At 41.9% G+C, this 72,089-nt stretch overlaps 1 protein-coding gene across 1 annotated transcript in view; it reads right to left on the minus strand.

Moving 5' to 3' along the window:
- Positions 1–71,924: 71,924 nt before the first annotated feature.
- The window catches only part of LOC141126556 (deleted in azoospermia-like-B), an 849-nt gene continuing 684 nt past the window's right edge, over positions 71,925–72,089 (minus strand). The window contains exon 1 of the mRNA XM_073612485.1: positions 71,925–72,089. This exon is cut by the window's right edge and continues 684 nt beyond it. Within this exon, the coding sequence (XP_073468586.1) occupies positions 71,925–72,089 (165 nt within the window).

Consider the following 72,089-nt stretch of genomic DNA (forward strand, 5'->3'; position numbering starts at 1 on the left):
TTGGAGGCATTGGGTTTGGGTGAATCAAAAATTTTCTTCTCACTCGTTTCGCATCGGGGCGGCTACGGAGGCGGTTAGATGGGGTTGGATGAAGCCGCGGTAAAACGAATTGGGAATCGCAGAGGTTCAAATGGTATGTTCGCCCCCACTTGTTACCTGTTTAAACAGGGTAGGTGGGATGTGTGGTGCATGGATATATCATGTTTTAGGGAATATTTACGGTTATGGGGGTGTTTTCTTTCTTCTCTTTCAGGAAGGACCCAGGGCCTAGTCTGGATAGTAGGCCATTCATATGTTTGTTGGGGGGACAAGGAGAGGAGATGTACAGCACGATGGGAGACAATTGGGAATTTCCAGACAGGAAGCCTGTATTAGGTGGTTGGGGTTGCCTGGGATGTTTTGGGGTAGGACAGTTCCAGAAGTGCACAGATTTGTGCGTTTGGATAGGGCGCCTGATGTTTTAGTGTTGCACGTGGGCGGTAATGACTTGGGGATCAGGTCAATGTTAGACTTGGTGCATGATATCAAGTTCGACTTCTGCCAGCTCCGCATGGCCTTTCCGAAAATGCTGATAGTGTGGTTTGACATTGTAGAGCGGACCACTTGGCAGTTGGCTAGGTAATTGGCAATTGGCACCTGGAGCTGGAAGTGGATACCTGGCGGTATCTGCAAAGGGACGGAGTACACCTTTATGATGTAGGGATCGACCTGTGGGCTTTGGGTTTACAGGTTGGGATCCAGAGAGCATTGAGGGTGTGGCAGGGCACACAAGGGTAAGGTTTTCCCCCCGGGGTGTGCTGTGGCGGGGTGTTGGTCTTTGCGGGTGAAGGAAGAAACCCCAGATATGGAAGAGTTGGGGACCCATTGGTGGTATTCCAGCTAACGGTGGTTTAGCTGGAATTTGGTTAATGGGGGCACTGCAGTAAGTGGTTTTTTGTCTCTGAGCTAGCATGTCAGCTGGAGGCCTAGTTCAGTTTATGGTACCGCAGTGCCAAAATGGAGAGTGACAAGATTGGGGTTTTTTCCCTGCAAAGAGCAACATGAGTATTTAACTGATGGGGGTGGTTCTAACAGATGTTTATACAGTTAATGTTAATTTTATTTGAGTGTTAATAAAATGGCTGCTACGGCCGATAATTACTCCACCTTGGTGTGGTCTCAGTTATTGGGTAAATAGGTATGTGTACTTAGAGGCTGGAGGGGTTGGGCTGGCAGCAGGGTACATCTTTTATACAATAGTCATGGTAAAAAACCTTCAGGCTTCTGCTAGAGAGTTGATTATGAAAAGGAACTTCATCTTTCAGCATGACAACAACCCAAAGCATTCATCCAAATCAACAAAGGAACGGCTTCACCAGAAGATTAAAATTTTTGGAATGGCCCATCCAGAGCCCAGACCTGAATCCCATTGAAAATCTGTGGGTGGGGCTGTGCACAGGAGATGTCCTCGCAATCTGACAGATTTGGAGTGTCTTTGCAAAGAAGAGCGGGCAAATATTGCCAAGTCAGGATGTGCCATGCTGATAGACTCAATACAAGTGTCTGATTGGCTGATTCTGAAGCCACCAACTTCCTTTGTTATTCATGTTTACAGTATAAAGCAGTAGATCATTCTATTGCAGGATTTTGCTAAGCTCAACGTGATACCAGCATCTGTGTTACGTGGAGATATACAAATGCGCTTTTCCCGGCATTATAGAAGAGCTGTATTTGTGCTTTTAAGCGCAAAGAAATTATTTGCTTATAGGAGAAGCTTAAAATTTCCAGGACAGATCCGGTTCTCATATCCAACATTACCAGTTACAGGAAACGGCTGTGTTAACACTGCGATTACCTGGATTATCCAGATTATGACCTTGGATCTGCACAAGAACCATTGTGGTGAAAACTTCAATAGATGACAGAAGGTCACTGATTATCCCAATTGTACAGAGGAGGTGACAACAATAGAACCTTCTGGATCAGGAATATCACCGGGTCCATGGCCCAGGACTGACAGCTGATTCATCGGAGTGCCAGAAATGTACACAAATATTATTGTGTACAGAATATTTATATTGCTTTAGGTGTCTCCCATGTCCTCCTTATGTGAGGATACAGGGAGTCAATGTACATTTTAAACATGTGTAATAGATAAAAGTTATTACAGCACACGAAAAGGGAGAATTTTTATTTTTTTTTTTAATAACGTGCACCAAAGACACCTCACACTATCACTAACATCCCCAAAGTAATCAATACAGGTTAGGCAAAGACCTGGGAATTCATCCCCATAGTTAACAGGGCGGTCTTAATGCATGAGCATTACCCAGGGACCTCAGGTGCATGGGGACCCCATAATAATCTTGCATTAGGTATGAATTCAAAATGTGTGTCGTTAAGAGACTTCCTGAGCTACTTTATGGCATTAATGTGACTTGAGAAATGTCCTCAAGGCAGCACACAGTATATATTCCTTTCTTGATTAAGCTTACCCATTCAAAAAGGTTTTTCTCATCATTAAATACTTCTCAGGGGATGAGGAAGTGATTAATCTTTAAAGGTCAATGGCACTGAACGGACAACACGTCGCCCCGGGAGATTGCGTCTGTCCCCTTCCTTCAGTGTCTTCTTTAAATCCCATATTTGTTCCCTCCAATTAACTTTTCTAGCAATTAACAATTGTGATCATGGATTGTTGGTTTCCGGAAGTGACTAGTGGAGTAGATGGCTTCTTTATAGGTCTGGCCATTTTACATTACCTCGTCTAGGGTGGAGCTATCTCAACGTGCTGCAAATTCTTTCAAAGGCAGTCCCCTAACTCCTTAGAAGTTTCCCAAAAATATTGGAAATATACTCCCTCCTTCCCTTTGTATGATGTGCCTCTATCAGTTTTACTGTCTGTTGAGGTTTTTCTACACTCACAGGCCAGTACCTTCTCTTATTTTTCATTGTTTTAATATTAGGGTATCATATTTGTGTTACAATACAAGACCAGTAATATGGAAATGCATATGAAAAAAAAAAAAAAAAACAAGAGAAAGTGCCTCCTATAGTGCAGTATCCGAGGGATTAAATGATAAAGCCTCTCCACCCCAGCTAGCAATAAACTCACATTTATTAAAAAGCACAAGGGAATACAAATATGAACAGTCTCACTCAGAGTCGATCACCGCCAGGCTCTACTAGGTTTTGTCACCTCCCACGTGGCATCATCTGGAGGAGAAACAAGCGTTTTGGTTTTTTTGCAGCTTAAAAACATGTTTTTAAGCTGCAAAAAAATAAATAAAAAACTAGGGTGTTTTAAAGACCAGCGTTACAACTGTAAAAACGCCAAACGCAGCTTAATGCTGTAAATATGTGATTGATCACTGTAATGTGAGGAAAACCAGGAAATTCCTGTTTGTACATTTACCCAAAAGTCCTTTGCTTAGCCGTGTGGTTGTGTGAGGACAGGGAAGGACAGGGAAGGACAGGGAAGATGGTTGATCACAAGTAGAGCTCATTGCTGCAGTGGAGGCCCATTCAGAGCTATGGGATTTGTTGCATCTCTTCCACAGCAACCGGCTAAGGAAGGACAAAAACATGGATGGACATTAGTTCTGCACCATCATCGGGCTGGGACTGTGTGAGCAATGGAGCAAAAAAAAAAAAAAAAAGAGAGAGAAGTATATTTTTATTGAATGCGTGATATGTTTGCTGTGTAATGTTAATAAAGAATGCACCTCTCTCACACACCTTGTGTCTGTTATTGGATTTCGGTTTTCCCTGTCGTGTCAATAGAAATAGAGCCCAAACAATTTGCCAATTGGTATTCTACCAACACCTCATCCCCCCTTGCACATCAAACAGTGTGGAACTGTGTGTGTGCTTGACTCCCTGGTGGGTCCAATCTACCACAGATCCTGGTATGGACGCTATAAGCAGCCTCCAGGTTGGGGTCCTCGGCTCCGTTCTTATATGCACCTGCCCCTGAGGAAGTAGGGGTCCTCGCAGGTTCTAGGCTCCCTTCTTATATGCACCTGCCCCCCTGAGGAAGTGGTTGCTAGCCACAAAATATGTTGGGCATATCTGGTTGCATCTTGTGTCTTACATAGACGGTCTATTTGTATTTAGCTCAGCTGGATTTATTATTTTACCACTCTGTTCGAAATTCACATAAAGATATTTTATGCCGCAGTGTACTTTTATGCTATGATCTATTTCTAGGACAAATTAAAAAATATTTCTTTAATATACATATTTTTTGTATGTTTATCAATTGTATTCAATATGAGGCTGTTTTTTACCGTCCAGATAATAAATACATATACATTTTTATTATTGACCTATTTTCTGATCACATTGAACATGTTTCATTTAAAGTCCCAACCAGTTGCATATTTACATTATAGAATTATAGTTTTCTCTCATGTGTTTAACCACTTGACTACCAGGCACTTACATCACCCTCCTGCCCAGGCCATTTGTCAGCTTTCAGCGCTGTCACACTTTGAATAACAATTTTGCGGTTATGCTACACTGTACTGAAACAAAAAATTTTTTATCATTTTCTTCACACAAATAGAGCTTTCTTTTGGTGGTATTTAATCACTGCTGGGTTTTTTTTTTTTTTTTACAAAAAAAAAAAAAAGACTAAAATTTAATTCTTTACTGTCAGTAAATTTTGTAACTAAGTCATTTTTCTCCTTCGCTGATGTGTGCTGATGAGGCAGCACTGATAGGCTGAACTGGTGGGTATTATGGGCACTAATTAGGTTGCACTGATGAGCATGGATAGGCGGTACTGATGGGCATTGATAAGTGGCACTGATGGGAAACATTAATGGGCATTGATGGACAGCAGTGATGGGCAGCACTGACTGGCATCATTAATGGGCACTAATTGGTGGTACTTGTGGGCAATGGTGGGCACTGATTGCTGGCAATGTTGGCGCTATATTGTAATCATGGCACTGATGATCAGTGCCCTAATTACGTGTTGATGTTCCCCTGCGAGAAGATGCCGCTGATCAGCTCTCCTCGCCACACACTCTGTCATTGTGAGGCAAGGAGCGCCGATAACCGACATCTCTGTGTTTACATGTGACCGGCTGTGATTGGACACAGCCAATCACATGGTTAAAGAGTCGCGGACAAGGCTCGTTACAAAGATCAGGGTCGCGCCACATCCTAGCAACACGGCGCGGCCGACGCGCTGCGTGCCTCCATTGGCATGCGAGAGCGGCCGTTATATGCCGTCATATGACATCATATGCCGGCATAAGACGGCCTCCCAAAACAAGAGCCGCACTGCCCCATCATCTGACGGTGGGTGGGCGGCAACTGGTTAATGCTGTTTATTAATTTTTAGTGTCAAATGAAACAAATTTGTATTTTCTGATGTTGTGATTCCAGAATGGCTTCTAGCATTCAGGAGGTGACCAAGAACACTGCAAAGAACCCATCTTAAGTTCATCTCCAAAACCTCTGAAAACCTGAGGACGACGGAGGAGACTGACCACTTTGACCCCATTAAAGAGCTTGGGACAGAATTGTATTGGAAAGATTATCCTGACTGAACTTTGGGGATCAGGTAAATTTTGCAGCTTAATTCATGTAAAGGAATTATTTTACAGAATGTGTTGTGTTTCTAAATTAGTGGAGCAAATCTAAATAAACAATAAGTAGCAGGTTAAGTTTCTGTGGTGACTGTGCAACAAGGGGGGGGGGGGGGTGACATAGATCTAACTATAAATAGCCAGTTTACTACAATGTCAGGCATATTTAAAGTTTATATTCAATGCTCCTGGGACCCTCTGCAGATTTAGTTCTAATTAGAGTTAGAGTTAAACATCAAGAAAGTGAGAGCATATGACTAAAGGATCTCTACTTCTAAACTGAGATAAGAGCGTGACAGTCAAGATCTAAGAATCAACACAATCACTTAGCTGCAGAAAATTTCCAAAATATTGATTAACATTCTTTGAAGTTCTCCAAGCACTCATCACTTCCAGTTTTTAAATGATGATTATGGATCTAAAAAAAAACTCAGTGCTTTAGATTTACACACGCTTGTAACTAATGTGAGTAGGTTTTTAGCATGCTTCATCATTGTTGGGTTTATGATACTCGTTATCTTTTTTCCCCCTTTTTTCAAACATATGATTTGGTGGCCCTGAAACTGATGAAGACAACTCCAAAGGACGACTTCCTAATTGAATATGGAATGTCTCTCAGTCTCAGCAGCCATCCAAACATCATTGCAACCCATGAGATTGCTTTCCATACCAGCAGCGACTATGTATTTGTCCAGGAGGTGGCACCAGCTGGATATCTTCTGTCAATAGTAAAGCCAATTTAAGTTTGTATCAAAAATGGAATAGAATGATCTATAAAAAGTTGATTTTCATTTTTAGTTACTTTAAAGCATTTCTGAGGTTTAAGGAATCCTCTCTCAGTGCAGTGAGTTGGTGGGACATATAATGAACATAAGCTTGTTATTTTAGGTATGTGACTCGCTCATTTGTGAAGCAAAAGTTAAGATGAAATAAAAGGTGGGTTAAGATGGATCTTGCACCATTAATAGAAGCATCCATTTTGCACGCAGGTTTCATTTAAGTATACTCCTTGCGTATTCAGATAATGTATCTCATGTTTCCCTGTACAAGAGATATGAGTTTCATATGTTGGGTAATATTTTGCCATATTTGTGTCTAGTGACAAATGTTGTCTTTTTTCTTCCTACAGAGTGCTTTAAATGAAGATATAGTGAAGCGTTGTGTGCCACAGATAGCTAGTGCTTTGGACTTTATGCACAGCAGAGGAATGGTCCATCGGGACATCAATATGGACATTGAACGTAATAAAGTGAAAGTGGCAATTGTGGACTGGCGTTGCTCCGGAGAACTCAAGCACCCTTTATGTCCTGGTTTATATTGTTACCACCTCCGGAACTCTGCAGCCTACAACAAGGGGAACAGTTGCTGCTGCAACCGAGCATTGACGTCTGAGCCTTTGGTGTCATGGTACTCACAGCTATGACCAGGTCCTTCCCCTGGAAAGAAGCAGAGGGTCATGACCACATGTATCTGGATTTTTCTTGGTAGCAAATGAATTAGGCTGACTTTAGCACCAGAAAAGTGGTGACAATTCTCCATTGAAACCAGGCAGATTATCTGTCACATGTTGGCCCTCAATCCCTGAGAGGTGTTCTGCTTTGGACATTTTAATATATGTCCACCTATCATAAAAAGCAGAAATGCCTCAAGAGAATCTTTCCAGGAATATGATAATACATGTGATATAACCGAGTTCATGGTGTCCATTCTGGAGCCTCACAAGTGCTGTCTTATGTCTTCCAGATCAGTGGTTCTCAACCTTGGTCCTCACGTACCCCCAATGGTCCATGTTTTGGGAACTTCCTTAATAGATAAAATAGCTCTTATCAATACTGCGTCTGTGTCTTTGGTGTCATGGTACTCACAGCTATGACTGGGTCCTTCCCCTGGAAAGAAGCAGGGGGCCATGACCACATGCATCAGGATTTTTTATTCCCAGTTGGATCTGGTTCTATATTGCTGGCGTTGATTCACTGTGATACTTCCAGAGATGTTTCCATGTGTTTGAAGCTCTCTAAACTGCTGTAATGGCAGCCAATAAGTGTGGTGAGTGTGCAATTTTACTGTTGGTGATGGCCCATCTGTCTGGACACAATTGTTTTACATCTTGATCACTGGGATGGTGGCCTCCACTACAGATTGTTTTTTGATCTGCTGAATACAACATCCTCTATGGACTCTTATCAAAAACAATATTTATACTATGACTGTTATGCATCTGTATTTTTCCTTGTCAAAAGAAGTTTATTGAGTATACAATGTTATAAAGATACATAAAGTAAGTTTACAAGGATCTATAAAGTAAGCTCATTGTTTTACAGTAGGGTTTATATAGGTAAATATCATGAAATTTCAAATATTAAACATTGGGTTCACGTAAACCTAAATTAAAGATATATATCATTTCCTTAGTTACTTTTGTAGGTATTTAAATGATTTATACCTACTATACATATTGTTTACAAGTAGAGTGTATATAGGTCAAATAAATTCTGATAATGAGCTTTAATCGTAAGGTGGAGAAAAGGAAAGAGAAAGAAGAAAAAGGGTTGAAAGGTAGAGGTATGGTCCACAAGGTTGTCCCGCTCAGGTTGTCAGTTTATTATTCTTTTTAGTTCTCTTTGAAGCCTTAGAATGGGTGTCTCTGTAAGTCATTTAATCTGTTACCATGGCAACAGGACAGAGTCATTGAAATTTGACAGGAACTGTTGTTTTATCCAAGGGTGCCAAAGTTTTTCAAATTTTGGAATTTGATTTTGATCGATGGCTACCATCTTAGCATGGGACATTGTATTATTCATTCTGTGAATTGTTTCTGCTAGTACCAATGTAGGAGATTTCCATGCCTTGGCCACTGTTTGTTTTGCAGCCGTTATTAGTTGGATCATAAGTTTGAATTGAGAGAGTGTTAACCATTCCGGTTTTAGATTAAGTAAAGTTATATATGGATCTGGTTGTATTATCTTTTTAAATATTTTAGATGCAATCACGAAAACTTCCTTCCAGAAGGTTTGGATTACTGGGCACGTCCACCATATGTGTAAATATGTGCCTATTTCTGGGCATCCTCGAAAACAAAGAGCTGAGGTATTAGGTGAATATTTTGCCACTCTAGCGGGTACAAGGTACCAGCGAGTTAGGACTTTATAATTTGTCTCCAGTGCTAAGATGTTGGGTGAAGATGACTTAGATGTGAGCCATATGTTAGACCAGTCCGTGTCTTCTAAAGTTCGTCCCAGGTCCTCCTCCCACCTCTGAACGTAAGAGGGTCTATTAAGATTTGCTACGCCATATAATTGATTATAAAGTGATGAAATTGTACCTTTAGCAAATGGATCTTTTGTACAGATTGATTCAAAAATGGATAATTGGGATAATGGTGTATCCCCCTTTAGGAATGGTGTATAGAAATTTTTGATTTGGAGATATCTAAATATCTCAGAGTTTGGTAGATCATATTTTTCTCTAAGCGATGGGAATGAAAGGAATGATTTAGATGCTATGAAGTCATTTAGTGTCTGAATGCCTGATGTTGTCCAAGCTTTAAAAGAATTTGGGTAGATCCATGCCGGATAAAAGGCCGGATTTCTGATAAAAGAAAGGAGAGGATTGTGTGGAGATTGTAACTGATATTTGGTTTTTAGTTTATCCCAGAGAGATAAGAAGTGTTTAGTTATGGGATTATGAATTTTAAAGCGGTCTTTAGGATCAAGCCATAATAAATTTGATATTAATAGAGGGTCATTTTCTGAAGCCTCTATAAATACCCATAATGGGATTTCCTGTTTTGCATGGTATTTGGACAGACTGGCCAAATGTGCTGCTCTGTAGTAGTTAGTAAAATTAGGGTATCCCAGGCCTCCTTTATTTTTGGGAAGATGTAGTGTGTGTATAGGTATACGTGGTTTAGAAGAGCCCCATATAAACGAAGTTGCTCTTTTTTGTACTATTCTCAAAAAATAGGAAGGAATTGGAATAGGGAGGACTCTGAATAGATAAAGCAATTTGGGTAGAATAGTCATTTTGATTGCATTAATTTTCCCTATCCAGGATAAAGGAAGTTGCGACCATTGTTTTATTAGATTTGTGATCTGTCTTAATACAGGAGGATAATTGGTTGAGAATAAGTCAGAATGAGATGCTGTTAAATGAATTCCAAGATATGGGATTGATTTTTCTGCCCATGTGAATGGGAGTGCAGCCCTAGCCGGGATCAATTCCATGTTTGTGAGTGAAATATTAAGCACTAGGCATTTCTTAGGATTAATCATAAGGCCGGATAGGGCTGCAAATCCATCAAGAGCTGGTATTAAGTTAGGACCAGAGACCTGTGGTGATGATAGAAAAAGTAATATATCGTCTGCAAATATACATAATTTGTGTGTAATACCTCCTACTTCAATGCCAGTTATAGTTTGGTTTGTTCTGATGTATTGGGCCATGGGTTCGAGTATAAGGGCAAATAATAAGGGAGATAATGGGCAACCCTGTCGGGTACCTCTTTCGATATTAAAGACTTCAGATTTGTATCCAGCATATTTTATATAGGCTTTGGGTTTATTATATAATGCTTTGATCCATGTTAAAAAGTGGGGTCCAAAACCCCATTTTTGTAATGAATATTGCATATATTGCCAGGATACTGTGTCAAATGCCCTCTTAATATCGAGAGATAGAAAACATAAAGGGATTTTCCGTTTTTTAGCAATATGTGCCAATAACACTGCCCTGCGTATATTATCGCCTGCCTGTCTATTTGGCATGAAGCCTACTTGATCTCTATGTATTAATTTTCCTATAATGCTATTGAGGCGTTTTGCTATTATTTTTGCTAATATTTTAATATCGAGGTTTAACAGAGAGATAGGCCGATAATTCACACAGGAAGTATCATCAGAAAGGGGTTTTGGGATCATACAAACAATTGCCATTAGTGTTTCTTGACGAAAAGAATGTCCATCTAGAAGTTTGTTAAAAGTTTCAGTGAGAATGGGAGAGAGTATTTCTGAGAATGTTTTATAGTATAAAGCCGAGTAGCCGTCTGGGCCTGGTCTTTTGTTAAGTTTTAGGTCTTTTATGGCGTTAGCAACTTCATCTATAGTTATAGGCTCATCCAAACTGCTTTTTTGATTCTGAGATAACTCAGGTAAGTTTATTTTTGAGAAGAAGGATTCAGCTTCTGTAGGATTAAATTCATTGTTTGTCTTGTATAAAGTTGCGAGATGTGAGTGAAATTTATGGACTATTTTAACTGGATTACAAGTGTAAACATGTTTTGATAATTTCAAACGTATTGGTTTGAAAGATTTGTTAGTTGAATTTAATGCCCGAGCCAAATATGTACCTGGTTTGTTTGTATTCATGTAGAAATTGTGTTTGGAGCGTTTGAGGGATTTATCAACTGACTCAGTGAGAAATAGATCGTATTCCAATCTAGATTTTTCCAGATGAGATTTTGTACTCTGAGATGGATTATCTTGAAATGATATGTAGGCTGCATTAAAATTGAGTTCTAGTTTTTTTGCTAGATTTTTGCGTTCCCGTTTAAATAGTGCCATTTGTCTTTGTATTGTACCACGCAAGACAGGCTTATGAGCTTCCCACAGTGTTATTGGGGAGATGTCTGTTGTATTATTAATTGATATGTATTCCTTTAAAGCTTGTTCAATGGCCATCTGATGTAGTGGGTGTTTGAGCATTATGTCCGGGAAGTACCACGTTGGGTCATGCGCTTTTGGTATGGCTGAGGCTATAGTAGTGTATACTGCATTATGGTCAGACCACGGAATCGGAATTATATCTGATGCAATAATTTCTGGTATCATTCCTATTGTTAGAAAAATATGATCTATTCTGGTGAAGGTTTGATGAGGGTGCGAGAAATAAGTGAATTTCTTTTTCATTGGGTTACTTTCTCTCCATGAATCTACCAGATTGTATTTGGAAAGAAGTTGAGAAAAAGGTAATCTAGAGGTTATTTTGGATGGTGTAAAAGGTGATTTATCTAGAAATGGGAGGAGGACCTGGTTCGAATCCCCACACATTATCACTGTTCCTATTTTGTGTGTATTAATCACTTGTAATATATGTGAGAGGAATGGTGTAGGTTGTTTGTTAGGAGCGTAGTAGGAAATCACAGTGATTGCTGTATCCATTATATAACCCATGAGTATCAGGTATCTACCTTCTGGGTCTTTAATTTCTGATGATAAGGTGAATGGTGTGGATCGGTGAAATGCAATTAGAGTTCCCCTTTGCTTGGTACAGGCAGAAGCCGTGTAAATTTGTTGATAAAAAGGAGAAATATATTTTGGAGTAGAATCTTTGGTGAAGTGTGTTTCTTGGAGGCATACTATGTGAGCCTTCTTGTTATGGAAAGTACGGAAGGCTTTGGTCCTTTTTTGAGGGACATTTATTCCCTGAACATTCAGGGAAAGTATATTCAGTGGTGCCATGGCAATAGATCAAATAGTTTTGACTTACTTTTTGTTATGCAGAGCTGACTGCGCAGATCAACCTGTGTGGACTGAAGAGATGAATAGATAGAAAAGAAACCAGTGAATTCTGGAGTAAAGAGTAAACAAAAAACATATGAGATTAAATGATACATTGTATAAATTATTTTTTGCAAGTAATCACAATTTACCCGTGAAAGAGAATAAATATCTCTCTCAGGGGAATAAGTGCCTTCGTCACACTCCCACATAATATGATTGGGAGAATGAGGAGGGCTAATGGGGGTACACGGATCTTCCGCTTACAGGAGAGAAGTGCTATGTCAAAAGGCATCAAAATGATGTTTCATTAATTGGAGTGCAGAATATAGTTTTTGTTGAAATTATTTATTCCAGGGTGGTTGTATATGGTTAGTCTTGCCCTAGGCTAAATAATTCAGTTAGAAAGGTACTGTTAATAACTTTGGTATTGATGAAGATAGTTTGAATTATTTTGGGATTTTAACCCTTTTAGAGTAAACAATTACATATTTTATTCATATGCAACTGTTTAGATATGTTAACCCATAAAATTGAGGTTGTATTGCTTCAGATTAGAATAAACAAAAACATAATTCTAGGAACTAGTTAGATAATAATATATTTGTTTTAAGAAAAGAAAGAAAAAGCTTCCATTATTTCTGGATTATTGAACATATTTGTCCTAAAAAGTAATAAATCTATTGTTATTACCTGATAATATATAACTGAACAAGAATTTCCTTATTTCACTTATATATTCTAAGGCTATATGAATCAGAAGTAATAAGAAATATAACTGGAATGTAACATGATCCCACACAGTGTGTGACTATCAGAATGCAGTTACATTCAGTTATAAATATAGGTTTTTTTAAAGAGAACCATCTCTTAGTATAATAAATGAAGAGATATCAGGAATTAGGATGTCAGTCCATTGAATCTTCTTGGTCCATGGATGATGTGGCATAACGGCCTCTTTTGTGAGAATGATGATTCCCATTTTGTTCTGAAATTTTCTGGGTGCTGCCTGAAGGTGAAGATGATGCCATTCTTCTGCGTGTGGGAGAGTTGCTGCTTGTGGGTTCTGTCAGATTTAATTTTAAAAGGGTTTGTTGTAGTTCATCTGCTGATCTGCTTCTGTAAATTGTACCTTGGTAGTTAAATCTGACTGAAAAGGGGAAGCCCCATTGATACATAATGTTGTGGCGTTGCAGTTCCATTAGTTGGGGTTTCATGGATCGTCTTTTAGTAATAGTAAGTTGGGATAGGTCAGCAAAAATTTGATAATTGTGTCCTTGAAAATTAAGTTCCTTTTTTTCTCTTGCAGCAATTAGTATTTGTTCTTTCGTTCTGTAATAATGAAATTTTGTGATTATATCACGTGGGGGTCCATCTTTCTTTTTGGCTGTGAGGGCTCTGTGTACTCTGTCCAGTTCTAAACGTTCAATAGGGATATCTGGCTTTAGTTCTTGTAATAGAGCAGTAATAGTAGATTGCAGGTCTGTCACAGTTTCAGGTATTCCCCTTATGCGCAAGTTTGAACGTCTGGCTCTATTTTCATAATCTTCGAGCTTAGTTTGAAGTATTAAATTCTCTTCTTTTAATTGTTCCAATTCTGTTATATTTTCTTGGGTTGTAATTTCAATTTCTTCCATTTTTATTTCTAAGGCTGCGGTGCGGTTTCCCAGCTCTCTTATTTCTTTGGTTAGGCTTTTTGTTATTTGGTCTGAGGTTTGTTTTAAAGCCTTATGAAGCATCTTTTCAAATTGTAATAATATTACTGGGGATACTGAGGAGGCTTGTGGAGAAGTTTGTGAGAGGATTTGTTCTGTATCTGACTCAAATGGAGAGTCTTGCTGTGACATTTTCTGTCTGTGAGAGCGCCCTGATGCTGTATATTGTGAGGTGACTGGAGCTGCTTCAGCTGCAGTGAGTGCCTGTGAGCTCTTTGTGAGGTGATTTTTATTTCTGCCACGGTTTCCTCCCAGTACCATATTTCCTGCCCAAACTTTCACAGTTTGTTCCCTGGGGCAAAAAGGTTCAAATTGATACCTTTTGAGCCTGCAGGTTCCGCTTTGTCTTTCTCTTCTCTCCTCAGCGGTGTGGAGCTCTAACAATGCATGTCTGCTCTGCTAGGCTCCGCCTCCTGCCCCCTGCATCTGTATTTTTAACACTATAACATTTTATCTCTGAGCGCTACACTTTTTCCATGATCTGTGTTATAAGTTGGCTATACTACTTATGTGTCAGCTGCCGGGATTATTTTTTCTTTGCATTATTGTTGACACAGTGCAGAAATTCTTACTTTTTATCTATCGCACGCTTTATGTCCTGCTTTATACCGTATACAGCTCCGGAACTGTGCAGCCTACAACAAAGAGAACAATTGCTGCTGCACCCGAGCATTGACGTCTGGGCTGTTGGTGTCATGGTATACACAGCTATGACCGGATCCTTCCCCTGGAAAGAAGCAGGGGGTCATGACCACATGTCTCGGGAATTTGCCTGGTGGCAAATGAATTAGGATCTGACCTTGGCACTTGGAAAGTGGTGACAATTCTCCATTGAAGCCAGAGATGCATCGAGGGCCGACATGTCCCAGAAGGTGTTCTGCTTTGGACATTTTAAAATATGTCCACCTACCATGGAAAGCAGAAATGCCTCCAGAGAATATTTCCGGTAATACATGTGGCATAACTGAGTACATGGTGTCCATTCTAGAGCCTCATCAAGTGCTGATTTATGTCTTCAAGATCAAAAGATAATCTCCCTCAATATTGGAGGAGGGAGGTGGAAATCATTAAACACCCTTTTGGTCACCTGATGAGTATTAGAGGGATGAGTTGGATGTACTCGGGGATTTGTACAAGCTTTATGTCCTACGTGAAGGTAATACATTTTAGAAGACTGCTAAACTTTCTGTACCCCATATATATCTACACACACTTTGTCGTGTAACTATCACATTCAATACTGATAATGATATCTCAAAGAAAATAACATAAAATGTTACAATCCTATGTGATTTTATACATATATTGCAATCCTATGCGATTATAAATTGTAACCCTATGTGATAATTCTAGTGACAAACTTGAATAACCAATGCACACATTGGTTATCCACATGTACATGTGGATAACCAATAATAATGCTAAATATTATACAAGTATCTCGTGCATTTAAGTGCTCTTGTGCAAAAATATTCATTCATTCATTACTGTGCCTTTAATGGAACGCAACATAAACCTGGGGTTATGAGGCTCACACCAGCCGGTGTGATCATGATCTGTTTATTGTGTCGCTATATAGCCTGTTTATATGGGAAGGAAGGGGATAGTTAAGATATGGCTCATAGGGGGTGTTAAACTATGGTGGTAGGCCCCAAGTAAATTTTTTGAGGTTGTCGTATGGAGATAATAGTGGGTGGATAGCTATTCTGGTAGTCCAATTGTATTCTTTTGTGGTTGTCATATTGGGGCCATTGACAGTATAGAACATACTTTGTATGATGTTAATATAGTTTTTAAATCTATGATCAGAAAGGGAATTTTTAGTAGTTCCCAATGAGCAGGGATCACAGATGTCTCTCTCACTGAGAGGGTGGTTTGCCTTGTTTACATAGGCAGTTCGTCTTTCTCTTTCTCCACTGAGCGATCGCCGGTAGCCGACAGCCATCGCGATTGCCTGAACCGCTGGATTGTCTCCCACTGTATCCAATCACAGCGGGAGCACGCCCCAGAGGATCATGTACAGCTACGTGATTAAGGGTCACCCTGCCGTAGTATATGTACATGGGACGGTCCTTAGGTGGTTAAGGAGATTGAGCCTGTAGATGTGTGAATGACACTAAATGTCTGCTATGTACTTTTTTTTTTCCTACTTCTAGCCTGATATATTACTCCACTTAGGCCTGGTTCACACCTATGCATTTTTTTTAGTGCATTTTCAGTTTTGCAGAAACACACTACAGTCCATTTAACATAGTTTTGTATGGATGTAGTTCACATCTGTGCATTTTATGGGCTAGGAACCCATTTTTTCTGGTTTTTGGTTCCATAGACTTCAATGGATCAAAAAATGTGTATTGAAAAACACAAAATGCACCCGGAATATGCAACCTGCGTAGGTGTGAACCAGGCCTTATAGAGCTATGGGCTGCAATATGCATGTACACACCCGTGCCGTGGCCGTACTTACTGCACATGTTCACTTACTATCTGAACTTCATGAAAACATGTGAGTTTAAGTGGTGCAGCATAATGATGTTGTTGAGGCTCGGAATCCTCGGATTTATAAGGACGTCATGGTGCAAGGGGTATCCATAGTAGCAGGAGCCTTTGCAGAGGAAGAAGAGGCAGAAGCCCATGCTGCTGTGGCCTTCACATCTCGTGCCCATTTGAAAAACATGCGGGACTCTGATATCCATTCTAGATTCTGCTTGAAGAGATGAGCAATGATGTACCTTTATGGGCTCATAGAGAAGAAATGTGCACCATCTACAGCCTGAGGCCATGCAGTACCAGAGATGGTGAATGAAGGGTGAGAAAGAGTTAACATCCTTATTTTAGGGTCTTGTTTGTCGCAATGGTCACAGGTTAAGTCGATTTTGGTAAGAACTGGTTTTGAAATTGTTTTCAGACAAAATCAATCATCAGCATTACTAGTTTAAATTATGTTTGAGATGTTATGTCTCATGTGATGAACTTTGTCCTTCCTCCCTCCTCTAAGTTGAGCAAAATTCTTTGTCCTTATCTTGTATAAAAACTCAGCTCACGCTGCCATTAAAGCAAACATTCTTTGACACGACACTTTTTTGTGCATCGAGTGCTTTCGGAGCTCCAACAGTTTCCCACTGATTGTCCAGGAACTGAGCAGAATTAACCCTAAACGGTGAGGTTGCTGACTACCCTTAACATCTTGGGGTTTGGAAGCTGCCACAGCCCCACTGACATACTTGGGATCAGCAAACTATGTTCAGGGTGTGTATGCAGGTCATTGATGCCATTCTTGCCCTTGTGCCACAGTTTATCCACTTTGCACAAACTGAAGATGACTGGAATGATGTGAAGGTGGCTTTCTACCAGCCTGCTTTATGTCCTCTGATCCTGGGGGCCATTGATTGTACCCATGCTACAATCGGGGCCCCCAGGCAAAAAGATGACTTTCCGAACAGCAAGCAGTACCACTCCCTCAATGTACACGTGATGTGTGACACCAGGCAGTGTCTGTATGATCAGACAGGGATCTGTGTTGTGTGGACAGTGAGAGAAGTAATAATGTAAGCATTCTATCTCACAGAATAGTTTGATGCACTCTAAGGGCTGTGGGAGCAGCCAAGTAAATCCCACACACTTCTAAGATTCCTCAGATTGTACGCAAGATTTATATCTGCCTGTGGGTCCAGCCAGATCGATTCAGGTGAGGGCCTCTATCTGTGGCCAGTGGTATTGCAGGCTGTGATAGCTGGCAGCTGGTTTTATATTCCCTACAATAAGCTTTCCACCAATCAAGGCTCTTGCTCCAGTAAGTACGTTACAATGGGTGTGCATCCTTGACATCTGGTGGGAGATGAGAATGTACATGTTTTATGGTTGTTACCTGGGTCTGTATTGGAAAATTTGAGGCTCCTTTGATAATCTGCCAGAATGCTGGTTGATTTCCAAAGACACACAATGGAAAGAGATACATTGCATATATTCAACATCTGCGATGGGGACCTTTATTGGTTCCTATCAAGCCTGTATTGAATAACACAGAAGTGTCCTGTATGTCCTAGGTATATTTATACCCCCTGGGCTGTACAATTGTATTCATGGAAAAAAAAAAAATCAGAATGGTGAATATAATGCTGCATTCCTTACCATTTACTTTCCAATATCAGTTTTAGTGACTGGAGGAATATTGTCCTAGGTAAGGACTCCTTCACATGAGCGGGGCAAACTACTCCTCTATTTAGATGAAGATATTTGGGTGTGTGTAGTATGATGAAGGTCCATAATAGTTATAATAAAATCCTCTGTACCTTTAATATATCAGAACCTGGACATGTGCCCCGAGGTGTGGAGTGTCTGATGGTACAAAGTATTAAACATGAATATATTATTGGCTGGGGCCATGAAATATGGCAGCGAAACATCCTGAGTGAGACAAAGACCTTCCAGTATCAGTAGGTCATTTCACTCCATTGGTGATCAGTGATGGAGGAATTCCTGACACCAACACTGAGGATTTCTCTCATTTTCTATCCCATACAATTAAGTATAAATAAAAAAATTTCTGTTACCAAAGGGGTGGAGGTCACCAAGTGTATTCCACAATATTGGAGCTGCTGGACACAATATAATGAGATGATGGTGAGAAATAGAGGGGAGCAATTAGGAATACACAGGGGGCCTAATGAGCCCATCCCCCCAGCTGAAGACTAAACCCATCACTATAGGGGAAGAGTCTACAGTGTTTATGGGGAGGGGTGTGATGAGGACAATGCTTTGTCTTTACTGCTTGAAAAAGGCTGATGAGACCAGAAATTGCTTAATTTATTTTTGATATCCAGTTTTAAGAATCACTCCGATTGACCCAAATGTAAAGGAAATTTTATACCAAAGGCATTGCTGCACTTTTATTCCAAAATACAAGAGGGAACAGAGAAAAGTCTTCTACACATCAATACCCAACCTCATACAAGGTGGAATGCTATTTGAGGCTTAACCCTCAACCAATTAAAATTTGCACGGCCCATAGAGTGCCATACACCCCCCCACACCACCGCATGACCCATAGAGTTCTATACACACACAGGGTAGATGTTCCATGCACAAATCGCAGAATGTGCCCTTCAGGATCTCTGTCCAGATATTACAACTTTGGTATCAGCAGCTCACCTACACAGAACACTGGACTTTCTCTTATTTATAGAAGCTCAGAAAAGACAACCAAGTCCTATTTATGAATGATTTCCCTGGACTGAGCTCTGTCTATAAAAATCTCCCTATACTGAGATAAAAGTCATCTCTGTCCCTCTCTGTGCCGATATATCAAGATTTTTCCTACAAGCAGCTTCAATGTCATTATATTTTGGTAAAATCCCCCCACACAGCACACCTCTCTCTTCCAACACACAAATGGCTGACTGGTTCTCCTCCCCACCCAAATATAGTCAGCACCGACCCCGCCCACTCATCACATGATCAACACCAACCAACGATTGTGCCCCAAGCTCCAGCCCTTCCCACTCACCAATCACATGACCTCTCTCATTAGATATTCATACAGATCTATAGCTCCTCTCTTTCCCAGATTAACCTTTTTATGTCATTCTCACTCGGATGATTTAATAAGCCTTGATCTAAGATAACCGACCCCCCATATACACGCCCTAGTCAGTCAGAGTTCTGTGAATAGACTACAAGTATGAAAAGCCTTTTCTGATGACGGCTTGTAGTCCACAATGAAATATGAGGGGGGCGCTGGTGAGCATCCTTGTAGATCATTGATTCTTCGGGACATTTAGTAACTGCCTGTATTGGAGGTACGGGGGAGACATCTACACTGAGTCTGCAGGAGCCTGACATTGTACCAGAGATCTGCTGATCACAAGTGCAATGCTGTACAGGCTGCTAAATAAAAAAAAAAAAAAAATGTAAAAATACACATTTTTTTTTTACCTGCAAAAAATGTGCACTGATTTTTTTTTTCTTAATGGTGAACTTCTCCTTTAATAATTATGTGGATTCCTCTGCAGGTATCTTAGAAGGCTTTTTCTGTTATTAAATTACTTCTGTGCAAAACTTTGTGTGTGCCAATTCAGAAATCAAATTAATGTTATTCTGGGGAGCAAAACTTCCCGCTGATGTCTTATTTTCAGCCAATTCATGAGACTCATGGACAACTTTCCACCATCCACAAGAAACATGCGGCTTCCCACCATTACTTCCAGTATGATCGGGGTCATGGGTTGTAGATCAGGACAAATACATGAAGACGGCAAATCTATATGTTTAGAGTAAATTGGCTGGTTGGACTCCTGGATTATCCTCGGTGTTCTATTCTGTGATCCTGTGTGGGGGAAGGGTCTTATGTCACACCTGGTACGGGTGGGGTGATCCACATTCATTAAGCAGACAGACCTTCCTCTTTGGTGACATCCTCTACATCTCACAAATAAAACGTGGAAAGAATATTGCAGCAATTTAGTGAAAGGGACAGAAGTGTTTTCAGAATGAAAGCAAAGGGGAAGAGGTTTCTAGGATCCCCACTTTCCTCATGGGATTACGGCAGGAGGTAGTTTCGAGGCACACAGGGAGCCTTGTTTAGGTTTAGTGGCCTGAGGTGAGGTCACATGGCCTATAGGTGTTGGGCCTTGTGAGTTTTGCCGCTGTTTATTCAGGCAAGCAGAGAGCCTGGTTAGGATTGGTTGAATTGAGGGGAGGCCACATGGCATACTAGGGTTAGGCCATGTGAATCTTGCCTCAGAATTTTCCAGAACCTCCTGAGCCTGCCTATATAAAGGGGGTTCCGTGACTGGGAGCTCATTCGCCTCAGCCATGATGCTCCCCACCCTGCCACTCATATCCCGCGGCTGATATTGTGTGGTGGTGTCACCTTGAAGTGTTATACAAAGCTGACCTGAGTTTTAATGACTGGGTCAGAAAGTGTATAAGACAAGTTGAGTACATTCAGGAAGTTTAAAGTTTTTCATTATTTATGATACAAGCTTGAGCCGTGGTTAGCCAAGCTGTTTTGAGTGTGTCATTTCTTGCAATGTTACTTACTCAAGATATCTTATCTTTTAAAACAATAAACGGCCATGTCAAGTTATTATCCAAGCTTTGTGTCTGGTGTATTTCTTTATTGGTAATCTGCCTTCCTGTCTGTTGTCCCATTGTAAATTATAACAAATCCCTGGCCTGGTCAGACCCGGTGTATGGGGTGAGAGATGTCGGCCAATGACCCCGCGGATACTCCCATCTCTCCCTGAAGACACGGGGGGGATTTACTAAAACGGGAGAGTGCAAAAGCTGGTGCAGATCTGCATAGAGACCAATAATCCTCCGGGTTTTTTGTCAAAGTTTAATTGAACAAACTGAATCAACACAGTGTGTGTGTGTGTGTGTGTGTGTGTGTGTGTGTGTATATATATATATATAAAAATATATATATATATATATATATAAAAAATGACGGGACACGTTCTCCAATGCAAATTTATTTTATCATATTGCTCTTCAAGACCTGACAGTGTAATGCTACTGTACAGTTACGAGCGTACCATGGTCTTCATGCAACAATCTACTAACGACCTCACATTTTTATACCAACAAACACAGGGTGTAGCCCATAATTCCATTGTTACTCTAATTATAAATGTAACCCTCCCCATACTAAAATCCAATGTAATCTCTATACAACTACTACAACCTTGGATTTCCTATTACCGACTCATACAAGGATTCCGGTCCTGTATACCCCGCCTAAAATCCATAAGGACAGTCAATTTCCTCCTGGACGTCCCATTGTTTCAGCGAGAGAGACTCAATTTTTGGATAAATGTCTCATTATCTCAGGGAGATGAGTTACTTGGAACGTTGCCAGCTTGTACACACCCATCCCGCTTCAAGCTGGGATTGATCAGGGATAGTAACAAATTATGTGAAGCACAAATGACAATGTTTGAAAAAAATATTTCAGGTTGTCTTGACTAACAGCTATTTTTTTTATTTAACTCCTTGCCGATCAGCTGCCGTCATGATCCCACGAGCCGTTGTAGCTATACGTCAGCTCTTTTAAGCGCGATAAGAGGTGCGTGCATGCCCCCTGCACTGCGAGGGTTCCGACGGTCGCGGTAACGAAAGGCAAAACAGGGATGGATCGTGAGTTTTAAATAGCTAGGAACCACGATCTGTCACTTCCTCTAAGTCAGTCCCCTTCCCGCTACAGTTAGAACACACAGTCAGAGAACATTTAACCTCTTGATCGCCCCCTAGTATTAACACCTTCCCTGCCAGTGACATTTATACAGTGATCGGTGCATTTTTATAGTACTGATCGCTGTATAAATGCCAATGGTCCCAAACATGTGTCTGATGTGTCCGCCATAATGTCACAGTCCTGATAAAAAAAAAAAAAATTGCAGATCGCCGCCATTACTAGTAAAAAAAATAAATAATAAAAATGCTATAAATCTATCCCCTATTTTGTAGACGTAGTAACTTTTGTGCAAACCAATCAATATACACTTATTGCGATTTTTTTTTTTTTTTACCAAAAATATGTAGAATACAAAATCGGCCTAAACTGATAAAAAAATTGGGATATTTATTATAGCAAAAAGTACAAAATAGTGTTTTTTTTTCAAAATTGTCATTTTTTTTGTTTATAGCACAAAAAATAAAAAACCACAGAGATGATCAAATACCACCAAAACAAAGCTCGATTTGTGGGAAAAAAAAGGACATCAATTTTGTTTGGGTGCCACGTCGCACGACCGCACAATTGTCAGTTAAAGCGACGCAGTGCCGAAAAAATGGCCGGTCATTCAGCAGCCAAATTTTCCAGGCCTGAAGTGGTTAAAGACCAGTTTTTTTATGCAAGCTCAATGGAGTTGCTATGGGCTCTAATGTTGCCCCGCCCTATGCCTGTGCTTTCATGCATTAATTTGAACATAAGCACATATGTTCAAACAATCTATTTAAAACACATTGCGCCACCTGGTCCTTCATCAACGATATTTGTGCTATATGATGGGGTAACATTGGGTCTCTAAAAAGATTTGATGAATGCTTAATGATTTCTTGTCCTGGAATACAATTTAAAATAAATATAGGTGGGAAGTCGGTTCCTTTTTTAGACACAAGAATCTATATGGATTGAATTTGATCTATATACCAAACCTACGCACCCATCACATGTATTCAGATCTATTGTAAGGAGTCAACTCTGCAGGGTAAAATGTATAGTTAGTGATGAAATTTTGAAAAAGATAAGACTGGAGGAGATGTGTCACAAATTTAGAGAACGGGGAGATCCTGAGGATATCATTGCACAGGAATTTAGGAAACTACAACAGGAGGAGATGAAGGTAGCTATTGGTAAACGAAAACAGGAGGTGAGAAGATTGCCCTTCTCTATGCAATTTCATAGCTACAGTGAAGATGTATTTAGAAGGATTAAAAAGCACTCGCTCCTACTCAAACAAGCTTATCCACAAATGGAAGATCTACAATAGACACCTATAATAGCGTATAGGAGAAATAAGACACTGAGGGATTTATAGTATAGGTAAAGGGAGCATGAAGTAAAAATGAAATTTTTGGGCAAAAAGAGAAGGGGTTGCTTTCCTGACAGACTCCATGGCAGCAGCCTGTGGGTTTAGTTCCCCCTCTACTACCCTATAGGACACTACTCCCATAAATCTAAGCTCCCTTCCAGCGGCCGTGTTCTTTTTTTGCCCTCCTCTGTTTGTTTGTTACTGGTTACAGGCATGGCGGCTGGCTTACTTCCTGTCTCGTCTTCTCGGCCATTCTGTGCATGCAGTACGAGAACGAGGCTTGGTTGGCGCATGTGCATTAGCGGCAAAATTGCGCTAATCGCTCACGCTAATCGCCCGTGTCGGGCGCAGCGGTGACGTCACGAGGGCGGCCTTTTTAAACAGGGGAAAAGCCTGCAAGCTTTGAGAATGTTTTCAGGCTTATTGCAGTGACTTCCCCTGGCCCCTGTTATGGTGAGTGGCTCCCTTGGGACAGGTAAGCATGGCATGCTCTGTTCCTGACGTGTAAAAAGAAGGAAAGGATGGCCTTGGGACTTTGAGTGAGGTGGGAGAGATTCGGAACACTTTCACAATCAGTGCAAAAAATGTTTATTATTCACAGAATGCTCAATACAGAAATACAGACCCGGTTTGTTTGGTGACCCAACCCAGTCAAGTGGTAAGTACGGGGTCGTTTATCACGGACCCTTCGTGCCAACCATTTTGCGTGCCCCGACACATTAGTTATTTTTCATACTCTTATTACTCTTAATATTTTGTGTTCTAGACATACAAATTATGCATCAGCCCCTGATGAGCGAGACGAGACTCGCGAAACGCGTAGGGCAATACCGATGCCACATGCATGCCCACTTTGCTGGGTATTTGAAGTTGATCACCACATGGTCACATACTACTGCTACCCATGCATGTGTAATATGTATTTTACTAATTCAAATGATATATGTATACTTTGTATAATACTTTTTATGAATGTACAAATCAAGTGTAACGAACTGTATTTGTTTTTTACTTATGCTTCATTACTAGGCCACTATGCCGGGTAACGCACACTTATTGCTGATCCTATTTCTGTATTGAGCATTCTGTGAATAATAAACATTTTTTGCACTGATTGTGAAAGTGTTCCGAATCTCTCCCACCTCACTCAAAGTCCCAAGGCCATCCTTTCCTTCTTTTTGCTGTATTTAGGGATGGAGGTGGCAGAGTGGTTTCTTCAGACCACAACTCTCCTTTGTCTGTTCCTGACGTGTTTGTTTCTTGCAGCTCTGATGGAAGCTACCAGGGACATGGATTCTCCACCGTCTGCCTGTGGCCAGCCCTCTCTCAGCAGGTACTTAGAGATGTTTTTTCCTCTCTGGATCCAGCTGGGGGGGGTTGCGGGTGGGTCTGCTATTGGTCTTTATGGCCACTTTTTCCCCTAACTTTTGTTCCCTGTATTTCTTTCTTTTTTGTCAGCCCTTCTAGGTCCGATCAACGACGCAGCTGTCACAGAGAAAATCTCATCGGCCGGCACTCCTCTTCCAGATCTAATTCTCCAGGGCCATGGTTCACCCTCAAGATTGGGGCACCGTAGCAAGGACGTGTCTCGGCCTTCCACGGCTAACTCCAGCCGCTCAACTGACTGTGTCTGCTGGGGGGGTAGGTCCCAGGTACCTGTGGGAAAATTCCTGTGTGACCTCTGTTATACCAAAGCAGCTGGCGAAAGAGGTGGTACGGACCAGTAGCTGAAATCCCTGGTCGAAAGGGTTGTCAAGGAGTCTCTGAGGAGTATTGAGACTGGCCAGACCCACGATCCCCCTGCAGAGCCACTACGCTCACCAGTAAGGGAGGCACAAGGTCAGGATACTTGGGAGTCCTCGCTTGCTTCAATTTCGGCACGTCTGTGCAGCCTCAATTCAGGACTTTTGGACCATCAAGATGGTCTCTTCAGGCCATTCCTGGACCTTCAGCAGCGCTCCCAGACTCAGGTGTGTTCCCACCTCTCTTCCGGCCACAAAAGAAAAATGGCTGATTTTGTTAGCCTACGTAGAATCTTTATTGGTTAAGGCGCTGCTATCCCTGTCCCAGACAACCAGCGAGGCATGGGAATTTATTCTCCTCTCTCTTTGGTCCAAAAGAACGGTGCACGGAGGCCCGTCATAGATCTGACCCATCTGAACCGTTTTATCAAAAAAGAAAGGTTCAAGATAGAGACTGTCCACAATCCAGCAGTCGGTCCAATCAGGAGACTGGATGGTCTCTATAGACCTCAAAGATGCTTATTTTCATGTTCCTGTGGCAGAGGATTTGCAACAGTTTCTCTGCTTCTCCATGGGGAAGCTTCATTTACAGTTCACGTGCCTTCTCTTCGGGCTATCAACATCTTCACGTGTCTTTTCAAAAGTTTTGTTGGCTGTGGTGGCTCTCTTGAGAACCAAAGGGATTCGTCTCCATCATTACTTGGACGATCTTCTACTGTTGGCTCAAAACAGAGACAGACTCCTAGAACACAGGGGTCAGGTCATCTCCACCCTCCAGGAATTTGGGTGGATCCTGAAACTAAAGAAGAGTCAGTTGGATCCGTCTCAGTCTCTTGTGTTCCTAGGAGCCCACTTCAATACAGTAAGAGGCCCGAGGAAAAGATTTCGATAGTCGGAGACAGAATTCATCCGGCTTCTCTTCTTCATGCCCCCCAGTGTCTGAGGATTGTCGGCACCATGGCGGCCATGATACCAATGGTGAAGTGGGTGCAGTGGAAGATGCGGCCCTTCCAAAAAGGATTTCTGCATCAGGTCAGGCAACAAAGCCCAGCTTATTCACATTACTTTGGCCATGAGAATTTCCCTTCTGTGGTGGCTCCAGCGAGAAAACCTATGCAACTGTCACTCCATTCTTCCCAGCACATGGGTCATGATAACGACAGATGCCAGCAACAGGGGCAGGGGTGCCCACTGTTTGAAAGAAGTGGCGCAGGGCACCTGGGACTTTCCTTCCTGAGGAACAGTGTCGAACATCTTGGAGTTGAGGGCAGCATTACAGGCAGTTCTGGCGTTTTGCCATCTCATATCAGGAACCTTTGTTCTACTCAGACTAGACCAAACGTTGGGGGTGGCATACATAAGGAGACAAGGGGGTACTCAAAGTCTGTCCCTGCTTCAAGAGGTAGATCCAATTATGACCTGGGCTCAGAGGAACCTGGTCAACATTACAGCAACATATGTACCTGGGATTCAGAACGTCCAGGCAGACTTCCTATCTCGAGTCCTTTTAGACAATCTCCCCAGAAGTCGATCTCTTTGCCTCCCCTTGCAACAAGAAGCTGGCGAGGTACTACTCGAGGTTCCGGGATCTGCAGGCCTATGGGGTGGACACCCTGACGGAGCCCATGCTTTCCCACCAACCCCCCTTATTCTCCAGTTCTTGCGGAGACTCAGGTCGGAAGTAGCAGAAGTGATAGTCATAATCCCTTACTGGCCCAACAGGCTTTGGTTCCCCCTCCTAACGCTTCTCAGTGTCCGGGTTTCGGTTCCCTTGCCACTCAGACCAGATCTTCTGTCTCAGGTCTCGAGACTACATGCCTGCCCAGCTCATCTGCACCTAAAGGCCTGGTTTTTGAGAGGGGAAGGCTAGAGACATTAGGCTGCCCTGAAGAGGTCATTCCCACTCTGCAAGAAGGAGAAGTGCCAATCGGGTATATGAAAGGATTTGGGCTAAACTCACAAGCCACATGTCCTCCACATACAACTCTTGTAGTGCTCCAGCAGTTTAGGACGTCTTAAGTTTCTTGCAAATGGGACTGGATATCTTTTTGTCTGTTAGTTCTCTCCGTGTTCAAGTATCAGCAATTTCAGCCTTCTCTGGGGTGTCATGGGCCAAATATCCTCTGGTCCAACAGTTCTTCAAGGGGGCAGTCCGGATCAGACCACAGAGGAAACCTAGGTTTCCCAAATGGGATCTTCCACTGGTCCTTGATTTTTTTTATTGCAACTTGACAAGCCACTCTTGATCAGAGAACTTACCCTTAAGAGTGCCTTTCTGGTAGCCATAACTTCGGGGAAGAGGATTTCTGAAATTCAGTCTCCATGTGAACCTGGAAATCACGCTTCCTACCTTTAATTCAAGCTATCCAATGGGCTTATAAAGAGAAGGGCTTATCCCCTGAGGCGGTTACAGCGCACTCAACCAGAAGTCTTTCAACTTCATGGACGGCCTCACGTCATGTTGCAGCTGAAGTGATTTGCAGAGCAGCTTCCTGGTCATCAATTCATACTTTTAGGTCTCATTATTGTGTTGAACCAGCTACTTTATCTTCTGTCAATTTTGGTTTGAAAGTACTGTCGGTTGACAGTGTTAAATAAATTTTTGCCCACCCAGCTGTGCAATGCGAGTTATTTCCCACATGTTGCTGCCATGGAGTCTGTCAGGAAAATGGAAAATTCCTATCAAAATACTTACCGTAATTTTCCTTTCCTGATGGACTCCATGGCAGCAGGAGTTCCCTCCCAAATGGCTGGATTAGGCTAGTTATCGAACACGGCTGCTGGCAGAGAGCAAAGATTTATGGGAGTAGTGTCCTATAGGGTAGTAGAGGCGGGACTAAACCCACACATTGCTGCCATGGAGTCCATCAGGAAAGGAAAATTACAGTAAGTACCACGTCCAGAGGGTAATAGTCAAATATACTCTTCCTTGGAAGCCACTCCATTAGATAAAATGGATCTTCCCATACTCACCCATCTAGAGTTATAAGCTGAAAACTGTTATGCAGATCTAGAGTGGCTCACCCAACACTGTCCCACCTAACCCCTTATCAGACATACTATGTCCAAAATCCATTTTCAATCCTACACACAATAAAGGCCCTTATCTCCAGACCTTTTACCAGGTAGTTTATTCTGACCTAATTAAAATGTGCAAATCAGACCCTTTACATACTTATCCCAAATCCAACCTTCAGCCTTTGGAACTTGAGCAGTTGACTCATAATGAGTCTATTGTTATTAAACCAGCAGACAAAGGTGGTAGTATAGTGGTTCAGGATAAGGCTGGCTATATCCTGGAATCACGTAGGCTATTATCAGATACAAATACATACCAAATTCTCCTCAGTGATCCTACTTCTTAGTTTTCTTTAGAAGCCAATACACTTATCCAAAAGGCCCTCGATAAGATAATTTCTAAAATAGAAGCTTCCTTTAAGAAAAGGTTTTATAAAATTCCATACTTCTACCATCTGCCTAAAATTCACAAGGACCTCACCAACCCTCCAGGCCGCCCTATAGTGGCCGCTATGGATAGTGTAACAAGCGGATTTTCAGTTTATATTGATCAATTCCTTCAGCCCCTGGCACGACATCTACCTTCGTACATACCAGATGGACCCCATCTATTAGACATGCTTAAGCCCTATATATGGGAGCAAACCTATTGGTGGCTCTCTTTAGATGTGTCCTCTCTGTATACCTCATAAAGTAGAGATACAGGCTGTTGAACATTTTTTGGCCAATGACCCCTACACCAATTCCCGGCAAGCCCACTTTATTTTGGAGGCCTTACAATTCTGCCTCAAACACAATTATTTTGATTCAGATGGGACTCATTTTTCCAGATCAAGGTCACAGCTATGGGGGCTAACTTTGCCCCCAGCTATGCCAACCTTACAATGGGTTTTTGAGAGCACATGCATCTTACCGCCAACCATCCATTTGCCACCCATGTGATCTACTATGGATGTTATATTGACGACATAGTGATCATATGGGACAGTTCACTTCAGGAAATCAACGCTTTTGCAACCAAAATTCCTCGGTCCTATCATTTACCCATGTTGCCCATCCTAACACTCTAGCTTTCTTAGACTTGGAATTATGTCATGATAATGGAGCCATATATGCAAAAAAAATATTAAACCTACTGCAGGAAATTCCTGTATCCAACAGCTGCCATCATCCTAGATGGGTCAGCAATATTCCATGTAGCCAATTTTGCCGACTTCGCAGAAATTGCACAGAAAAGGACACAGACTATGATATTCATGGTCAACTTCTCTCACAGAAATTCCTTGATAAAGGCTATCCTACCTCACTTGTAGATGAGGCTTTTGAGAACTGTCATAGCCTACCGACTGGTTCTCGCATTCCATTAGCACCTGCTGCTAAACAACCTACAAGATTTATCACACACCTCCATACCAAATATAAAAAAAAATGTAAAAAATCTTAGCTGCATATTGGTCAATACTACTTGAAGATCCCCACCTAAAGACTACAGTTGCCACTAAACCCAAAATAGCATACAGGAAAGCCAGAAACGTCAAGAGCAAAATTGCCCCAAGAAAAATTAAGCCCACTCAACCTACCTCAGCCCTACTGGTTCTCATCCCACTAGTGGGGAAGTACCAGTGCAAAAAAACCTGTTTGCTTGACATGTCAATTCGTTCACCACGACCAAAAAACTTTTACAGTAAAAGGGAAAAACGACACACTTAAAGAATTTTATAACTGTTCCACAGACTATGTTATATATTGTCTTACGTGTCTGTGTGGACTGTTTTATGTTGGAAGAACAATTAGGGCCCTCAGAGCACGCTTTGGTGAACACAGGCGCTTCACTGAAAAGGGCTGTGACCATCAGTGTTCCAAAACACTTCTCAACACATCACAAACAATCCACAGCTGGTCTCAGGGTGTGGGTCATGAAGTCTATCCCGGGGTCGTTTTTTGCGCCCGAACGATATAAACATCTGTGCCAGCAGGAAACATTTTGGATTTATTCTTTAGGTACTTTATCACCAGGGGGGGTTGAATAAGGACATTGAGGTACAACACTGTGTTGTGAGCCTCGCTTGCCCCGTGAGACCCTTGTCATAAGCTATAAAGATATAAACTTTTACACCTATATCTGTATGTATATATCCACTTGATTAACATCCCAGTGTCTTCTTTTATAGCAGACCCATCTCATCCACATGACCCACAACCATAGTAAGTATAGTATGCTAAGTCCCATATGGCTGTTACTATATATGTACTCTATATGTTTTTAATTTTCTATTGTTTGTCTCATCCATGTGCTAGGTGTGCACGTGTGTGCATATGCGTCTGTGTGTGCATGCCTGGGTATGTATGTACACGCACATGTATACATGTGTGTGCATATGGTTCAGTTATGCACAAGTATGATTCCCTTTTTAGCAGGTTGGATAAACGTGTGCATTTTTTGAAGCGTCCACAGTCCCCACCTGTGCAGGAGCATCTGTGATTAATTCCCATGACACGCCAGTTCTCATACTGCCACACAAGTTTCTAGCCCCTTAGACAGGAATCTAATACTCTGTTCTAGTAGTTGAGTACTAGCAATAAGGCTTGTTCCTTTATTTACAGGTTGGTTTTAATGCGTTGTATTCAAATTGTGTTATTATTATTTTAAGCTGCGTGAACATGTTCCAATGAGTTATCCATCTATATCTTTGTATTTTTATTATTTTTATTCAGATTTTTTTTAAATACATTTTTGATTGATTTTTAATTCATTTTTTCATTACTGATCTTTAACTATATTTGGTCTATTTGTATTTTATGCCGTAAATTTATTGCCATTTTTTTTTCTTCACATACTAGCACCTTTGTAATTATTTATAATCATCTGCTCTTCCAGTGTGGCTGTTTACAAACGTGCCTGTGCTGGGATCTGTTGTTCCACAACGCGGACACATAAATAGCACTGCTGGGACACTGTCACTCCTGGCCAATAGAAGAAGCTGATGTTCCAGCCACGTAGCCTACATGCCCATCCTCTCTTCCTGTAATAGCTCCCCTGGATGTGATCACGCGACCCGTGACGTCACTTCCGTGCGTTCTACGCTGGTTCCGGCTTCCTTCCTGATGGCCACAGGACATGTTGCAGATAGACAATGAACACAGCCACTCACTGGAACTCTCTCCGGATAAGAGGAGCCCCCTCTAGACCACCGATACAAATGAGCCTATACTTTTCTTGTTTCTTGTAAGTGAGTACCTTGCCATGTTAATACTACACTTAGGTGGCGCTTCCGGTGTACAGAATCAGCTCTCTGAGGACAGCAGCCGCCCTTATCACCCCATCATTGTGTTTTAAAAAAAAACTTTGGACCAATGACTTGTTCATGGAATGATAACTCAGTAATGGTGATCTTCATTTAATTTCACTGCATTTTGCGCTTACAGTTATTTTTACCACAGCCTTTTCATCCTTACAGAAGGTTTAGAGAGGATTTTCATTAATCCAGACCCATTAGGGGGAGTGACTTCTCTCGCTCCCAGTGGAGAGGAACACAGACTTGGAGGAGCAGCCACTACTGCCAGGGTGCAGACTAAGAGGAAGGGTTATTGTGTGCGTTTGTTCTGTGTGTGGGATTGGCCACCTCAGTTCCCGTGACAGGCTCATCCAGTGGTCCCCATTCCATCACACTGCATACCTTTCCCATTTGAATGTCATGTAAGTGACTGGGATGGGTCATCCTTCCCCTCCTGTCCAAAAATAATTTTCTGCTATGTTGCTTTTTCGCTATATACCCGATTTGATATTATGTTCTTTTCAGACATATAAAGGCATCCGCTCCTGATGAGTGGATTCAACTACAAAATGCGTCGAGCTACATGGGATGCCAACACACATTATATACCCATTAATCACCCAAGTATGATACGCTAATGATATAAGTATTGTACGCTACCAATGTTGGACAGGATACAAACATACTGACTGGCACTTTACCTAAATAAGCATGGGTCATTGGAATGGACTGCTTTAATGTTCATGCATGCATATGCAAAGTACTCATGTTATATATATATATATATATATATATATATATATATATATATATATATAAAAAAATTGTCTTTTAATACTTCTTTTTACATTTTTGGAATGTGAATGTTTACAATTTGATTAAACTAACTCTGTATTTGATTATCTGCCTCATTTAAAGCCCCAAGCCCCTTGGTTAATGTATCAAATTAGGGATGGAGGCCTGTGTTCACACGGGCTTCATTTAAAGTCCCAAACCTTTGTTTTTACGAGGAGTAAGAAACGGCCACTTACTAAGCGCCAGCTGTTTACCAACCCTATAAAAATTACCACCAGTGTTCCAAAACACTTCCACCATGACAAACAACTGCAGAGTTCTACAGCAAAGGCCATTCAATAACTGTGCACTGTATTTTTTCTAGTTTAAAAGTGCAGCCAAAAACGTAAGTGTTATACTTGGAGAAGGGTTGTACTGACATTGCCACCATAAACAACAATACCTCTACTTCTATTGTCACCACCACTACAGTTGCTATGAGCTCTGCAATTTCTCATGGTAGATTTCAATCTTAAAAAGGGAAATGAGGGAACTCTGCATGTTCTCCCAACATCAGAAGAAGATTTAGACAACCTGACTATGGACGGGGGGGGGGCTCATTGAAAGTCCACTTGCAGATTACAGCAGTAAATCGCCACTACTGTATTCATCACCACAAAATGTCACCTGTACTGGATTCTTCATCCTCTCCACTTTCAGTTTTGGATTCTCCCACCCTTGTATCTAAAAGTACTGCTGCCAGTGACACAATTCATGATATGCCCCAAAAGTTTGACATTGCCACCATCCCCACTATCTTTAGGTCCCCTTCTGTCAAGTCACAGACCACAGCAGGGGACATAGTGGTGGATATTATCCAGCAGCCAGGTGTCCCAGCTTAGCAGGCTGATGAAACTTCAGCAGCGCAGTCTTCGAGATCAGCACCCAGCGGTTCTTCCAATCGGTGTTCCCAAATATGGAACAAATGTATTGCACTTGGTGATGGTCGCTTAGCCAAGTGTAAATTAAGTGGAAGGGAGGTAAACGGCAAATGGTAGGACATCTGACAAATTCAGGCATGCTTCAACATATGCACTCACCACAAACCTGTCCTGCTGAGGAACATGGTGTGGCTCCCCCACTATGCACCACTCATGGAAGTTCAACTGTGACTATTACCACTAGTAGTACCCAGGCTAAGGGACAGATTGATCATACTACCTCTGCCACAGCATCATCACCTCAGGGGTCATACCCCCACCATTCCACATTCACACAGGTGAATTTGGTGGCTTTCATTCAAAAGTAATGTCCCACCAGCAGTCCCATAAAATAGCAAGTTTAATAGTGCAGCCCTTAGCAGTTGGAGGAGCTCCTTTTAATTTGGTTGAAGGGGGGACCTTTAAACAACTCATGGAAGCTCTGGCCCCCAGTTACCAAGTACCTTCTCAAACTACTTTTAGCCATATTATAGTCCCCATCCCTGTATGCTTTGTGTTTGAGTGTGTTGAAGGAGGAGCTGGAAAAGGCTTCTGGTCAGTCAGCAAATTTCACCACAGACTTATGGAGAGCTCCAAGTGATCAGCTTGCCTTTGTATCCTTGACGGCACATTTGTGGAAGCCCAACCTGCTGCAAGACATAACATGTTCATGTGAGGGGCAAGAAGCTCTGCCAAATTAGTTAAGAAAGCCCACCATTCCTTCCTCCTCCATGCTGAGGTCATGGATGATCCACACACAACAATCACTGAGGATGGTGGCACAGTGGTTGGGGGAGCAGGCAGATACAGAGGCCGAGATGGGCTTTGTGGTCACGGTTAGTGGTGCCAATATGCTAAAAGCTGTATGGGATGGGAGATATGTGGGTGTGTGCTGTTCAGCCAATTTGCTCAATCTCGTTGTAAAAGATGCCCTTTCTGAACATGACTGAAAGGCTGATAACACTACTGGGCTCCTGTCGCAAGATTATGGCACAGTTCCAAGGTATTGGATTTGTGGGGACAAGGTGGAATTTGATTTAGGACAGGCTGGAATGCACATTGGAACAGCAAAAGGAGCTTGGTATTTCATTGGTATTAGCAGATGGAATCTGAAAGAGCTAACAGACACATAACCTGAAGTTATGCTGGCCACCCTTTGTGATCCACGGATAAAGGGCAAGGTGGCCCTGAAATGTAATTCTCTGACTTTATTGAGAGATAAACTGATAGACAGGGTCAGAGAAAAACATCAGAATCTCAGCATTTCAACAGGGTGCAGAGGAAGATGAAATGGAGCTAGAGGATTCTGAATCTATCTCCAGTAGCAGTGGCATCACCACTCCTCAGTCCACCACAGCAGCCTCTTTTTGGGCTGAGGGAGCAGACTGCTTGGTGGGACCCAATAGACTACCCTCCTGGTGTGCATGACATGGTAAATGCTTACCTTTCAGAGCCCATTTTGCCCCCCCCCCACTGCAAATATCTTAACATTCTGGGATGATAAAATGGATATTTGGGCAGCTCTCTCTAAAAGTAGACCAAGAAGCTCTGTATCTGTATTTAATATTGCATAATATGATAAATTTAATATGTTTCCTGCTTTTGTATCATTATATCCAGCATCATCATCATGTTATTATCTGCAAAAAGACAATAGTGAAGTATTTATATGTATGCACACTATATTCTTTTTCCCATCTTCACAGTGATCCGTCACTATGAATATATTGCTCCTGTATTTATACAGCCGGCAATATCGAACTTCACCACTAGGTGGCAGTGCCGTGTAGGCATATAAATAGACCACAAAAAAGCCCATTGACTACAGCTTAAGATGACGTCTTTTTAGGACGAAACGCGTCGGGCAGGACCCCATTGTCGCCACTTTGTCACAGCGCTGTATTATTCTTTGGACTTATACGTGAGTGTATTTCCTTACAGTTTTTATTAAAATTTTATATTCGGATTTACACTATGTGGCCCTTCCTTTCTTTTTTCCACATTAATACCATCACCTTAACCTAATGAATGCTGGTTTGAGGGATCCATCCACGGAACACCTCATCCCCCCCCTGGGATCTACAGAATCATCCATATTCTTGAGACTCCGCACACCTTCCAGGACCCGGGCACCAGTCGGAGGAATCCAGTAATCTGCGATACCACAGACATCCACAGCCTCTTACCACCCAAGCCTTATCTGACCCAATTCGGCGTATGCCCTGTCGGGTCCACCACATCTGGTAAGCCTTCTTTTCTCTCGGTGGTAGTGAGCTGATCTGCCGTTTTGGGACACTGGATTTACCCATTTATAATATGTTTACCTAAGGACTAAACATTGTCATTTTTAGCCATAAACACCTATATCAGGACTTCCTATCCATGAATAGGTCTTTATATTGGTGATCCCCTTCACTGTATATCTACCCATTTAGGGTTATTTAAGATATGGTTTAGCGCTACACTTTGTTGTTTTTTTTTTTTTTTTTACAGCTTAAGAAAGGAGCGCGCATTCTGCGCATGCTCAGAAACGCGTCGCTTTACAGCAGTACAGCCAATACTCTGAACTCTGCACTCCAGCCCTCCTTGTGACTGTCCGGCCACGCTCCAAGCCTCACTGTGGATCCTGTCCGAATCCCGGAAGTGCACTGTGGATCAGCACGCCGACAGCAGAGAGGAACAGAGCTGAAATTCCATCTAGACTGCAGAGATCGTATATGGCTAAAACTGGACTCCCCTGTGTGTGACAATTTTATTTTACATGTGAGTGATTTAATGCAATTTGTTATTAAATTTAAACAGTCTTACTAAAAAGCGCCTGTTGCTTTGTTTTCTCTTGTATATATTTTTTGATTTATTAACAGCTGGTAGGGGTGAGCGGAACAGGCAAAAAATATTTGTCTCTCCACAGATCCTCCTCCTTTCACAAATACGACAATGGCTTGCCACATTTTAGCAAGCAGACAATTGTCCGGGAAATACAGACTCATCTGCGTCAGAAATATCAGCACAGCGTCTCTGTCCTCCAGATCCAGCGGGCTTGGAGTGACATCAAGCGCCAAAATACCAAGGTTCTGAGGCGGCTCACATTTCTGGTAAGTCTATGTAATAACGATCTGCTCCAATATGTATGTGTGTGTTAACTTTTGTGAATCACTTTTGAATTTAGCCATAACATTTTTTTCTCTTTCATTACTTGTTCTAGAGACAAAGCTGATGGACGCAAGGCAATTGTCTGCTTGCTAAAACAGCGGAGGAGGACGACTGCAGTTTGTGGCCCCCGGGACGGAGACAGTTCAGCGGCCGCGGGAAGTAAATGGAGAGCAGAAGTTTGGGAATGTTTGGCTAGCTACATTTTGCTTCCTTGGGGGGAGGGGAGAACATTCCTAAATTGTTATTGGATTTCCCTTCTTTTTTTTTTTTGTAACACTTACATCTGAACAGTTCTTTAGCAACATTGTAACACTCTACTCTTGTATTCTTTCCCTTTTTGAAAAACTTGGATTGCTCTTACGATGAGGAAGATTGTAACTGCAATGTTTTTACCTATCCTGAATGGGCTACGTTCATGACAACTGTTTGACAGTGATCTGGGCTTGTCTACACCTTGTTGCTTGGGACAAAGTGCTGTGATTGGGCCAGGTATCATTTGTGAGCTGGGCGAAAAAAAACACCTCACAGGTAGAGGAAGCAAAGCTGTTTGGGAATCACCTGCTTCCAGAACAGCTTTGTGGAGCTTGAGTTGCTGTAAATGCATCTTAAAACACAGGATCTTCAGGCTGCTTAAATTTACCAGAATAAGTAAGCCACTAGCTACTTTAGTGTGGGTGACGGGGGGGGGGGGGGGGTAGGGGTAGGGGGGCACCCTGGTGGACGTACAGTGACCTCCTGGTTCCAAACATGCCCAATAGTTCACAGTGATGTCATTGCGCCTGTATGTGCTGCCTGCCCCAAGGAAATGTCCAATGGACATTCCCCAACATTTGGCTCTAAACTTGTTTTAGAATTGAGTATTTTGCTGCCATGATCAGTAGCTTCATGTTTGTGGACTAAAATTGAGTGTTATTTGTGCTGTTCTTTCTGTAGAAATGAGTGACTTAGAGGAGCAGCAGGAGACCCCCCCCCATCCATCTCAAATCTCAATGAAGGTACCTTCTCAATGTGCTTGTCTGTTTTCTTTGTTTCTTGTTGTACTTTGGAGGAGTGATTTGTTTGGTGTGTGTTTTTGTAGCAGCAGCTCCATCTTCCACTAGGAGTCAGGAGGAGGAACAAAAGGGAGAAGCTGAGCCCCCCCCCCATTCATCTCATGGTAAGTACCTTCACAATGTGCTTGTAACCTTTATGTGTCCCTTGTTTAACTTTGGCGGCTTATTTTTTTCTTGATTTGTTTGTTTTTTTGAGCAGCAGCACTGTGTTCCCCCAGGACTGAGAAGGAGGAGGATGATGAAGAGGCCACCTCCTCTCCAGCCCAAAGTAAGTACCCTCCATGTTTAAATGTTCTCTGTTTTTACTTTCAAGACTACAAGGTTTTTTGTTTTTTTTTAATGGTTGCTTTTTTCATTTATGTAGCACCAGCTGTCTCACCAATTATGGCTAATGGAAAAAATCTTCATCAAACATTGGTCCATTCTGCGTGAGGATCCGCATCTAAAACCATAAGCGATAAACCACTGGTCACCTACAGACGGGCCAAGAACATAAAGCCCCAAATAGCACCTAGCAAAAGTTAAAACAGTACGCCCCACAACCAGTGCTCCCTTAACCTTTTTTAACATTAAAGGCATGTATCAATGTCACACATAGGCAAAAAGACTTCCATCATAAAGGGTAAACAGTACATTATTCCCGACTTCTTCAATTGTGGTTCAGAGTATGTGGTCTATTGCCTCACATGCTCTTGCGGCCTACTGTATGTAGGCCTCACCATATGTCCACTCCGCAAACGGTTTGGTGAGCATCGCAACCTTGTAGAGAAGGGCATTGATAAACACAGTGTACCGAGACATTTTAAAGAATGTCACGAGCAAACATCTTCAGGGTTATGCGTTTGGGTCATAGAGTCTATTCCACCCACCCTCCCCACCGCTACAATGGGTTGTGTGAAAGAGAAAATTTCTGGATATACACACTAGACACTTTATCGCCAGGAGGCCTCAACAAGGGCATTGAAATTAACATTCTGTTGTGACCCTAAACACATGCCCACTCCATTACTCCGTTTTATTTATTATTATGTATTGTTTCATTCATTGCTATATTCATTTTATTCATTGTTTAATTTACTCACTGACTATATGAGATATGTGTGTAATTGTTTCCCATTCTGATGTACACACGTTATCCTAATCCACATTGCTCCATTCACTCCGCACTATGCACCTAGTGTATAAATGCATATGGACCCCTTGGCCCTTTCCTGTACACCTCCAGTATCATGGTCAGCCATTCCACCCCACGCCTCCTCCCCTCTTCTCCATTCCCTACCCCCGCCATCCCATTAAGGACATATATGCCATATTACACTTGTCCATCCTATTATGTTTTTTTCTCATTTTTACTTAATATTATTTTTGGTTCTTAATATTCCCTGTAATACTCTTAATAATATTCTTAGTCCTAATACCCATCTGGAATCTTTATAGCTATTTTCATCCATTTATGTTCCACCTTGTGTATTTTTATATACTTTATATATTTTATATAGTAGACGTGGTCCCATCTATTACGATCACTATATAGACCTCTTTCCCCCATCCCACGATTAATCTCTACTTCTCTCTGTAAGTATATTGTCATATAATTAGTAACGTTAGTTGTTTGTTCACTTGATCCCTCTCTTTTACCATAATATTCCCACTACACAATCTGCCATCATAAATACTTACAAATAGTCACTAAGTAATTCCAGTCCATCCCCCTCCGTTCCCCGCCCTCTCCCCCCTACCCCCCCACTTCCCTTCTGTATTGTGTACACTCAGTTCCCATGGTTACCTATGTGCCCTGTCATTGTACCTAGTTCCGCCCTCCACCCAGTCACCTCTCTACCCCTCCCCTCACCTATGGTATAAACTCCAACACTTAATATGGCCACCAGCATAGCTTGATGAAGGAGCACGCATGCTCCGAACACGAAGCACCGCCCGCCCTACTCCGTTCCCGGAAGTAAAGACACAGGACAGCACGGCGCTCCACGGAGGATCCACAACCGACGTCCCAGCCACCCGGAGGCTCTGAGCACCCACAGCACCACCGGAACAGCTACCAGGACCCAGGACATAGTATCCATATCCCAGGATCCCCTCCACTGGCCCGTGATACCTACATCTCCCGGAAACACGCGGATGAACCTATACTATATGCTGGCTTTTAGCAACTCAAATGTGAGTGTTTTTTATCCATTGTAATAAAAATTTTTATCATACTTGCTGCATTTAGAGGGCGCCGTCCTTCTCTCTCATGTATTGTTTCAGAGCTCCTTCTAGCTTCTATATACTGGCTGCCTTCTACACACTCAGCATCCTTTTTATACTTACATGGACTAAAACCTGAACTTGTTGTGAAACGTTTAACACTACCAAGAACCCCATACCCACCCATTCCTCCCCCCTGCCTTTATACAGTTATGTGTACCTAGCTACATCCACTGTGCGCCATATTAACCCCCTGACAGCATATTTATTCAGTTTTAGAAGGCCATCCTCTTCTAATTTGTTGTTTGGTTATCTGAATTGTACATGACCTATTTTCTAACTCGAGATTCTATTTAGCTGGGTTTACCTCACCTTATCCTGCTGTTTACACCATTATAAAATGTGGCCGGCTTGTCTTCAACATCGTGGGTGTTATTATGAAGCTCCTTAACCCCTGGTCTAAACTTTTTTTTTCTAGCTTGGTCCCAAGTGGAAAGGCCTTGTCAGGTGACCAGAGCGCCCCGAGGAGGCTGGTCCACCTTGGAGGACTCTACCGACAGCCTGCCACCTTCATTTGCCCCCCAGACACAGGGCCAAGTTGCTCAAGGTAGGTAAAATGTTTGTGTATTTTCCCTAATGTCCATTATTTGTTTGTGTAGAGAGTCTAGGTGTGTGTGTCAGAGGCGTACCTTGGGTCTCCAGCGCCCTTGGCGAGAATCTGTATCGGCTCCCACCCTTCCTTAAAGAGTTAGAATTTCAGTGATTTGTTTTTTGCATCAATTTCCTTTAATTGTTAATTGTCTGCATATCCATTAAAGATAATGTTTAGGCTATACAGTCCCTTTTCAATTGTTTTGACTTTTGAAAAAAGATATTGCATATAAACATAGTAGTCAGATGGGATTTAGGATAAACACATGGTATCACATTAAGAAGAAATATAAAACCATATAAACCTTAATAGGTTTTATATTTTTTCTAATATAACTCATTTTACAATTTTAAAGGTGCTAAATATAATAAAAGATAAGAATCCGTATTCATATTATGCTTCACCCACCGTTGCCATGAATGCAGCACCCACTCCATTGCCACGAATGCAGCACCCACAGACCCACGCCATCCCTCAGGGCATTCGACATGCCAAATACCTAGCAGGATTCATCATTTAACCCCTTACATGCTCTAACTTCTGCTGACCGGCGACTGCTCCCATCTGAGATGGCTCCCTCAGGCTCACACACACTCACCTCCTTTTTTTGTTCTCCATCAATCACTCACTGTATGCTGCCACACTGCCGACATGGAATGATTCCCACTGCACTTCCAGATCCGGCGCGGTCAGGAGGAAGGGTGGAGGAGAAGACGGCGGCAGCTTACAGAAGCACGGGCGGGACTTCAGGAGCAGCCTTCACGCATGCACCGCTCGCGTTCAAGGACTGGCCAGCCCCGCCGCAGCACATGACCACATTCGCCCAATCACAGGGCGCCAGCTGCCACAACATGGCAGCCGGATCGCAGGGGACACAGTGACACAAACTTGTGTGGGATTTCACCCCCTCCACAATGTTGTGCCCGGTGCCACCGCCTGCCAATTTGCGCGCCCCCCCCCCTCGGCCTGCGCCCGTTGGGCGCCGGTCTCGCCACCCTGTTGGTACGCCCCTGGTGTGTGTCAGAGCATACGTAAACTGTTTGTAAAGGCAGAAGTTTTTTTCACATAAAGCATTTTATACATTAAGAAAAAAAGCCTTCTGTGTGCAGCAGATCCCCTCAGCCCCCCTTATACTTACCTGAGCCTATCTTGCTCCATTGATGTTGCAGGAGACCCTCGGCTGGCCAAGCCTAATTGGCTGAGATGGCAGTGCAGCACCATTGCCTCCCGCTGATGTCAGTCCAAATCATTGAGCCAATGACAGAGAGGGGGCAGAGCTGGTCCACGCCTCCGTGTCTGAATGGACACAGGGACCTTGGCTTGGGTGCCCCCATAGCAGCCTGCCTGCTGTGGGGGCACTGAACAGGAGGGAGGGGCCTAGAGTGCCATAGAGGGACCTGAGAAGAGGAGGATCAGGGCTACTGTGTGCAAAAGCACTACACAGAGCAGGTAAGTATAACAGGATAGTTATTTTTAAGACCAAACGAGATGTTACAATCACTTTAAGGTAGTTTGTCCCTCAGCCATACCATTTCAGAAAACCCTCTTTCAGTACAGAAGCATGGAGTACATATCTTTGAGCTACCAGCTTCTCTCTGAAGCAGCAAGCTTTCAGGGGAGTGTGTAAGGAAAGAGAGAGACATACCGAGAGAAGAGGGCGTGAGAGAGAGAAAGGTGTAAAATAGTAGGGGGTTAATGGGTGAACATTTAGAGGAAGAGAGGGGGAGGGTCAATATGGGGTGGGGAAAGAGGAGAGAATGGGGGAGGGGCAGAATGAGGGGGTGTGAAAATACATAGAGGAAATTAGAGAGAGAAAGCAGGAGGGTGAGATGAAGGAGATAGACTTCCTCTGGCACTACAAAGCCCAGCCTACCAGCCTCCAATTTTTCAGCACAAAGAGTAAGAGCAGCAAGCCAGCAAAATGATCAAGACAGCCGGTCAGCCTTCCCACCATACTTCATTTGGCAGTGAGGGAAGGTGACACAGATGTAATTTGCAGGGCAGCAGAGGGGACAGGATGGCATGGAGGATAGGACAGATCTGTCAGTGTTGGGCGATATATTGATGACATGGTCATCATTTGGGATGGTCCTGAATCAGTCATTCCAGCCTTCCTACAATATTGTAATAACAACATGGGACTTTCCTTCACTTCTGTAACCGACAGCAACAAGTTGGCATTTTTGGATCTAGAGCTATTCCATCATATCAACATCATTTGTGCACAGAACTATACAAAGCCTAACTCAGGAAACTTGTACCTTCATTATAAAAGCTGTCATCATCCTCCGTGGAAAAAAAATATCCCTAAAAGCCAATTTTGTAGGCTCAAGCACATCTTCCTTGATAGACACTTCCCCAACTATGGCCCACAGAATGAATTTCTAGTGAACTTACTGACGTTTGCCCTCAAGAACAACTTTTTTCAGTTTCTATCTAATAACTATCAACAAATCAATGGCACCTCCATGGGAGCACCCTGGGCCCCAGCATACGCCTGCCTCCATTTGGGACTGTGGGAGGAGGATGTGGTTTACACCTCGCCGATGTACCTGAGGCATGTACATACATGGCTCAAGTACATCGACGACCTGTTTGTCATTTGGAGGGGTGATCAGAATCTAAACTCCAACGACCGAAACATTAAATTGACATACACATGGGATCGAGAAAGAATTTCCTTTCTGGATCTGTCAATTAGTAGGAAGGATACATCCCTGGTAACTCACCCCTTTCGCAAGGAGACCTCTGCTAATACACTTTTAAGAGCGGACAATCGCCATCCGAAATGGCTCAAGGATAGTATCCCTATAGGCCAGTTTCTCCGCATCAGGCGAAATTGCTCTAACAAAGAGGACTATAGACGTGAAAGCGACAAACTGTACAAACGCTTTCGGGAACGTGGATATTCCCATAAGCAGCTAAGGAGAGCCAAGCAGAAAGCAGCAAAACGTGACCGCCCCTCACTTCTAGACAGAAAACCAACCAGAAATTCAGAACCTGCTCTCCCCTCCCCCACTACCCCAGACCCGAGGAGAATCATCACCGAGTACGGGACTCAATGGGACATGGTTAGATCTATATTAGAGAAACACTGGGACATACTCACTAACACCCCCGGCATAGCTCAGATAGTTGGAGCTGCCCCCAAAATGGTAGCTAGGAGTGCCAGAAATCTGGGTGACTGTCTGATTCACTCTGAACATATTAGAAGCACTGACAGTTCCTGGCTATCCCAATTCCCTAGAAGTAAGGGGATGTTCCCCTGCGGACACTGCCAGGTTTGTCCGTATGTACACAGGACAACGACCTTTAGTGACTCTCTAAATAAAAAGAACTTTGAAATTAAAAGCCTCATTAACTGTGCAACCACTAGGGTCATCTATATGTTGACCTGCCCATGTAAAAAGATATACATCGGAAAGACCAAGCGCCAGTTTAGGATTCGCTTAGGAGAACACATGGGGGAAATTTTGGAGAAAAAACCTGAGAAGCCAATAGCCAGACACTTTGCTCAATACCATCAGGGCAGGCTGTCTGGCATGATGGTCAAGGGGATTTACACCTTAAATCTCTCCTCTAGAAGAGGAGTTTTTGACCAAATTTTGCAGCAAAAAGAAAAAAGATGGATTTTTCGTTTGGGTTCCTTGGTTCCTCTGGGTTTGAACACGGAACTGAATTTACAGCCTTTTTTGGCAGTATAAAAACATTGGATGTGGAACCTATAAGTAACTGGCTCTGTAGCTATCGTCCAGTGTTTGCAGAGCTTCATTAAAAATACTGGGGTTATGCTTGAGCACTGGTATCACCACTCACCACCCCCTTTTTTTTTTTCCCCCGCCTCGTTTTTGATTAGCTATTAGGACCCACAACATGCACAGCACACTGTTGAGAGCATTTTATCCATGTTCCTCTTTTTAGTCTTTTTGTTTGACTTGAAGGGCAAGATAACAGACCACTGTATACGGCCAGGAGCGGTGGATACAGATGAGCAACTTTAGTGACCCATGTATATGATTTTTTTCTCTGTGTTTGCTATATCTAAGGATACTAGGATCCATGATGGACCACCGCAGACAGGCCTACACAAAGAATGACTATTATTATGTGGATGCACATCTCTGTTCCCCCTCCCTGCTGTTTCCTCCGTCTGTCTACTTTCTATATTCCCTCTCTCTCCCCTGTATTTCCTTCCCCTCGACCTGATTGGGCTGGTTTTCAAAGGTATTCCCTATTTAAGCACGTTTTGGATATGGGCTATGTTTGATGAATAGAACAATAATGGTCTCTATAAGTGCTATATACACTGAATAGATGTTATACTGTAGGGAGCCTGGACATCAACCTCACTGACCATCTGTATTACCATGTTTATTTTCCTTCCTTAAACGCCTCAAAGTTCTGGCTACACACCCAAGAGATCGTATGCCAGGATCTTGACTATTATAAAAAGAAACTGACCATATATGTGAAGCGGCAAACAAACAGTGGGCAATAATTTGGATATACACAGACCAGGTGAATCTCCTTTAATCAGATTAGCTGGGTGGGCGTGTACGAGGAACAGACGATAAGAAGGAGCCCTCGCACGCAACCTACACGTCCAGACGAAGTTACACATCTTGGTTTTGTGAAACGCGTTGACGTCACTCCGCCCGGACGTCACGCCTGCTGTCATCCCCGTTGGGGCTAGCCGGCTCACCTACTGAGGGAGTGTTCCGTCCTGTTGCTCGGAACTGCCGAACGGGAGGTAACAGGCGCGCCTAGATGGCTGGCCATCCACACATTTGAGGAGTACCCCTTGGATTATAGAGATCTCCCAGAAAGCGTCCACCACCATGTGCAGCGACGAGTGGTGCAGTTCACGGCATGGATGACACCGCACCTCTAAAGTACCTGTGTATCCCAATACAGGACCAGGTAGCGGTAACGTACTTGGTCACCTGCTTTGTGTGTTGCTGCTCATGCCAGCCACTGTGTGATTTACCATTACAGCGCGCATCTGGTTACATCCAATATATCACCCTACAAACTGAAGTATCCCGCAACAGACTATCCGGGACTCCCGCAAATTTAGTCTAACTTCAATATGTGCATGGCCCATTCATTTCCGTCTATAGGATGATTGATGTCAGGTAACAGGACCTACATCAGCGCCCCACTCCACGGCTCCTTACTCTCTCCCTTGTCCCCCTCCCTACCTTTCCCCATCCCCTCCTCACCATACTCCCTTCCCTTTCTTTCCCCACACTTTTTCCTGAACTGAGCCACCCCCCCGCCTCGCAACCTTATTCAGCATAGCTGGACACTTCTCATTGTAGCAGGTTGCGCAGACATCAATAGCCTAGACGTCCGGATGGTCTGTTTGTTAGTCTTTACATGTTGTTTTGTCCCCCCTGTCTGTGTAGTAGTATTGATCGATTTATGTTACCGATCAATTTTATTAGGGCAATGTAATTATTGATGTATGCTCTTATATCTCCACGTTTTATATTTTTGTAGCACATTAAATACTTATTTGATCATACATACTCATCCAGATTGCCTTTCCTTTGAGCCCCACTTTTCTTTTTGGTCCCCCCGTTTGGGCCAATTTTGGGTTGTAGATGTTGAGGGGCTCAAGGGCAACCTCAAATTTAGGGTACACACTATATACGTGGTTAAACAAGCTCCATCAGTTTCTATATTTTTCAATTGATTCAAGCACAACTGCACTTTGGAACAAGACTACAAATCCCATGGTAAGCTACTAAAATTAAAGTTTAAAGAAAAAGGATATCCGGATGTAATTGTAGAAGCCGCCTTCCAACATTATCTTCATAAAGATGTCAATAGTGATAAAGAAGTCACACCTATGGACAACCCCCAACCTATCCGTTTTGTCACACAATTTCATAACAAATTTAAAAAGATGTTTCAAAGACATTGGCCAATCTTAAGAGAGGACCCTCATCTCAAAGCCACAGTTAGGGATCGTCCTTTGGTCACCTATAGACAAGCCAAAAACATCAAGGCAAAAATAGCTCAAAGTAAGATTAAAATCATCTCGTCCCACCACCAGTACACAATTAACCTTTTTTCAACATCAAGGGTATGTACCAGTGTAAAAAACCTCTGTGTCTTACATGTGCCCATGTAACACGTAGACAAAAGGATTTCTACTGTAAAGGCAAACAGTATCTAATGTGTAAACCGAATTCACCAAAAGAAAATTATGGATGAATAGTGGCGCTGATCCCCATAATTTTATTATTATATTTCTTGGATTTTTATATTTGTATACCACTTTCACTAAGTGTTATGTATGTATATAATTTTTATTAGCTCATACTTATTTAAATCCATTTGTTTGGGCACTAGGCATCATTGATGTAATACATGTCAATCTTCCACTTTTTGATTTAGTCACGTCTGTATTCAGCTCACTGGCTGGATAGGATTGTTTGGCATCTTCCCACCTGGGGATCAGCGCCACTATTCATCCATAATTTTCTTTTGGTGAATTCGGTTTACACATATTTTAATATAAGTGGCAGCTTTGGTAGGGGTCTGACACCTTTTTAGCATAGCGCAGAGGTGGTAATACAGGTCTGGGGCGACGTTGTTTGTACCTGTATATTTTCAGTTTTCAAACAGTATCTAATACCTGATTTTTTTACATGCTCTTCTGAATATGTAATCTACTGCTTGACCTGCCCATGCGGGCTTCTGTACGTAGGCCGTACGGTTAGAACTCTACGGAAGCGTTTTGGAGAACATTAAAATCTGGTAAACAAGGCAAAAACAAACATAGTGTTCCTAGACACTTTTTAGAATTTTATGACCAATCATCTCTAGGACTACGGGTTTGGATACTGGAGTCTATCCCGAAAACTCTGCTCACTGCCAAAGGTTACAAAAGATTATGCGAAAGAGAGAATTACTGGATCTATTCCCTGGACACTTTATCGCCTGGAGGTTTAAACGAAACTATAGAAATTAATACCTTGTTATGTTATCATAATGGGGGATTTTAATTATCCAGACATAGACTGGGTGGAGGGAACCGCGCATTCATTTAAGGCTCGCCAGTTCCTTAATGTCTTGCAGGACAATTTTATGGGTCAGATGGTAGACGCACCAACTAGAAATAAAACATTACTAGATCTACTGATTACCAACAATACAGACCTGATAACAGATGTGGAAATACGGGGCAATTTAGGTAACAGCGATCACAGGTCAATTAGTTTCAGTATAAATCACACAAATAGGAGACATGAAGGGAACACAAAGACACTGAATTTCAAAAGAGCCAACTTCCCTAAACTACAAACCTTGCTAAAAGGCATAAATTGGGATAAAATATTAGGAACAAAGAATACAGAGGAGAGATGGGTTTGCTTTAAGAGCATATTAAATAAGGGCATTAGCCAATGTATCCCATTGGGTAATAAATTTAAAAGAGCGAACAAACATCCTGGATGGCTTAACTCCAATGTAAAAATGCATATAAAGGCAAAGGAGAAGGCCTTCAAAAAATACAAGGTTGAGGGATCATCCACAGCATTCAGAATTTATAAAGAATGCAATAAGAAATGTAAGGGTGCAATTAGGATGGCTAAGATATAACATGAAAGACACATAGCGGAGGAGAGTAAAAAAAATCCCAAGAAATTCTTTAAGTATGTAAACAGTAAAAAAGGGAGGACAGACCATATTGGCCCCATAAAGAATGAGGAAGGACATCTGGTTACAAAGGATGGGGAAATGGCAGAGGTATTGAATTTATTCTTCTCCTCAGTCTTCACGAGTGAATCGGGGGGCTTCAGTAACCAAAACTGCAGTGTTTATCCTCATGACACAACACAGGAAGCACCTACATGGTTAACAGAGGACGGAATTAAAATTAGACTTGAGAAACTTAACATTAATAAATCACCGGGACCAGATGGCTTGCATCCGAGGGTACTTAGGGAACTCAGTCAGGTGATTGCCAGACCGTTGTTCCTAATTTTTACAGACAGTCTATTGACTGGAATGGTACCAGCTGATTGGAGAAAAGCCAATGTAGCACCAATATTTAAAAAGGGCCCAAAAAACATCCCTGGGAATTACAGACCAGTTAGCCTAACATCAATAGTATGTAAACTCTTGGAGGGGATGATAAGGGACTATATACAAGATTTAAGTAATAAGAATGATATCATTAGCAGTAATCAGCATGGATTCATGAAGAATCGTTCTTGCCAAACCAATCTATTAACCTTCTATGAGGAGGCGAGTTGCCATCTAGATAAAGGAAGGCCCGTAGACGTGGTGTATCTGGATTTTGCAAAAGCATTTGACACAGTTCCCCATAAACGTTTACTGTACAAAATAAGGTGCGTTGGCATGGACCATAGGGTGAGTACATGGATTGAAAACTGGCTACAAGGGCGTGTTCAGAGGGTGGTGATAAATGGGGAGTACTCAGAATGGTCAGGGGTGGGTAGTGGGGTCCCCCAGGGTTCTGTGCTGGGACCAATCCTATTTAATTTGTTCATAAACGACCTCAGGATGGGATAAACAGTTCCATCTCTGTATTTGCAGACGATACTAAGCTAAGCAGGGCAATAACTTCTCCGCAGGATGTGGAAATCTTGCAAAAAGATCTGAACAAATTAATGGGGTGGGCGACTACATGGCAAATGAGGTTCAATGTAGAAAAATGTAAAATAATGCATTTGGGTGGCAAAAATATGAATGCAATCTATACACTGGGGGGAGAACCTCTGGGGGAATCTAGGATGGAAAAGGACTTGGGGGTCCTAGTGGATGATAGGCTCAGCAATGGCATGCAATGCCAAGCTGCTGCTAATAAAGCAAACAGAATATTGGCATGCATTAAAAGGGGGATCAACTGCAGAGATAAAACGATAATTCTCCCGCTCTACAAGACTCTGGTCCGGCCGCACCTGGAGTATGCTGTCCAGTTCTGGGCACCAGTCCTCAGGAGGGACGTACTGGAAATGGAGCGAGTACAAAGAAGGGCAACAAAGCTAATAAAGGGTCTGGAGGATCTTAGTTATGAGGAAAGGTTGCGAGCACTGAACTTATTCTCTCTGGAGAAGAGACGCTTGAGAGGGGATATGATTTCAATTTACAAATACTGTACTGGTGACCCCACAATAGGGATAAAACTTTTTCACAGAAGAGAGTTTAATAAGACTCGTGGCCACTCATTACAATTAGAAGAAAAGAGGTTTAACCTTAAACTACGTAGAGGGTTCTTTACTGTAAGAGCGGCAAGGATGTGGAATTCCCTTCCACAGGCGGTGGTCTCAGCGGGGAGCATTGATAGCTTCAAGAAACTATTAGATAATCACCTGAATGACCGCAATATACAGGGATATGTAATGTAATACTGACACATAATCACACACATAGGTTGGACTTGATGCACTTGTGTCTTTTTTCAACCTCACCTACTATGTAACTATGATGACAGGCCAATATGTCCATATACTTCTCACTCCTTTATCATCATTGCTAATAATATTTCTCTATGAAATAACACATAAGACAGATACACTTGCAGACATGCAAAAATATTAATAAAAAATAAAATATGGGAAATGATAAATCAAAAATATAGATATGTGTGTGTGTGTGTGTGTGTGTGTGTGTGTGTGTGTGTGTATAATACACGCACACACACACGTATATGCGTTTGATGCCATGTCAATTGCTAGTGGGATAATACACGTATATACCAAGAGCATATCTATTTTATTCATGATCCTTATTTTTAATCTTTATACAACTTTTATCAAAATATCTTATACCTCTAATACACGTTACTAGTGTATATAATTATTCCATCTCTATTTTAAACCACATACCCACTATTGTCTGAATCATTAATCCATCAATCATAATTCAACTCCTCATCTTGCACCATTAAATAAGTGTAGGATAAACTATAGCTGCTATAATAGTAAGAGTATTATTAAGTATATCTTATTTTACTTATCTTATTAATTACATTTTATCTATTGATTTTAATTAATCTTCACATATATAGCTATCATTATTTTTTTTAATACCACTATTACTAAAATTTAAAATATTACCTTGCATTTCTAATACATAGATTTTTTAGATATTCAAAGAAAGAATATTTGCAAACAAAGTGCATATAGGAGACGGCCCTTTGGACTTTACAGGGCAGGAAAAAAGTGTGGAGAGTAAATATATGTATAAAAGGCACAAAGTGCCAACTTTATTGATATACAAAAAGCAAGACTTTTAAAAGGCAAAATACAGTTCACTTATTGAAGACAATGATCAAAATGAGTTGATATAAAATGTTTAGAACATACAATAAATATCACCCAAAGTTAGCAATCCCAATAATAGACAGCTCCAATTTGAGTTGGGTGCGGTTAGGGGTTGGTAACTAAACGTGTACATCCAGACATGTTTCGGAAAAACCATAATCGTACATGTATATTCCTTCTTCAGGGGAGTTTACACAATTGGGTAAAAATGTTCTTTTATCTGAAACATAAAAATATATTCATGTGATAACATAATGACATGACAGACATCAAGAAAAAATCTGTTACACAGATGGAGAGAAATGCCTAATCAGACTCATGGGGAAGGGGTAAAAACAAACAGAGAAGATATGTGCTGGCTGCAAGGGTCCACACATGGCAGTGTCTGTGTGTCCATGCTATGGCCACCTTTCCTTTGTCTTTATGTCCTTTAATTCGGGTGTTGCCATATCCCTTATTATGCTTGGAGCCACGTTGTACAGAGAGACGCCCCACTGCTAGCCGGACACCTGAATACAGTCCACTACGTGCCTGTTATCATCTAACACGCTGCTTAGAGGATTGCTTCAGTGCTAGCCGCACACCCGGAGTTGGGCTTACATACGTGCCTGTTCTGCTTACAATCTGGTAAGCGCATAGTTTAGGTGGTGGAGGATCACTGCGAGGGGCGTTTTTTCCTACCTTTCCACATTGGCTTTCATAGAGAGCTATCAGGGGACTCTTCCCATCTTCATAGAAGACTTTCCAGATTTCTAAGTTCATGAACTTTATTATTATTTTTGCACGTTTTTGATTTGATACAATTTGATGCTATTTTATAATTATTTCTGCATTGATTCAGACATTTTTCACATTTATGGTATAGCGCAGTTTTTTTCGTTTTGTTTTCTGTATGTTGTGAATATTTCACAGTTGAACTGCTGCTTGTTGAATGAGTTTTTTATGATAGCGCGTTTTTTTGTTTTTCTTGTATGTTTATTGATATTTTCGCTGCAGCTTTCTTTAAACATATGCAATATTGTGCACAAATTTTTATTCACAAATTGTAAGGGTTCACTCCACAATTTATTTGTATACATATTTTTTTTTTATACATCATGGATATTTTTGAATATAGAGCTTCCAGGGTGGTTAACATTGAGGGAGTATTTGAAACATATAAAGGGGATGAGGGGGATTTAAGTGGCCTCTTTATGAGGCTAAAAAATTTGACCACCTCCAAACTCCACACTCAGTGGGACATTGCCTATTTGGAGACCTATATTAAGAACAAGATGGTTCCAAGGAGCCTTAGGTGGGAGGTTAGTCCCCAGAAAGGGGATGTCCAACTCGAGGACTGGTTTGCATATTTTAACACAGCAGTGATTGATTTCCTTAAATTCCTTGTAGGAAGGAAAAATATGAAACTCGCCCGATTAGACGAGGAAATTAAAATCATTAAAAAAAAATTGAATCCTTTCAAGGAAGGTGTTGAATATCAGGATAAATCATCCACACTTCTTAAGATTTTAGAGAAAGAGGACAGAGAGCAAAAAACTAAAAAGAAGAAAAAGTACAATAGGGATTTGGAAGATTACCATGGTGGGGTGGTCTTTGAGTGGTAAAAGAAATTGCTAGCCAGCACTAGCAATAATGCTATGGAAGTAGGAACTTCTGTGACTGAGGGTTCAGTTCCCCCTGTGTCAAGGGTTACAACTAATCCTACACGACCTCCCGGGGGTTATTTTGGACCCCCTCATAGGGGGAGGCAAGGCTCCCACCATTCTCCCTTTAGACAAGGGGCGGGGAGTAGGGGTGGAGTATCTTCCAACCACATGCCCCCACCCTCACATCGGCCCAGAGGCGCTAGGGGCCCCTCGGGTCGTGGTGGTGGATATGTAGGGAACAGTCAGAACCATCTCCCCCCTATGTAGCCCATTAATGCCCAAATTATTACTACAACAATGGTGGGGCTTTCCCACATTCTCGTGATCCTGGATATGGGGCTAATTCTCATTACGCATATGATACGCAGTACGAGCCTAGGCCTGAGAACCAAAATAGATATGGAACGCAATTTCGTCATTTTGACTCTAATGAGTTCTATGAGAGAAGAGATGAGGTTGACTATAATGTGAGCACATTTAACAACTTCTACCCATTACGGGATTTGGAATGTCCCTATGAGAACCCCACTAGCAGAGCTGGTTTGGCCAATCCATCCCAGTACTCTATATCGGGCATGGGTGACAACTCTGCCAGTCCTGGTCCCTCCAGCCAGACTCAACATTGGGGTTTTCAGAAACCCACTCAGGGCATAAAAAGGCCAATAGACTAAAAAGAGGGTCCAGAGGAGGGAGAAGACTACGAGCTAAAGAGGAAGAAATCATAACTGACGGTGGGATATTCAATTTGAGCACTGTCACTTTGACCAATACTGAGAAACTTGTGTTGAGTAAAGGTTTAAAATTTGCCCCTCCGCGTAGACTGAATAAATTTCAGACCTACATTGACGTACACAAATTTATTAGGAAGCTTAGTATTAAGCGCTATATGGCCTCTAATCCCATTCAGGGTAGTCAGACCTTACCCAATGGATTTAGACATTCAGGGCTCACTAATGTCTCCCTCTTTAACCCCCCGGGGGCTTTAGCTCCTTCCCTGAAGGTCTTCCGGGATGTGGTGCTCAGGGATTTGGACCAATTGCCAGTTAATAGAGTAAAAACAGACAGGGAGTTTGTTGCTGGTCTTGACTCCCTGTGTGAAAATAAAGGTTTGGTGATTAGACCGGCCGACAAGGGGGGTGGGATTTTCATCCCCGATAAAAACAACTATCTTACTGAAATGCATAGAATATTGGCTGATAGGGACACCTATACTTCCCTTGGGTTCGACCCTGAGGTCAGATACAAAAAGGAATTAGAAGTCCTTATTCAAAAAGGCTTCGAACTGGGTATTCACAATAAGAAAGAGAAGTTACACCTAATACCTAGGGCAACATGGACACCAGTGATCTATTATTTGCCCAAGATCCATAAACATCCTACCTGCCCCCCGGGTCGTCCTATCGTAAGTGGTATCGACTCTGTCATGTCCCGGGTGGGCAGGTATATTGATTTTTTTCTTCAGCCAATAGTCAATAAAATGCCCTCCTATATTAAAGGCTCACGTCACGTGATTAATCTATTGGCCAACCATACCCCCAGACCAGGTTTGTGGATGGTGACAGCTGACGTCACGTCACTCTACACTGTTATACCACACAACCTCTGTCTTTTTGAGGTCGAGTACTTCCTAAGGCGTGACTCTGGCCTATTCGATGAGCAAATTTCTTTTATCTTGGAGTTGCTCCAATTTGCCACATCTCGGAGCTATTTTTGGTTCGGAGGCTAATTTTATAAGCAAGATAGAGGGGTCGCCATGGGGCCAAATATGCCCCCAGTTTGGTGAACCTCTTTATGGCCCTGTAGGAGTAGGATGTCGTCTACGCCCAACAGAAACCCCTAGGTGGTTCTGTGGGCTAGGTACATAGACGACATCCTACTCCTATGGGATGGGGACAAATCTGATCTTGATTCTTTTCTTGGAGAACTCAATATTAACACCAGAGGTATTTTCCTCAATTATGAAGCCAGCCAGCATGAGATCCATTTTTTGGATCTCACTATTCGAATCAAAGAGGGACTTTTTACCACTGCTACCTACTTTAAAAGCACCGACCATAATTCATATATCCCCACTAACAGCTGCCATCATGAGGCTGGATTAGGTCGGTGCCTAAGAGCCAGTATGTCCGCCTGGGGCGTAACTGTTCCGATAGGGGTGAGTTTCACTTGCAGGCGTACGTCCTGACCAAATGTTTTTTGGAGAAGGGCTACTCAGATACACTCTAGAAGAGGTATCATCCATGGATAGAAGTGAGTTACTTAAGGAGAAGATGCCCAATACCAATAGGGTGTCCTCTACTCCTTTTACCATGACATATTCCATCCAACATAGAACTGTTGGCCAAATGATTAAAAAACATTGGCATATTCTCACCAGTGATCCCACTCTTAATACTATTCTTCGTAATAGAAGAATGGTTTATAGATGGGTACCGTCCCTCAAGAACACTATTGCCAACAATATCATTGATCCCCCCACTAATAAGAGGGGATTTTTTGATAATCTTACGGGGTTTTACCAGTGTAGGAGATGTAGAATATGCTGAATGGTTGTGCACATAGAACTCATTCCTTTAGATCCAACAGTACTCAGGTTGAGTTTGTGATCAAGCCTTTTGTCACTAAGGGGATCGTGTACCTGCTCCAATGCCCTTACGGGCTACAATATGTGGGCAGGACTAAACGACCCCTTATGGTTAGACTCAACAAACATGTGAAAAATATTGTTAATGGTTTTCCCAAGCATCCCGTGTCTAGGCATTACCTGGAAGTCCATAACAAGAATCCAGATATAACTAACTTTTTGGGGATAGATAAATTCACTTGTTCGTGGATGGGTGGTTCCTTGGTGCGAGGTATCTCGCGCCTGGAAATGGCTTGGATACACAGAATCAAGAGTTATACACCGTTTGGGTTGAATGTAGAGGTAGACTTGAATGCGTTTATTTACAATGCCTAGCAATGCCATTTCCCATATAGCATGTCCTAATGATTATACATATTGGTGCCATCTTTTTTTGCCCATGTGAGCTTGTTGTGACATTTCAGTAAGGCATTTGGTGTACATATGCACATACACATATGGACAACTTTCAGACACATTGAAACTTTATATTATTTTTTCTATTTTTTTCTTTTTGGGTTAATTTATTTTATGCTATTCTTTTAGGTATTCCCTTTTTGGGTTCTTATTAGATATATATACGCATAGTTTGAGGTGTGTAGGTGTTATTCACCCTCCTAGAAGTACCATTTATTACTTCCTTCATTTATCTTTTCTAGAGGCGAAAGTCCTTTATGGTCTTATATATCGGTGTGGTGTTGTTTCCCATACGCTTTACGCCCAGGTGTGCATCATTGAGTGCTCAACCCATATATTAAGTTCAGACATGGCCAATCTTGTTGTGTTTACTTATCCCCTCCTTTTTTGGTTACCGTCCTTGAGCGCCACTTCTTACATATTATTTTTGGGGGGTATTCTCCTTTTCTTCCACAAGATGGTGTCAATGCCTTCTTCTAACACATCTCAGGTTTTCCCTTCCCATAAGACGGAGTAACGCCGTTTTAGAAATGCACCCAGACTGATAGGGGTTTTTGTTTTTGTTAGTGTGCGTTTTACACCCAACGGCCAATTATCCATGTAGCCAATATCTATTTTATTTTTATTTAGTTTGTTGAATATTCCATGGGTTTAGTGCATATATTTTATCTCTTGTCCTTGGTACTATTTGATTGCTAATTGCTTTCATTATGGTCTACCGTTGTTAGGAAAGCTTCCTGTTGTACGGATGTTTCCTGTTCCAATCTTCTGAAACGATTGGTTGCTCACATCCGACGCCTCTGAGATGTCACAATGGGGCGGGGTTTTACCTGTCTATTTATTGCGATGAGTCAGAGCATCGCCCGTTCCCCAGACGATGTCAGTTATAGACGAAACGTACGTCGGGAGGTTGACGCTCTGACGTCATCGCACCTTGCCAAGAACGGGCGCTTGCTTGCCGGCCGGCGAACTGCTCTTTTTTACTACCTTTTTGTAAGTTTCCATCTTAATTTTAAATAAATGTTTTATCGGATTCACGCTATGGCCACCTTTCTTTTGTCTTTATGTCCTTTAATTCGGGTGTTGCCATATCCCTTCATATGCTTGGAGCCACGCTGTACAGAGAGACGCCCCACTGCTAGCCGGACACCTGGATACAGTCCACTACGTGCCTGTTATCTAACACGCTGCTTAGAGGACTGCTTCAGTGCTAGCCGCACACACCTTACATACGTGCCTGTTGTGCTTACAATCTGGTAAGCGCATAGTTGGTGGTGGAGGATCACTGCGAGGGGTGTTTTTTCCTACCTTTCCACACTGGCTTTCATAGAGAGCTATCAGGGGACTCTTCCCATCTTCATAGAAGACATTCCAGATTTCTAAGTTCATGAACTTTATTATTATTTTTGCACGTTTTTGATTTGATACAAGTTGATGCTATTTTATAATTATTTCTGCATTGATTCAGTCTTATGCATTTTTCACATTTATAGTATAGCGCAGTTTTTTTTCATTTTGTTTTCAGCCATGTCTATGCATGGTGTATCAAAAACAGAGTCTACCTTAGACTGGACGTTTAGAGTGTACTGCTGACATCCCGATAGCGGCCAGTGAACTGACACCCCAAACCCCTGCTAGCATCCATAACCTACACCCAACACCTACACCCAATACCTTAGAGTGCGCAGAAATTGTTCTAATGATCATACCTTCAACGATGAAGCGGCAAACTAAGAGAAAGACTCCTCGAAAGAGGATACTCTAGTTCTTGTCTTAAAAAAGCATACAGAAAAACACTTAACTTGTCACGTCAGGCTCTACTCGATACAAAAAAACAATCCCCAACCGGTGACACAACTAGAATCATCACCACATACACAACACAGCATAAACAATTTAAAACGCATCTTAAATAAGTATTGGCATTTGCTCACGATGGACCCTGTACTATCCCCATTTATCACAAATACACCTGCTGTGACATATAGGAGAGCTCCTTCTGTAGGCGACCGGGTGGTCATGAGCGAATACAAATCATACAGAAGGGATACATGCAAAACACTGGGCACTTTTTCCTGTAGAGGGTGCTCATACTGCCAATATATGGATAGACGTAGGGATACACACCTACCAAATGGACAGCTCTTCCGTCCAAAACATTACATTAATTGTAAAACTCCCGGCGTAGTATATCTACTCACATGTGAATGTGGGTGCTACTACGTCGGAAAGACAATTAATCCTTTTTGGAAAAGAATATATCAGCATATTCTAACTATATGCAAACGAGACCAGGATGTGCCAATTGGCCGACATATGGCCTTGGTTCACCCGGACTCAATTCCTAAGAACTACTTCTTGGGACTTGACCGTATCCATTTTTACTCAAGAGGAGGCGACTTTAACAAATGCCTCCTCCAATGCGAACTTAGGTGGATTTTTAACTTACAGGCCACCTCATCACCTGGACTAAATTAGGCTTTTAATTTTAGATCATTCCCTTCCTGGCTTTTCTTCCGGGGTTTGTGAATTGAACCTCTGAGATCCCTTGTTCTTTAATATATTATTTTTTACATACACCCTGTGATGTCTCTCTTTCTCCCCCCCCCCCCCTTTTTTTTCCTGTTCATTTTCTCCCCCTTTTTTTTTTCTTTTTCTCTATTTGGGTACTGATCTATCACTACAATCATGATAATAATAAGTAATTAATCCCAGGGATGTCCTGAGTTTTTCCTCCTTCTCTGCTCCCCTGGCTAGAATAATACTGTCTCTACTGCACCCTTAAACTTTTAATGTTTACTATACAAAGGATATTTCTCTCATATGGATTTCCACAATTTTGTTGAGCCTCCTTCATATGAACTGTTACAGTATTTTTGAGCTACCTAATATTGGTTATCTTTTAGCTCCTATTTTGTTTTACATGTTTACATACTTAATGCTATGATTGTATGCTAGCATATTGCACATTTATATTTTATGTAATTATTTTGCCCGTTTCTTTGTTTTGTTTTTTCGTTCTTTGCATCCGTTGCTTCTATGTAAACTTGCTGGCTGCCATTCCACTATCCACTAGATGGCCTGCGATCTTGCCCCTACCTCCTCTGCTTCTGTGCAGACACCCGGCGGGTAAGCTCCACTCGCGCAGCGGGGGCTCACGACGGACTTGCTTCTGTCCTCGCCCTGTGATGGCTGCGAGAGGAGGAGCGTGCCCACGTTCTCGTCGACGTCTCCTTGACGATTGGCGAGTCCTTAACCGCCGGTGATGAGCCAACGCGTGATGTCAGTACTGCTTGGATAGCAGGGGGACGCTCTGACTTTCGCCATTAGGCTGTGTTTAGACACAGCTGCACTGGCGAAAATGGTTGCCTTCTTTTTCATTGGCTGATTCCCTCATTAAACAGGTATTTTAATGCTCACACCTAAACGGCCTGTGTCAGTTCACCGGACGCTACCGGGATGTCAGCAGTACACTCCAAACGTCCAGTCTAAGGTAAACACTATGTCTTTGATACACCATGCATAGACATGGCTGCCTGCCCTGAATGCCTCTTGTACTTCCCTCCACTTTCCTCTTTAATCTAGGAGACTTATTTTTGAATTTTTAATACTCTGTTGGTACAATTTTTCCCTACGGCGGCAATTATTTATTTTAGGTACTTATATAGCGCCATCAATTTACGCAGCGCTTTACATATACATTATACATTGACATCAGCCCCTAGCTTGGCAGTCCCTAGCCTAGGTTTCCATCTAGTCTGTAAACTTGCTACTGCAAAATATAAAACATAATCTCTTATGTATTTTTTCTTTCAGATACCGGTTAACCGGTCATTCTATAGTAAGCCTTCATTTTGAGTTCATGGCGGGCAAGTCAACAATCAGCTACATCATCCGTGAAACCTGCCAAATTTTAATGGGACGTTCTGAACACCATTGTTATGAAGAGGCCTACACTAGAAAATTGGTGTGATATTGCTGATCTATATTGGAGTCGGTGCAATTTCCCCAATTGTTTTGAAGCTATCGATGGGAAGCAAATGCGTGTTATGAAGCATATCGGTAGCGGCAGTATGTTCTTTAATTACAAAAAATACTGTTCGTTTGTACTGCTTGCCGTGGCCGATTCGAACTGTTTTACCTACATCGATATCGGATCCTACGGAAGTACCTGCGATGCTCGTATTTTTGCCAATTCCTCCTTCGGTGAAAGGCTAAGAGACAATCGACTTGATCTTCCAGACAACCGCCCTCTTCCTGGCACAACTGAACCCCCACTACCCTATGTGTTTGTTGCATCTGAGGCTTTTGCCTTGGGGGAACACATTATGAGGCCATACTCTAATAGGAACTTGACCACTCCGAAGAAGGTTTTCAACTATCGGGCAAGGGCAAGAAGGGTGGTTGAGTGCAGTTTTGGAATTCTTGCCAATAAATGGCGTTTTTTACATACACCTATAGCCTTGAATATAGAAAATGCAATTATTGCTGTCAAAGCAGCATGCGTGCTGCACAATTATGTCAGGGTACGTGATGGGTACTGTTTTGAGGATTCCCTCATGCACGACATGGAAAGTGCACACCTCAGTGCTACGAGGGGATCCAGTGACGGTGCCACTGTGCGCGATCAATTTACTTCGTACTTTGTTTCACCGGCTGGTGAAATACAATGGCAAATGGATGCCTCTTCATAACTTTATTGCTAAGTGCTTTCAAAAAATATTTTATTTTTTTAGTTGTTTTTTCTGTACAGTTGAAAAGAGCCTGAAGGTATTGATTTTCAATTTTTTTCATAGAGAAAATTTAGTACTGTCCGTGATACTTTTTTTATTTGCACTAACATACAATTTTTCAGGATAAGCTTTCGGGGTATGTCCCCTTCTTCAAGGTCCAAGCAGTACTGATTCACAAATTTTTAAGCAGAATGTTAAAGAAGAAGAAATATGTATATATGAAATATGTATATTAGTGCAAATAAAAAAAGTATCACGGACAGTACTCAATTTTCTCTGTCACAATTGCACTAATACGGCTACAATCAAATCAATTTTTTTCATGATATGTTATGTTATACTGTTGTTAATGTCTTAAATAAATTTTTGGCCTTAAATTTGTGATAATTAATTTGGCTATGGTTATATTGTTCAATCATTAACTACATAAAATTACATTACAGCTAGACATCACTGACAGACTTTACCAAGGTTCTCCATACTCTGGCCCTCTAGTTGTTCTAGAAACCCTGCTTTTTTGCAGCAGAAATGTGGGGAAATAAAGTTCAGGCACCCAGTACTCAGTGTATGGGGTGGTCTACTTTTGCTGGCAGGGGATCTACTGTTGCTGACAATCCACAACTTGTGGCAGGTGACGTGGCAAGTGTCATGGCAAGTGACGTGGCAGGTGGACAATCCACAACTTGTGGCGGGTGATTGGGGAAGTGGACAATCCACAACTTGTGGCAGGTGACATGGCAAGTGGACAATCCACAGCTTGTGGCAAGTAACGTGGCTGGTGATTTGGGAAGTGGACAATCCACAACTTGTAGCAGGTGATGTGGCAAGTGGACAATCCACAGCTTGTGGCAGGTGACGTGGCAAGTGGACAATCCACAGCTTGTGGCAGGTGACGTGGCAAATGATTTGGGAAGTGGACAATCCACAACTTGTGGCAGGTGACGTGGCAAGTGGACAATCCACAGCTTGTGGCAAGTGACATGGCAGGTGACGTGGCAAATGGACAATCCACAACTTGTGGCAGGTGACGTGGCAAGTGACATGCCTAATACAAGTACACTGCTGCTGCTACTAACTCTGGTCTCACAAAATGGCTGAAATAGTTAAAAAAATGTTTTTGAGCCTGTATGGAACTACAACCATCATGCCTAGTCAAAGATAACAGACATAAATATAAAAATGTTTCACTAGCATTTGTCACTGTGGTCGGTCTCCAACAATACATCCCAATCCGGGTAGGTCAGCCCACAGATATCCAGCCAGGCATTGTCCCTCTTGATATGATACTTACAATTCGGGTCTCTCTTGTCGTATAGACATTTTCTCTCCCTAATGAACCTGATCAGGGACTCATTGTCAAACACCTCCCTGGCTCTGGTAGACATTCTGTATACAGGTTTTTACCTACACAAGTATACAGAGCTCACGTCCAAAATGAGAGTACTCTGTGTTTGAGAAGGAGGGGGCTGGCTGTTTAGTGGAGGGTACCTGGGTAAATTCCTGTTTCCTGTAAAGTTGCCTTAGTATGAACTGTGATTCGACTTGGAGGCGACTTCCATTGAAATGAATGGGTACAAGTCGCCTAGAAGTCGGATTGAAGTAGTACAGGAACCTTTTCTGAAATCAGAGCGATTGCAGTAGTGTGCATTAAGACGGATCCATTCTCTAACATTCATTTTTTCAGCAAGCGCAACCTGAGGCGACTAGGGGTGACTTAGGGGGGCTTGGAGTCGGATCCAAAGTTGCCCCTGTGTGAATGGGCTCTTACTAGGCTGATTGGCATGTCTTAGACAAATCCCTTTTTTATTTTTTTATTTTTAAGTTACTTTCCTGGTGCCTTCATGGTAGCACATGCATGGATTGTGCGTATACTATCATGGATAGTGACCAGGAAAGTAACATTTCAGAGTGGTAAGTAATCAATTTCCTTTTTGAGCAGTGGTTTTCAGCCTCAGTCCTCAAGTACCCCCCGACAGGACATGTTTAGGAAAAATTGTATCTTATCTAAAATAGCTGTTCAAAATACAAAGCCATTGACTTTGATTTAAAGCACCTGTGCAAGATGAAGGAAAACCTGCAAACATGGCCTGTTGGGGGTACTTGAGGACAGGATTGAGAAGCACTGATTTAGAGCACTGAACTAAAATCAAGCTGAAGACAATCCTATTCTAATTGTGGACATTTGAGGCAAATCAAGATTTTTATTTATTTTCTTTCAAGGTTGGGCTTTGTGTCCCTTTTCTTAAAATTGGCTTCGCTTCCTGTCACATAGCCAAACAGGAAGTGAGAGTAAAACCCTAATAATATTTTTCCTTGGGGACACACAGGTCAATAACTTTTCCACGGAAGGGAATTTAATAAGACACGCGGCCATTCACTAAAATTAGAAGAGAAGCATTTTAACCTTAAACTGCGTAGATGGTTCTTTACTGTAAGAGTGGTAAGGATGTGTAATTTTCTTCCACAGGCAGTGGTGTCAGTGGGGGGCATCAAAAATTAAAAAAAAAAAAAAAAAAAACTATTAGATAATCACCTGAACGACCACAACATACAGGGATATACAATGTAATACTGACATATAATCAAACACATAGGTTGTACTTGACGGACTTGTGTCTTTTTTCAACCTCACCTACTATATGTAACTACTTTAAAAAAAACTTTGTTTTGATAACCAAGAAGAATTAAAAAAAAAAAAAAAAAATCTGAACATTCTAACTCTACTGATGTGCCATTGGCTTCTCATACATCAACAGAAGAATATTTTTATGAAAAACATTTTGAGTGCATTGCTATGCTTATGGCAAAGGATGATACAGATGTTGTAAAACAAACAGTAGAAACACAAGTATTTGATGCAGAGATGCCAAATTCTATGCCCAATACAGTTCACCAATAAAGAAGAAAATACAAGGCAAGGAGTCAAAAACAATTGAATACTATCCAACTCAGAAGCATAAGCATACTCAATTTGATAAATCTTTGGGTTTGATTCATAAGTCGGTGCAGGCCAACATTAAACCAAAAAGCATTGGGATACAGTGTGATCTTATTAATTAAACAACTTTGAAAGATAGTCCAACAAAATGCAACAATCTCACGAGAAGAAAATGAGAAAAAATGATTTCTCAACTCCTCCATGTGCGAGACTCCAAAAAATATATATAATCCATTAGTTATAGTAGATAATTCAACATGGCCAAATATAACTGCAAGACCTGATCTATGGAAATTGCCAACTGTATCCCCAATTCAGGGTTGCCCCGCAATCTCACTAACCCTATCACTTTTAAAAACATTCAGGGATGTTGAAAACCATTTACAAACATCCACCTCCGTTATGTGAAGAGAGGAAACGGAGAAACAGGCGCCACTTAAGTAAAAGTGTATAAATTTAATGAACAAAGTGCATCAAAAGACTCACATAGAAGTTTCTTTATAGAGGGATGGTGAAGTCCAGTGAAAGCGCCAATCTCCGTTCTGGCTGGCAGCCCCTAGAGTCTCTTCGTGTGAAGGGTTGTACAAACTTTGTGCAAAGAAATATATTAGACATGGGACACAAAGTTCCCTTCCCCTTCGTTAGACATCCTAAAAAAAGAATACCAAAAAACTAGAAGTGGGTCTCATATATATAAAACTAGGAAAATTTAGGACGTGACATTAAGGATTATACCAACAATAAAGTCTTTACTTGGATGCTAAAATCCACCCTGCATGCCACCCACCTTTTCCTGACCAGTCTCAATATACTAGCACCTTAACACCTGTTGTTTGCTATTTCTATTTTACAGTTGGCAAACCTAAAAGGGAAAAGGTGGATCCAAGAGTGCAAGACAAAATCATTCATTTGTACAGGAGTGGTGTTAGGACAGTAAATGAAATTCTTAGGCACACAAATACCTTTGTAAAAGATATACTAGATTGGGAGTCCGCGCTTAGGATTATGGAAGGGCTGCTGCCTCCCCCTTAATTAGACCGTCTTTGACAACGTCTGATGACGAAACGCGTAAGGCAGAATCATGCTCACACGTCATACCCGGAAGAGCCGGCTGGAACGCAAGGTGGGACGCACGCTCGGATTCGTTTCCCAATCCCATTCTTTGCACCCAGCTGTGGTTGTTATGCTTTTAAACTTTTAAACGTTTGAATAAACTGGACGTACTTCACTATGCAAGCCCCCTGTCTATTTCTTTGCGGGAGGGGGATCTAGCAGCACGGAGGTGGATAGTAGTGGAGGCACCTGGACCCGGACCAGCAGAAGGGGTCCCTTACCACCAGTGTAAAAGAGGGAATTCACGGAGCAGTAAAGCTTAAGAGGGACATCCATCAAAGGCAATCATCCTGAAACACCCACTCTTTTGCCCAATACCCCCTAGGGGGTGACGGAATCTGGTGAGTGGGGGAGCACTGGGGGAGCACTTGGAGCCACCAGCTTCTACATGCATGGAAGTCACTTATTACCACCCCTTGGGCATTTGTAAATGCATGTCAACTGATCCTGACGTTTCTAATATCCTTGTCTCTAAATATTAAGACTTTTTAACCCTGTTTGGGTTCATCACAGGGACTTTTTTCACAGATGTGTATTTGTATTTTTATTTTGTTATTTGTTTTATGAGTGTTAATGGTTTGGACTATTTTTATGAATTTTTATATATGAATTTATTCTATATGCATTCTAGTATTTTAAAGGTCTAATGCACTTCTGTTTCACTTTATGCACAGTGCACTTTTGTCACCATATATAACAGGGATACAAGGGGACCTCACAGAGTTACTGATAGCCCCCAACTAGTGTGGTTCGTTACAAACCCCACTAACACTAGAGGAGGCTACTTAATAACAATTTTTCAATAAGTTTGATATATTTCAAAAGTGGAGTCCTGCAATGGAGGTGGGGCAAATCTAAATCAAACCCATATATTGTGAAATTTACTTATGCAATACAGAGGATTAGCACGTTCACGTTTAAGAAACACATTTTTATTTATTTACATATTTTGGCACAAATAGAGGGGTAAATTTACCTAAGGGCCACACAAATTATTATTTTTTGTTTTATACACAACTTTATAAGGTTCGGTGATCTTTTATTAACATCTATTGAAATTAGGGCAGCGCCAATTCCTCAGATCTCTCCTTTAAATACCTTTGTAAAAGAACCTTTTCCCATCATCTGAACTTCCAGAGGAGAGATGGAGAAGGTTTTATCCCACCCGAAAAGATATTTCCCATTTATTGAGTAGATCCAGACAAGAAGGGCGTAATTCAGTGTGAGATAAGGAACAATTATTGGATCAGCTTAATGTATGGAAGTTGGAGACACCAGACCTCAATCATTATTGCAGGTTGAGTACAATGCCAGATGATCTCAGCAATCCAAAAACATTTGTATCTGCTTACCAGACCGCATGGCAGAAAAAAAAAAAAAAAAATCTTAAAAAATATACGGAAACCAAAATTACTTTTTTTGGATGCAACATATAGAACCACAAGATATGCACTACCACTGTTTTTTCTATGTGTACAGACCAATGTGTACTATGTTGTTGCTGGTACTTTTGTCACTGAAAATGAAACATCAGCAAACATACAGGAGGCACTGGAAATATTTAAATTGTGGAACAAGGGATGGGATCCAAATTGCTTTTTCGTAGATTTTTGCCTTGAGGAAATAAATACCATCTCCAGAACATTTCAAGGTAGTGGTTTATATTAAACTTTCCAATTTGTCAAATATTTGTTTTCCAATATATAATAACTATAAATCTTAGTTTTCTAGAATGTATGTCCTTCTGGTCCAACAAAGTAATCATATTTATGGTGACTGACCACTATTATATATACACATACATTGCACGGAATACTATTATTTTATTATGAGATGGGTTACCAATGTTTTTTTTTTTTTTTAATTTCAAACCAGACGCAAAAATACTGCTTTGCGACTTCCACCATGAAAAAGCATGGAGTGAATGGGTGAATAAACAAAATCATGGGGTATTTGAGAGTCGCAAAACTGTGCTGACCAGGTTACGTAAAATTGCATTTGCATCATCTGTTGAAGATTACAACATGGCATTGCAAACTTTAACTGATTGAAATATTTGGGGAAAAAAACAAAGCACATTACGGGAATGGTTTTCCCACAAATGGATAAAAGGTAACAAATGATTTTTATTAACTTTATATAAAAAAAAGAAATATATTTTTATATCTATAATAACATTCAAGGTCATTGACCGTTTATAAAATAAAAATTGTAAAATATATTTAATGTTTTTACATTTATTTTATTTTCAAAAAACAGAAATGGGCACATCTCTATCGAACGTCAGAAATGCTAATTGCAATCCACACAAACAATGGACTTGAAAGACAAAATGAAATATTAAAACTAAATTATCTAGAGGACTATAAGAACTGTATGCTCGTAGAAATGATTACTGTGCTACATTCAAGGTTTTCCCCCAAACACCTATAAAAAAAATAAGTGTTTTTTTTTTATTTTTGCAGTAGGGAAATCATACACTGTTATCTTTGATTTTTAGGCACAAACAAAAGAAAGCATTTTTTTCTGTAATGCTAGGTCAATATTTTTTTTGATTTTTGGGAGACCAAGCCAGTATTTTTTTGAGAAATTTCTGGCTATAGACACAGATGTAGTATGGATGAAGATAATATGGATAACCCCTCTGGAACATACTAAAGCACAGTTTCAAAATATTGTATTTGATTTGTTTGATATATTTAAACTATGCAGTGTTGGGGGGCGTGTCCGGACGTTGACGAGCCTAGACGTGTTGCAGAGGAGCTCCGCTGAGGCCTCTGTAATCCATCGCCATCCAGCGTACACAAAGCTCGGAGGTGTCTCCAAACCTTGCCCAATAACTGCTGGACATTGGCCACATCGATCCCGGGGGAAATTGTGAAGTCTGGCTGGCCGATTGAGTTGTTCTTGGGGTGCGGCCGGCTCCACACTACAGACGCCAGCCGCCATCTTGCAGCCTACGGGAACTCCAGCATCCCCAGGCTCGAGTGACGCGATCGGCAGAACGGACGGAGATCAACCTGCCTACAGCTCGGAGTGATGTTCCCGGAGTGGACCAGACTGTGTAGGGACCTGGGAACATACAAAAAAACTGCGGAAATAGGCCCGGACACCCGCGGCCTACAGCCGTTCTGAGGCCTGTGAAGCCTCCAGCGTCCCTGAGCTCTAGTACCGCAATTGGCGATACGGGGGACAATCAGCCTACCCTCATCTACAGGGGGCACCTCCAGGGGATTGCTGACAGGTACACAACCCCCTCACAGACATCAGAGGACCAAGGAGAGGTTGTCCTTGGGACACTCAGCGCCGGCCGCCATCTTGAGGCCTAGCTTCCAGGACGGGCCCACACACTCAGGTACTGTGCCCTAGCCATACTGTGCCTTCTTCCCTGAACCCCAGCTCGTAAAGTAATTGAGCCCTGACCCCGCACTGATAAGGTGGCACCACTGCACTCTCAATTCTGTTTCTCTGGTACCCAGTACCTGCCTACTACCCCTCTTTAGGCGTACAGCCCTGCTCCAATACGGGACACACTACGAATAAACCCCCCCCCCCAAACCCGCTTCTTCCCTAAAGAACGGTCTATCAGATACATATACAACCTCTCAACGTGACAGGCATGTAAGCCTAATACCTTGTTCCTCTCCGTCTATCCGGGACTCCTGTTAACCGCTCTGAAGCACCACTAGACACAGGAGTCATCTCCTCAGCCTCCTACAGGGACCGTACACCCCATGGGAAAAATCAGAGACCAAAGGAAGAATTACACCTCAGTGTTCTACCACCATGGACCGCACAGATCCGCATCTATGGCTTCAAATGGCGGAGACACCACACAGGATCCGCGAGAACAAATTGAGCCCGAAACAGGTACTTTATTTGACATTACACCCAATCCACCACAGGGATCATTTGCCCCGCTAACGGCAGACGTTCTAGACACTAAACTGCAATCCCTGCTCCAGGCCATCACCCACAATATTGCCCAGGAAGTAGGGAAACTTGCTAAAGAACTGAAAGGTGAGATAGACCAACTGGGTGGCCGTACGGACATGCTTTAGACAAAATTTGATGAGCTCATACAATATGTCCAAGTCTTAGAAGAAGACAACGCTGCCATTAAGCACTCAGTCACTCAACTCCAGGCTCAACAAGAAGATCTTGAAAACAGAGAGCGCAGGCAGAACCTACGGATCAGAGGCATACCTGAAACAGTAGAAGGCAGAGAACCTTTGCCCTTATCTTTTGAGTTTGTTTAATGTAGTGGCCCCCAATATACCTGATAATGATTGGCGCTTGGACAGAGCCCATAGATCACTAGCCCCCAAACCTCTGGCTGGAGCCAACCCAAGAGACGTGATTGTCAGGTTTCACTACTATGACAGCAAAAAAGCCTTAACCATCGCCACCCGTAATCGGTCCAGAATTGATTTCAGGGGATCTAGGATCCAGATTTTCAGCGATCTTTCGCCTATCACCCTGGCAAGACGAAGGAATCTCCATCCATTGACTACATCTCCAGACCCACAAAGTCTTGTACCTCTGGTGCTTCCCCTTTCGCCTCTCTGCCTCCCGTGATAGCATACAATACTCCCTACGTGACCTCCAGGAAAGTGATGCCTTCTTACGCAACCTGGGCTTCCCACCACTTCTAAACCTTCCACAATCCCGGGCCGTATCTGGACCCCAGTGAGGCAGAAACCACACAAAACCAATCTCACCCCTCAGAGGCGTCAATCTTCCAGATTCCCAACCTGAGGGACCTTAGACATGGCTATGGCTCTATATGTTACTTCTGTTTAGCCGACTAGCCTTTGGACCACAATATTCGATCAGAAAGGGAGCTACAAGTGCGGCGTTAAAAACTGTGGCACATGTATGTACATGTGGCACAGAAAGAAAACCGTTGAAGGGAGAGATGGAAGGGTTCACAAACTCAAACAGTTCATGAACTGTGGGACTGAGTATATAGTCTATGGTATTGTTTGTCCCTGTGGCCGTCTTTATGTTGGCCGCACTCAGCGCCCTATGAGGGTCAGAATAGGAGAGCACAAGTGTGGCATTATTAATTTAAGGGATAAATATCCAGTTCCCTGCCATTTTGTAGAAGCCCATCAAGGTAACCCTGCAGGTATGAGGGTATTTCGTATCGAGTCACCTGGGGGTGAGTTAGACTCAGGAAGGAAACACCAGAGACTAGGTAAGCGCGGAGCCTACTGGATTTTCACCCTTGGGAGTCTCGCTCCCGGAGGTCTCAACGAAGACCCCGAGATACATAAAATAGTGTGATGGTGTTTTTAGGCATCCTCCCAACCCAACCCCCTGTTTTTCATTCAATTTTTCCATTCATTTTTTCTTTTCCCATTTGGTAACCCCCCCCCAGGATTCCAGATTTAAATGAAATCCACCAGCATTTGACTTCGGAATGATGTTACAGTGCACCAGTTTTGGGTTTAAACTTTCACATAGTGAAGTGTCACTGATCACATTGCTGAATGACTAGGGAACAGTTTCCACTCAAAGAAAGGTTAGAACAGGAAAGGAAAAACCAGACATGGGTAAGAGTGACATTTTTATTCAGACACAAACAAGGCCTAAATGTATTCCAGATTTCACAAATTGATGCACTGCAGATGAAAACCAATTTCAGCACCTAGTAAAACCAAGGAGCTGCAGAAAGTAGTAATATATGTTACTACATGACGCTGCCAGTCAAGAGTAGGATATCCCCTTTAAAGTAAACATGACAGTATAAAATATGTTAAAAGTCCGCAGCACTACAGTACAATCACCTGGCAATAACTTAGATGGCATCCCAAGCAATCTATGCTCCAAATCCTAGAATGCTGCATAATTTTGACGTGTCAAGTGTTCCCACTTTCTACCACACCATTCCCATTAACCAGTAAAACCAATGCACATGCATTAGGCAGTGGATGATTGTGCAAAGCTATCAGGTGTGCTGAAATTAAATGCAACCAGAACGCAGGGTAGGACATCAGGTATGTTTGGCCACTGGTAGATGCTTGCACTGTAGTGTCACATCCTATATAATTCCATATTGTACTGACAATTTAACTCTGAAACTATGCCACACTGCAAAGAAAATCTAAGGAAAAGTAAAGCAGGAATGCAATTTCTTGTGCATTTATATTAATTGGGCAAGACTTCTCCTTGCTGGCAGAAATGAAATTCCATAATTGTGAGGCGATAGACAAATGGTAAAACATGCTCATGGCAACAAGTGTCTTCAGGCTGAGCATAAAAATGTAATTTTTCCAAATAAATTGCTATCAGAAAAGTTTTGGGAAATGCACTACTTTAAAATCCATTTAAATCTACATAATTTGCAGCTACAATGCAGGAAATAAAATGCATGCAAAACATAGCTGGGATACTGAGCATTTGGTTCTGTAGTCACACTACTTCGTTTATAGCACACATTGCTCTTAATTCCAAGATCATGCAAAAAAAAAAAAAAAAGTCTTAAAAGCTCTATTACTAATGGAAATTTATCAGAAAACACTGCTAAAATAAGGTGCATTACACACCGATATGTCAAAATACACTTAAACCAAAGTCACTACAAAGTGATCAAAGGTCGTGTTACCTCAGCAAAACTTAATACTGTGAGCCTGTGTAAGCACCTCACTTGCGCCAAAGGTGTTTACGAGCTAAGCAGGCATTCTCAGCTCAGCATCAATAGATACGTCAATACAAGCTCAAGAGATATTGTCTTTAAACTATAACTGTAGAATTTGAATTTACCCTTCCATATTTGCTTGCTTTCAGCTATACCTTTTCAAGCTGCCTCTTAGTTTCCATGGTACAGCAGAACCACTTTTCCACTCCATTGCTTTGTTTGGCTTTTTTAGCTATCAGGAAACAGCCTATTACAGAATTTAGTAGAAGTTTTGTATGCAGTGTGTGAGAAGCGTTTACTCATGTTGGAAGGAACTTTTTAGCTGGAAAATAAAACAGACCATCTAACAATTCTGGCAAGCCAATCATGTCTTCGAACCACAATATACATAGAACATTCAGAACTGAAATTTATGTCTGATGAGAAGAGAAGAAAAGGGTGAATACATGAAAGGTACTTATTACTATACATTCCTAACTAGCCATCACTCAAACCAAAAAAAGGTGAAATGCGTGCCTAAAATTAAACGTATGGGGCAGGGGTGTTCAAACTATGGCCCTCCAGCCGTTGCAGAACCACACCTCCCATTAAGCACTGCAAAACTCTGAAATTCACAGACATTACTAGGCATGATGGGAATTGTAGCTCCTGAACAACCGGAGGGCCATAGCCCGGACACCCCTGGTATGGGGTCATACACGAGTGAAAGGTACAAGTGGATGCATAAAACACACTATGGAGACAATACACAACTGAGAGGTATAAATAAGTGCAAAAACAACATTTGTAGGGACAATATACAAGTGAATGGTAATAGGTGGGTGCATAAACCAAAACCTCTGGGGACAAAGCACATGGGGAGTGAAGATAAGTATCACACTATTAGGAGTGAAAAAAAAGCATGGCAAAAAAGTGAACACATACACCTTTGGCTATAAAAAACAGGAATAAACACAAAAGAACATTTTTACAACAGAACATGCTTAAAGAATAAGAACGGTCAACATTCGAAAACATTAAATGTGCCCTTTGCTTAAAATCGTGTCAAATGTGTAAAGCAATGCAGAACCAACAGTTGAAGAAGAAACCCTTGAGGAGTGTTTTACAGTATATCACCACACTTCGCAAACTTATTTTTAAGCTGGATATAATTGTGGTAAAGGCCTATTGCCAGTTGATGGCCCAAGCTCTGATTCATGATAGACCGACAAATGTATCCCCTCATGAAACAAAACTTGAGCTGGATGGTATTGTATGAAGAGAGCATTACTAACAAATCTTGGGAGGTAAACTACAAGTGCTACATTGTGAGCATCATTAGCGGTAGGTGCAGTTTTACAGTCCAGATTTCTCCATGGTGGGCCTAAACATAGCTCTTCTTCTGAACTGATGCACTCTTCTGTCCTTCATGAAATCATCTTGAAAGACAGGCTTGTGGAACCTTCCATCGCCAGAAAACAGACAGGATACAGCAGTTTGTATGCTTCGGTCAATTTTCTT

Source organism: Aquarana catesbeiana, linkage group LG01, assembly GCF_042186555.1.
Source record: "Aquarana catesbeiana isolate 2022-GZ linkage group LG01, ASM4218655v1, whole genome shotgun sequence".
Lineage (NCBI taxonomy): Eukaryota > Metazoa > Chordata > Amphibia > Anura > Ranidae > Aquarana > Aquarana catesbeiana.